The sequence below is a fragment of the Triticum aestivum genome, chromosome 7B (genome assembly GCF_018294505.1).
Source record: "Triticum aestivum cultivar Chinese Spring chromosome 7B, IWGSC CS RefSeq v2.1, whole genome shotgun sequence".
NCBI classification, from domain to species: Eukaryota; Viridiplantae; Streptophyta; class Magnoliopsida; order Poales; family Poaceae; genus Triticum; species Triticum aestivum.
This window is the reverse complement of record NC_057813.1, coordinates 3,034,191-3,101,823: the sequence shown is the minus strand read 5'-3', so window position 1 is coordinate 3,101,823 and position 67,633 is coordinate 3,034,191. Positions and strand designations below refer to the sequence as shown.

General features: G+C 47.7%; 3 protein-coding genes and 1 long non-coding RNA gene across 4 annotated transcripts; 1 reads left to right on the top strand and 3 right to left on the bottom strand.

Moving 5' to 3' along the window:
* Nucleotides 1-9,368: 9,368 nt before the first annotated feature.
* Nucleotides 9,369-10,116, bottom strand: LOC123155620 (polyubiquitin-like). Its single transcript, XM_044573767.1, has one exon. It carries the CDS (start codon nucleotides 10,049-10,051, stop codon nucleotides 9,488-9,490), a length of 564 nt encoding a protein of 187 aa, XP_044429702.1. The 5' UTR covers nucleotides 10,052-10,116; the 3' UTR covers nucleotides 9,369-9,487.
* Nucleotides 10,117-10,754: 638 nt separating this feature from the next.
* Nucleotides 10,755-11,453, bottom strand: LOC123162141 (uncharacterized). The gene is made up of 2 exons (XR_006481071.1): nucleotides 11,167-11,453; nucleotides 10,755-11,085 (listed from the first exon to the last, which is right to left on the bottom strand). It is a non-coding gene; the product is annotated as an uncharacterized lncRNA (long non-coding RNA).
* Nucleotides 11,454-14,094: 2,641 nt separating this feature from the next.
* LOC123156149 (protein FAR1-RELATED SEQUENCE 5-like) lies at nucleotides 14,095-17,572 on the top strand. The gene is made up of 8 exons (XM_044574323.1): nucleotides 14,095-14,154; nucleotides 14,279-14,426; nucleotides 14,563-16,329; nucleotides 16,396-16,559; nucleotides 16,655-16,798; nucleotides 16,870-16,957; nucleotides 17,213-17,316; nucleotides 17,411-17,572. The coding sequence occupies exons 1-8, from the start codon at nucleotides 14,095-14,097 to the stop codon at nucleotides 17,570-17,572; spliced, it is 2,637 nt and encodes an 878-aa protein (XP_044430258.1).
* Nucleotides 17,573-19,078: 1,506 nt separating this feature from the next.
* Nucleotides 19,079-20,888, bottom strand: LOC123162260 (coniferyl alcohol acyltransferase-like). The gene has a single exon (XM_044580035.1). The coding sequence runs from the start codon at nucleotides 20,676-20,678 to the stop codon at nucleotides 19,239-19,241; it is 1,440 nt and encodes a 479-aa protein (XP_044435970.1). The 5' UTR covers nucleotides 20,679-20,888; the 3' UTR covers nucleotides 19,079-19,238.
* Between the last annotated feature and the right edge of the window lie 46,745 nt (nucleotides 20,889-67,633).

Here is a 67,633-nt window from a genome sequence, read left to right as displayed (position 1 = left end):
ATTTACTTTTCTATATGTTTTTCATTTATTTTCCTTTCATTAGCAGTATCACTTTCTGCGTAAAACACGCTGCTACAACAATCTTAGCAGCAGCGCGCTTTGCTTAAGCACGCTACTACTATTGGTAGCCTGGTGAGAACAGTAGGGGAATTTTAGTTGTAGCGCTTCTTCCATGAGCCGCGCTATTGCTACAAACTTAGCTGCATGACGTTTGGTTGACACGCGCTAGTGGTAAATGTAGTAGTGCTTCTTTTTGACCCACGCTACTGGTAAGTTTCTGTGTATAAGGTTTTCCCTAGTAGTGACCCCATTTTCTCCCCGACCACGAGCTACATTTTCTCTGTTTCCTTCTTTCTTCCTTCCTAAGCTATATCACTTCCTCACTTCCCCACTCTCGCCGTCTCACATCCGATCGCTGCGGATGCCATGGTCTTCTTCAATGACCTCTCTAGAGGTTCCTCCTCCTCTGACGACTTTTTCACCAGCCGACTATGCCTCTCTCCTCTCTCTCGCCTCGTAGGCTTAGGGTTATGATTTGGAATAAAGGATTTTAACCCAGCGGCCGATTTAAGTCATTTCTTCCTCTTGTATCTCCCTAGGACCATCACTTGCAAGGAATGGAGCGGGCTAGCTGAAGATCTGCATGCTCGTTGTCACCATCAATCTCCATGTGCGAAGTTAGTGGCTTGCTGGGAGGAAGTTTCTGGCATGTGTAAAGAAGATTAGCCTCAGCTTCGTTGTTACACATCATTTGTTAGATGTGATTCAGACAGTGTCACTGTGCTTTGTTATTCTGTATGTGATTAAGACACTGTCACAGTTTCTACCTAGTATCTAAAAATATTGCCATCTGGAAAAGTGTCTACTCCTTCGCAAAAACTAGCAGAGGTGGAGAAGACGAATTTGGCTGATCATGCATGCATCCACCAACATACATCAGTCGATTAGGGAAATGAATATACTGTTCTAAATTTATGGTGAAGATACTTTGTGCTTATGAAGGTGAACTAGCTATATGTTGTAATAAGATGTTGTCACGTAGCTATCGTATTGTGGTGTTAAAATATATTTGTGTGCCTAATATGAAAGTGTTGAACAACTATTCGATATGAAATGTGAATTTACTTAATACTGGGAGAAATAATAGTAAGCTAATAAACCTACTAAATGGGCCATGACTCTTCACAAATGTTTCTAGCAGTAAAAAGCATGTGTGATGGATAGTCCAATGTCATACAGTTTTCTTCATCGGATCATGTGTGGTATACTTGAATAACACAAACGGCTAGCTGAGGCAGAGCTTCTGTGATCGCTACATCTACCACAGACGATGCTATACAGAAAACTATGTGTGATGTTGTATGCCACCCAAACGTTTGTTCCATAATCTATGTGGGATGTAAAGACGATCTCCCACGGCTTGGCCTTCAAAAGCGTTTATATTATCTCCCCCGATCGCACACAAGCATATGCACTAAGCGTGTGTGACCGGAGGAGCTATAGTCGACGATTTCTGGGTCGTGTGGGATGGATGCCCCTATCATGCACACAGACAAGGCGGTGGTTTAAAACTCAGTCGCGGAAAGGGGTTAAAAATCGTTTGTATAGGACGTCGCTGCATCAGTGTTATCTTATCCTTGTTGAATGATGTAAAGATACTAACGATGTAGATCCCAAAAATGTGCTAGCGCATGTAGGATATGAAAGCACATGTTGAGCGTAATGCCGCGGATGTCCATCTATTATGAATTCGGCTAAAAAGCTAATACAGAATAGTTCTACATCAAGGGGCTTAGTGTTGAGACTGCGTGCACAACCGTCTGAGAGATAAGGCCGCCGAAATCGCGTCCCTTGAATACCCGCACTGGGTGTGGAGCGATAAAGTTTTGCAAACCATATCAGCGCGATTGATCGCTCAAATTCAACTACATCCTCAACAACCTTCTGCCTGCTTCCACTATGGTATACAACCATCTCGTCTCACTACCACGCTGAATACGCTGTTGCACTGGAGTTTCCTACGACATACAACCATCTCGTCTTTACCACCATGGCTGAATACGTTGTTGCACCGGAGTTCCCAGAGAACTAGTAGGTTCTGAACCCCTATCTGCTACATGTTCCTAGTCTATCGTATGTGATTTTCCTTGTCAGCAATTTGTGATCATGCTAATCTGGATTAGTCTAAACAAAAACTGTCTAATGTCCTACTTAGATTTGTAACTAAAAGTGCTCTCATTCGATGTATTTTGTGAGCTAAGAGCTACTTCCTCCATTCCATAATACTTGTGGTAGTTTTAGTTCAAATTATGGAGCGGAGAGAGTACATCGATGTTAAGATACGTCAAAACTCTCTTTCATGATTCCTCCCTCCGTTCGCTATGATAAGATGTTCTAACTTTTTCTGAATTGGATGTACACGTGTTTTAATGTATTTGTTCATTTATTTCAATCCATATGTAGGCCATATTTGAAATATCCGAAATGTCTTATAATAGTGAACGGAAGGAGTAAATGTGATGTCACGTTAGATTTTTGCTTAAATGGCATGCTTAATTTTAGATCCAAATACAAAGAGATGCCCACAAAAGTCAAGATCCAATGGCCCAGGCCCTGCAATAAGCTCTTTTTAGCACTTGATTCCAGGGGCGGATCCAGCGTAGGGTCGTGTAGGGGCGGCCGCCCCGGGTAAATTTTGGTAACCTAGGGTACCCCTGCTGCTTTTGGCCGATAGATACCATGGGAGGCGAGCAGATTCATTCGAAGGTTTCAGATGAGCGCGAGCTTGACGAAGGGGAAAGAAACGATTCATCGGGGAAGATTTAGATATGGGCCAGTCAAGTAAGCCCAATAAAAATTAGATGAGCCCATTAGCTTCTGTACGCAGCCTCCTATCCGATCGTACGCAAGGAGACGGGTTCACCATGGCCAGCAGCCAACAGAAGCAACAAGAAGTAGGTTCTTGGCTATCCCCTAGTCTTCTCTGTTGTTCTATCATTCTTTATTTTGTTGTTTCGTTGGCCTAACTCTAGGAAGTTAGATTTTTTATAAACTTTTGCATTACATATTTTTCACTTAGTAATTCTTAAGAGTGAAACAACTTTGAAAAATTCATTGGGTTGATCGTCTTGTATGAATGTGTATTCTTGGCCTATTAATATACTTGATTTTATTATTTGATTCTATTGCGTCTTCAATTTTTATTTCTATTAGAAATTCGCCCGGGTAACTTCAAATCCTGGATCCGCCACTGCTTGATTCGTATTAATAATGGCAAGCAACCAGAGACTGACAAAGCATGTATAGACAGCATAGTGCTTGTAGCAAGTTGTACTTAACTCGGGCATGTTCACACGCACTCTTGCGCTAGGTTATTCCCGGCCATGCATGCACCGTAAGTACGACTGAACAAATATATAGCCAACATAACAGATTGCGACCACACCGTGAAGAGAACTGGGCCATCAGCCCATCACCCAAGCATCAAGTAGTCTCACCGCGGAAGCGTCGTGGCAGTAGGAGGTGAATGGTGTCCTGATTCTTAATGCCATAGTCCGCCAGGGTGCGACCGCCCTCCGGTTTCGCCCCGACGCCGACGAAGCCAGAGCTCTGGTCGGCCACGGGTACGCCCTCCTCGCCCTGGCGCAGGTCCAAGTGGAGAGTTGATTTATCTCGGACGTCGTAGTGAGCCAGAGTACGCCCGTCCTCCAGCTCCTCCCCGGCAAAGATGAGGCGCTGCTGACCCTGGATCTTCGCTTTGACGACGTAGATGGTGTCCGAAGGATCGGCCTTGATGGTGATGGTCTGGCCGGTGAGGGTCTTCACGGAGATCTCCATCTGTTGAATCAGAACCTCGGAGCACAAAACATTAACAATCCTTCCCAACAGATGATGCAACGTGAGACAACAATAATTGTTGCAGGAATAACAAATGTTGTTCAGATGACAAGAACTAGTTAGGAATGGATGAAGTGTGTACCTTGACGATAGAGAAAGGAGGGATGGATCTTCGGGTTGTAATGGGAGGAGGCCAAGGAGACTCCCTGTCAATTTTATAGGGGATGTTCTCTCCCTTGTGAAGTTGTAGTGCCGGAATTGATTGTGTGCAACTCTTCACTTTTGGCAGTTCAGAAGACTCTTCGGGTTACTGCTCACCAGTTCATGTTTGTGAAAAATTGAAGCAATTTCTGTACAGTGTTATATTTTTGTGTAGTTGACTTGGAAAGTTTCAACTTCAACTATTGTTTGGTTTGATAGAAACACGGAGAAATCATATGTATCTAAATAGTTCATCCCCACTACTTGTATTATACTAGCATGCACACATGCCACCTCATCAAAGGCCTGCACAACATGGATGCGTTTTTTTTTGTTATTAGTTGATCTTCACTAAATCTATTTATTTCTCCAGGAATTTTTTTGTTATTAGTTAATCTTCACTAAATCTATTTATCTTATTGACCACTTACTCCCTCCGTCCTTTAAAGAGTGTACTTTCAACTTTGTTGGAGGGTCAAATTATTTCAAAGTTTGACCGAGTTTATGCAAAAATATATCAATGTTTGTGAAATCAAATAGGTATATGATGAAAGTATATTTTATCACGAATCTAATGCTACTAATTTGATGGCATAAATATTGATGTATTATTATATAAACACGGTCAAATATAAAAAAGTTTGACTTTCCAAGAAAGTTGGAAGTACACTCTTTAAAGGACGGAGGGAGTAGTTCACAAACTGCAACACACCTGACCACCTCATTTACTAGGATTAATGCACTACACTGCCTTCTTGTCTTACTACATACTGCCGCACTACATATTTACTAGTGCACCATCCTCTACAGCTACAACGGAATCATTAACGTGTATTGTACAATAACACAGCTGAAAATGCTGTTCTAGCTTGTACTGTTACCTGTATCACACTGTTCTAGCAGCGTCTAACTTCCATATTCGCTACTTTAGATGAGACAAACGAGAGATGATTACAGTTGGCGTGTACACTGTAGGCAGAGAAAACAACGTACTCCCTCCGTCCTATAATGTAGGACGCTTTTTAACACTAGTGAAGTGTTAAAAAACCCAGGCACGAGCCTGGCCCGGCCCGACTGTCGGGCCTGTTTTCTGGGCCCGAGCCCGGCCCGAACACGTAAAAGCCCATCGGGCTTTGGGCCGGCCCGGCCCGTCCTTCAGAAAAACGCGAAAAAGATGGGCCCGGGCCCGGCCCGGGAGTGGCGTCAGGCCGGGCCGGGTCGGGCTTTTTCGGATCGGGTCGGGCCGGCCCGTGCGGGCCGGGCTGCCCATGACCAGGACTACGTATACCACAACGTATTCACGAAAGCTGGTAATTAATGTTTCACGTATTGCGACTGCACTATAATAAGTAGCAATCGCGCCGCTCGGACTGCCGCTCGTGAATTCGGCAGCGCGTGGCTGAATGTCCTAAAAATTTACGTCCTCATCTAAGTGCCATTATCCCCATGATGTGGTCTCATTTTCTTCCACACGAGCTTCTCTTTTTCTTTTTCTTTAGAAAGACATGTAACTTTATTCATACATGCAACCATCACAAGTGCATTGCTTTGTATTAATATCCAACAAATTACAAAGTAAAATCTTACAACTAAGAATTACAATGAAATCTCTTCGAGGCATTCTCCACGATTCTTTGTAAAATGAAAGACCACCATGACTTCAGTAAATAAACTGCAATTGAACAAACCAAGTGATACTACACTCGCTTCAGTCTATTAAAAAAATCTCTAAGAAATATTTGACAAAAGACCCTGAGCAATACATCATCTATCTAGTTACTAAGCTCCCATGATTCCCTGGCCTCTGGTGGCTCGGGGGTTGTGGAGGCTATTTCTAGGCCCATTCATCAGTGTGTACCTTCTATTTTTTCCGCTTGAAACTACACCACATGCTACATACTCCCTCCTTTTCGGTTTATAGGGCTCAATTTAAAAATCTCATCAACCAAGGTAGATGGTGAGTTGTGGAATATTTTTTGTAGTTTGCAAAAACACACAATTAATGCTCTTGTTTTCCTAAAAATTATGTTTACCAATGTATTAATTGCAATGTATGCATGCATAAAGTACATGCATTGATCAATTTTCTCTTAATACTTGCATGCAATGATTTAATGCAACTTGAAATCTGAACATGTGATGGGGACCAAATTGAGCCTTATAAAATGAAAAAACTAAAATTTTGAGATAAGCCCTATAAACCGGAAATGAGGGAGTAGTCAATAATATAGCTCAACTTACTGCATGCACTGTTTAATTCTGCAGCTAATGCTTAATTAAATAAAAATCTCACCAACCAAGGTAGATGGTGAGTTGTGGAATATTTTTTGTAGTTTGCAAAAACACCCAATTAATGCTCTTGTTTTCCTAAAAAATTATGTTTACCAATGTATTAATTGCAATGTATGCATGCATAAAGTACATGCATTGATCAATTTTCTCTTAATACTTGCATGCAATGATTTAATGCAACTTGAAATCAGAACATGTGATGGGGAACAACCAAATTGAGCCTTATAAAATGAAAAAGCTAAAATTTTGAGATAAGCCCTATAAACCGGAAATGAGGGAGTAGTCAATAATATAGCTCAACTTACTGCATGCACTGTTTAATGCTGCAATTAATGCTTAATTAAATAAAAATAGTAGATTATCTTATGCTTATGAGCCAATTTATAGACCGGTCCGGTGGGCCTCATCAGACAAAAGTGCTCTGCCTGCGTACTATACCAGTAAGATCGTGCCTTGTACCTTAAGAGCATCTCCAATAGAAGATGTAGATAAAAAAATAACAAACTTTTGCATCTTCGAGGGCCCAAAAGCCACCTCGAACAGATGATGTAGATGTAAAATAATTCACATCACCTGGCCCAAGTGATGTAAAATACAACACCTGAAGATGCAAATTTGCATCTCCACCTTCAGGTGATGTAAAACGGCTGGTCGTGCGCCAACCACATATCATCCCACCCCACCCCAACCGGATGTCTTCTTCCTCCCACCGCGCGCCCACCAACCGCACAATGCTGCCGCCACTGCCCCGCGCTAGATCCGGCCTCCAACCACCCCCACCGCCGGTTCCGCAACCCCGGCGCCGCCGCCCGCCTCGAATCGGGCCCGATTCGCCACTGCCATCGCCGCCGTATTCTCTACCGCCAAGCCCCTGCCTTGAGCCCCCACCGCACCACCGCCCGCCACGAAGGCCCCACCTCACCGCCGCCCACCACCAAGCCCCCGCACCGAGCCCCCATCCCATCGCCGCCGCCCGATTCGCCATCGCGGAGCCCCTGACCCGAGCCCCCCGCCCCTCCCCCCGGCGCCTGCCACCAAGCCCCCATCCCATCGCCGCGCCCCGTTGTCGCCATGCCGCCGAAGAAGATACCAAAGAGCAAGACGGGGTTCTTCGGCATGCGGGCGAAGCCGTCCGGCAACTTCGGCATGGAGTTCTACGATGAAGGACACCGCTTCTAGCTGGGCACACACTCCACCGCCGACAAGGCCGCACGTGTTTACGTTGGAAGCAACGAGTTGATGGGAAACATGCGAAAAGTTAGTAATTTACTCTCTTGCATCCAACCAGAGTGTAACTATGATTACAGATTTACCATTCTATTCTTCTATTTTTCTAATATTCCGTGTAATAACCATTGAGCAAGAAATTAAGCTCGGGCGTATTGAACGAAGCTCACACAATAATAGTTCATTAATTTCACTAGACAGGTGCTTTTATAGAAAAATGTTTAAACATGATTGTCACTGCTATATAGCACAATTAAATAACAATTACCCACAACGAGCCAACTAATTGAATAGAAATAAACATAGGGGACTTAACCCACGACCGAAGAATAGGCGCGGAAAGACGCGCGTCATGCTCTAGTACTTAGCTACTCAGCAACTTACTCTTCACTGCTACAGATGAGAAGGCCTCAAAAGCGTACCAATAGACAAGAGTTTTAAACTTCAAACAACTTCTTCCCCTGGCTGCCGCGCAATGCTCCTCGCGCAACCAGGGCAATTAGTACCACGCAGACGGAGTAAAACATCGAGGCATGAGTTCTCCACCACGCTACAGTCCGCTAGGGTGAGGCCATCCTTCAACTGCCCTCCCCGGAAGATAATGCGCTGCTCGGACACGGTAATCCCCTTCAATTCCTGGATCTTCTCCCTGAATATGTCGACTGTATCTGAACTTTGGACCATAAGAGGAATTTATGGTGTCCTTGCGGGCAATAGGCAGCCTGACAGAGATCAGTATCCACCCTGACCCAGGAAAGGCATGGTGGAGGGTGGACCCCTCGCAAACACCATAGCCATCTAGTCCATGCCCACCCTCTAGCTGCCTCCCGTCGAAGACGAGGGCCAGCTGGGATGGTGGCAGGATGCCCCACATAACATGGATCCTTTTCTTGATGTCCTCTACGGTGACTGAGTTCTCGACCTCGAGGGTTGAACGGCCATTCGACACCTTGAGGAAGATTTGCATCGGTCCTCATGTCGGCTTCGGGGGAAGGGTGAGTTGGACGATGGACTCCTTGTCAATGCGTAATCTGTAATGGTGCGTCCTTCCTCCAGCTCCATGCCATCGAACATGGGATCACCTGACTCACCGTGGATCCTCGTCTTGACATTGTAGATAGTGTCTGATGGATCGGCGTTTACCAGGATGGTCTCACCGGCGAGTGTCCTCACAAAGAGTTTACCGCAACTCTAACTTGAGTAAGCATTGGGGGCACACACACACCAACGGCATGTGGGTAGGTCCCCTTGTGCACTGTGCATATGGGTAATATAGGGAAGAGGTCCCTATGTGGCTAGGTATGAAAAAAGTGCATATTTTAACTCCGAACTCACATCTAGTTTAATTTACAACCTCAAACTCCGACATTGGTTAGAATAGAATTCTCACCATTTAAGTTCGTTTAAATTACCCATTCACTTGGCCAAAAGGTGGTTTTGGCATACGTGGCAGGTATTTGACCAAATTGACCAAAAATTCAAAGTGTCCAGAAAAATTCAAAAAATTTATGTAAAATCAAAACAACCATGCTGATCAATATGGGAAAGTTTCACACTTTTTGACAAACGTATCTAAAGCTACAGTAGAAATTCAAATTCAGCCTCATTTTGTCAAATTCTGACAAATAATTGAAACTGTCCATAGAAGTATGAAACTTTCTCTAATTTTGCATAAATTTTCAAAATAAACAAATTGTGGACACATTAATGTTTTGGTAAAACTTGACCAAAAAGGGCTTGAAATTGAATTTCTAGTGTATTTTTAAATCTATTTTTCAAAATGTGTGAAACTTTCCTAGATTGGTCGGCATGATTGTTTTTATTTTACATAGTTTTTTTTTTCAATTTTATCTTGACACCTTGAATTTTTGGTCAGTTGGGTCAAATACCTACTCTGTTGACTACTGAGACTGCTGAGCAGAATGCCTGTCTATATAAGTCCATGACAGTTGCTTCTCCCAGCAAAATCAGCGCACTTGTGAGGACCACCGAGACGGAGGATCACGCAGAGCGTTGACTCCTTCATCACGTTGTACTCCGCCAAGGTGCGGCCGTCCTCCAGCTGCTTCCCGGCGTAGACGACGCGCTGCCGGTCGAGCGGGACGCCCTCCTTCTCACGGACCTTCTCCATGACGCTCCCGACGGTGTCCGATCGCTCGACCATGACGCTGAGGGTTTTGCCGCTCGGCACCTTCACGAAGATCTCCATCCATCCGGGACCCCAGCGGCGGACGGCGAGGTGGAGGCGGCAGCAGGAGCACTCCGCCTTCCCGGCGGCGCCGACGCCGTAGGACGCCAGTGTGCACCCGTCCTGCAGCACCTTCCCGTCGAGGACCAGGCGCTGCCGGGGCGGGGGCACGCCCAGCTCGCGGTGGATGTTTTTCTTGACGTGGCCGACGGTGTCCGTGGTCCGGACGTCCAGCTCCAGGACATTGCCGGCCGTCGTCATGACGGACATCTGGACACGACGGCTCATGGCGACAGCATTGCCCATGGATAGATGGACGTGAGTCGAGCTCGCGGGGCGGCTGGTGGCTCGGTCGATCGGAGGGACGCGCGCCGGCCGACGACGAGTCGATAATCTGGACCGATGGAGCTGGCTGTCGTCGGGAGGTGTCCAGATGTGCGTACGTGCTACCTATCAGTCTATCACGATCTACTATCCGTCTCGGAGGCAGATCAAGACCACAGCTAGCGATCGCAGCTGAATCCTGGTACGAACTGGCTGCTGCCTACGATATCTGTCTCTGTCTGTCTGGCCGTGGGCGTGACGAGAGCTGTAGGATTCCTACAGTGACTCGGTAGATCCGCCTGATAGTTGGTTATTCCTGTGGTACCGTAGTACCGTACCGTACCCTACCTACCACATGCAATGCAGCCACGCCTTGATCGGGTAGACGTGTTGTACGTCACGCAAATTGATGTCGACACCACGTGAGTGTGTTTCTTTTCGTCTTCTTCCTTCTTGGCAAACTCGAGTCCTCCCACGCGTTTGTTGTCTTCTCAAGTTTATATGTGGCTATCTGGGCCATCGCCTAGAGTCCTCAACTTCGAGTGAATTGCAAAAAACATCGACATTAAAGGCTAGGAATGCAGAAACCAGATTTCTACAGTTTTGTGTCAAAAACCACTAATTCCGAGGCTAATTTTTTTCAAAAAACACTAGTGGCTGGCTTAGGCCGTTTTGAGCATGATTATGATAGGCGGGTCCCGCCAAACAGGTTGACGTGGCAAAAAAACAGTCAATTACATCCCCGATACAATTTGATTGTGCAAAAGGACCCCTGAAAAGAAAAAGCAGTTGGGTCCTTAAGTCCGGTGGTGGACGCCGGCGGCCACTCCCTCCCTGTGCGCGGCCGGCAAAGCTGCTGCTTACTCTGGCAGCGGGGAACAGGGGTGATCCAGTGTGGTCGGCGACGGGCAAGACGGCATGGATCCGGCGGCGGTCTCGGTTAGGGCGACAGGGCAACGGAGCTCCGGTGGCGGCGGCTTGAGCATCGGGCGGCCATGGTTGAGCTCGATGGCGTGCTGCAGGAGAACAGCGACGGCGGCACGCATCAGATAGAGATGGGAGAGATAGGGGAAGGCACCGGCGGCTGCGGAGCTCACCGTCGAGGGTCGGGGCTGCACGGCAGCGAGGTGCAGGGGAGGCGCGGTGGAGCTGCGGCTTGTGGCCCGGTGGCCTCGGCCCGCACGCCTGCGAGCTCGAGCGCCCCGGCGGCGACAGAGCTCACCGTCGAGGGTCCCCGGGCTGCGTGGTGCAGGGGCAAGGAGTAGAGCTGCTCCTCGTGGCCCGGCGTCGGCCCGCATACATGCGAGCTCGAGCGTGCCGACGGTGGAGCTCGCCGCTGCTCCTGGACCTCGTCTCTTTCCCCGTACGTTGCTGTGGAGCTCCCTGCTCGTATCCTCTATTCTTTTCTTTAAAAAGATGACCTTATCCTCTTATGCTCTTTTGCAAATTAGTCCATGAAATTCTATATATTTGCGTTCTGTTATGTCGTGCCATGTCAACCTGTGTGGTGGGACCCACCTGTCATAATCGTGCTCAAACCGGCCTAAGCCAGCGACTAGTGTTTTCTGCAAAAAATCAGCCTCAGAATTAGTGGTTTTTGGCACAAAACTATAGAAGTGTGGTTTCTGCAACCTTAACCTTCAGTGTCGATGTTTTTTGCAATTCACTCCCTCAACTTCAATGGGCCGACCCATTTTATCCGTCCGCATCTGTTTTTGTTCGCGCGAAAACCACTGTCCAAAACGGCAATGTAGATGAACGGATGTCCACTTTGGCACATGTCAGCCCTATTTTAGGCTGAATTTGTGTCCGTGCGGACACATTGTAGACACCCGCGACGCCTCTCTGTATCCCCCCCTAATCCGTCAGTGAGTGGCACACATGCCATACCTCCCATCCCATCGAGTTCGAACTTCAGCCTCATTGCCCTTGCCGTCACCACCCAGCTTCCAGCCTCTTGGGCACCCCCTGTGCCCCGCCCACCTAGCCGCCACCGCCATCGATGCATCCACTGCCAACTTTGTTTTCAAACTTGCCGCAGACAATGTAGCTGGAGTCCTACACCCTATAGAGGAGGGTTCAAGACTAGGCTATCATGAGGAGCTCTCCGACGAAGAACACCCTGAGCATCAATGCAACGAAACTTCCATTGATGCAATAGAGAGCTCACGCAACCCAAGACACATTTACACATCTATAAGCCTTGCCCGATAGACAAATCATTTCGCATGGTCCATAAGCTCCACAAGGAGATATCAGTTGAAACAACATTGGTCAAAACATTTTCCTTTTACGCGTTTCCAATGTTTCGATCGGTCATCTGAGGAATGTGAAACAATAATACCAAAAAGTCGTCAAATATCTTCCAAAAATTAGAAGAGACAAAACACTCAAAAACACATGTTGGATGCATTCATCCCTAACACAGAAAACACAGATAAGTGCACGGTAGCGCCTGCCGGAAATTGCAGATCCGCAAGGCGCCGCATGAAATCATGCCCAGAAGCGGCATGGAAAATCCTATGTAATGTCTTTGCGACATGCGTAGGCCTTGTGCGGACGAGGGTGGGGCAGGCCCAGCCACCTACTTACTTCGGGCTGCCGAGTGCCGGACCGTGTATTGGCTCCCAGCGAAGAGCCAAGCACCGGGGGTAGAGTGAATTTTCAATAGTGACTTTTCCATGTGACCATAATATGGGTACGCAGTGGGTCGGAAGAATACACTAGCGACTTTTGCATGTGATCATAAAGTGGCGTCAAATTGGGAGTTTCGAACATAAGACCCATAAAACTAGTCGGGAGAAACTGGTTAAGAAATAAATAATAATAAATAGTTAAGATAAATGCAATGAAAATTATTTTAAACCAATTTTACATAAATTTCATGGGTTGCAAACATATAAGCCGAGTGCTATTCTCAGGGCACACAACTTATATACTGTGTAAGCCGAGTGCTATCTCAGGGCACACGGCTTATATACTGTGTAAGGCGAGTGCTATCATCCGGCACACGGCTTATAGGATGCTCCATGACGGTGCCGTCAGCCACCTCCGTTGTGGACACGTGGCAGATGTGTTTGCCGAGTGCCTGCTGGAAGCTGAGTGCTTTTTCCTGTAGATACCGTGTGCTCCCTATAAGCTGAGGCTTTTTTGCTACACTTGGCTTATAAATGGCTATAAGCCGAGTCCTTTGTATTTGCCGGGTGTTTTTTTTTTCTTGCCTAGACACGACGTAGAGGCATATAAGCCGAGTACCCGAAAAAAAGCTCTTGCCTTATAGCCTAACACATGGGAAAACAGGATTTTCCTGTAGTGTTTCCAATGTTTCGATATGTCATCTAAGGAACGTGGAATGGTAATACCAAAAAATCGTCAATTATCTTCCAAAAATTAGAAGAGACAAAACATTCAAAAAACACATGTTGGATGCATTCATTCCCAACACAGAAGATACAAATAGGTGCACGGTAGCCCCGCCGGCTGCGAGTGGTGGAGGCCGGTGGTTGGGTTGGGTAAGTTGGAGGTGTGAGGAAGAAGAGAGGGACGGGGCTTGCCTGCGCCCCCGTCGTGTGCCCATCCGTGCGCTGCTGACACGCGTCACCCATCCATGCCTCCCCCTCCCGTGGTCCTTTTTAGCCGCAGAAAAAAAACCCGGAAATACCCATCGACTAGTACAACGCTGCCCCGTCGTATTCCTCACCTCTTTCCCTTGGACCCGTAATACTTGCAGATCACCAAAGCTGAATACAAAAATGGAGGGAAATAATCCCACCCAATCAGATCTCTTAATCCCGTCAAATCAAATCTCTTAATCCCGCCAATAATCAGGGATACAGAGGACTGCATCCTTGTCTCCAAATCTCACGCTACTGCATTGGAATCAATCAGAAAATACAAAGATTAACAGAGACTGCTGAAACAACTAGCAGACTCTTATCATTCATCAATCAGTGGCGTCAAGCAGATGCAACGTCTCGAGTCTGGAGCGACCTAGAGATTGAAGAAGGATCTTCTTGTCCTCCCTGATGGCTTCTCCAGGGAGTGGACATGGGAACCATGATGATAATGGATCAGAAACACTAAAAGTGAGATTCTCACTTGTATTCTTCATATCCTCCTTTCATCTTTCTAGTCTCCATCTTGCAATGCAAATAAATATGGTTGTTATACATCTGTGTATTAACTAAAAATGTATATTAATTGATACAGGATGTGCAAGAAACCGCAGCTACCAATGCGAAAGATCATATTAATGAAAGAGTACCAAAGATTGGAATGAATTTTTTATCTGATGAGGAGGCTTATTCCTTTTATAACAAGTATGCTGAAGTTATGGGTTTTAGCGTCCGGAGAGGCAGTAAGCATAAAGTAAAGAACTCTGATACAATACAACAGAGGACATTTTTCTGTTCTCGTCAAGGTATTGACCACTTGTAATTTGTTTGGAGTATAATAATTTTTAGATGCACTAAGACAATATTTTCAACTACTAGGAACTCGAGCTGAAGATAAGAGAGAAGATACATTCAGTTATAGTAGGCCTGAATCACAATGTGGATGTAATGCACATATGAAAATAAGTCTTAGGAATGGATTTTATCAGGTTTACGAATTTGAGGAGACACATAACCACATTCTTGCTACTGGAACCATGGCCCAATACTTGAGATCTCACAGAAAAGTGACCGATGCACAAATAGCGGCTGCAGAGGTCGCAAAGTCTGTAGGCATTTCTAATAAAGCAACTATTGATCTTATGGCCAAAGAAGCATGTGGACAAGAAAACCTTGGTTTTATCCCTCAAGACATGAAAAATCGGTTGTACTCAAAAAGAACATTGCAAGCAGCGAAAGGTGATACAGGGGGAGTGTTAGAATACATGGAGAAGAAGGTAGCAGAAGATGTCAAGTTTTTTTATTCAATTCAAGTAGATGAGGACGATTTGATAACTAATATATTTTGGGCTGACTCGAAAATGGTCTCAGACTATGCAACTTTCGGTGATGTTATAAGCTTTGACACCACATATAGGAAACTAAATGATGGGCGTCCATTTGGTTTGATTGTTGGGGTGAATAATCACAAGAAAACTATTGTGTTTGGTGCTGCACTTCTTTATGATGAAACTGCTGAAAGTTTTGGTTGGCTTTTTAGAACTTTTCTAAAAGTTATGTCAGGGAAACATCCACAAACAATTCTTACCGATGAAGATGCAGCAATGGCCAAGGCAATCAGTGAAGTCCTACCTCACTCTCACCATAGACTTTGTGTGTGGCATATGAATCAAAATGCTTGCAAGCACCTTGCTGGAGTTGTTCCAGAATATAAGAAGTTCAATAGTGATTTCCAGCATTGTATCTATGACATAGAGGACGAAGAAGAATTTATAAGTGCATGGAATGATATGCTTGATAAGTATGGACTACGTGAGAATACATGGCTCCAAAGGTTGTTCGAGAAAAGGGAGCAATGGGCACTAGTGTATGGTAGAAATACATTCTCTGCCCACATGAGCACTACCCAAAGAAGTGAAAGCATGAACAATGAACTGAAGCGTTACATCAGTATTAAATATGACATGCTTACTTTTTTCGAGCATTTCGAACGGCTTGTTGCAGATAAAAGATTTGAAGAAGTGAAGTGTGACTTCAAGGCATCACAAACTACTCCCAAGATGAAGGCAGAGTCAAGCTATATATTAAGGCAAGCTGTAACTACATATACTCCAGCAATATTCAAGATATTTCAGGAGGAAGTGCTTCTGACCCTGAACTATGACACATTCCTTTGTGATGACAGTGATACAGAGCAGAAGGTTTATATGGTAAAATTTCATGACACAAAACGTGAGCATGTTGTTAGATTTGCTCCAAATGAACAAAAGGTGAATTGTAGTTGTAAGAAGTTTGAATTCGCTGGAATTTTGTGCCATCATTGCTTAAAGGTACTTGATATCAATAATATCAAGCATATCCCTGAACAATATATATTGAAAAGGTGGACAATAGATGCCAAAGTTCTAGAGATAACAAGCAATCGCAATCTGCATGAGGATCGAAAAGCAAAAATGTCAAACTACTACAAGGAGTTGTGCAGAATGTTTGTGAAAATAGCTGCTCGTGCCTCTGAATCCGACGAAACATATGATATGGTTGCTAAATGCGCAGAGCAGCTAGCACAAGCTGTGGAGAAACACTTGAAAATAAGAACTGATCCTGACCCTCCTGATCCAGACTTGGGCAACTCGTCTGTTTCACAAGGTATATATTGTACTACTAATTGCATACAGTTTTGTATAAGACTTGCATTTAACTTTATAGTTGCAGGTCCACTTATCGACTCTAGTAAAGTTTCAAAACACAATGAGGGGCTTGCCAAGCCGAGAGGTATGAAGGAGAAGGAGAAGACTGCACAAGGATCAGCAAGACCCATTGGTGGATTGGAGAAAGCAATAACAAAGAAGAAAAAGAAGAAAAATGATCCTTTACAAGTGCAACATCAAAGCACATCAATGGTCTGAAACTGTCCCACTTGTTTCACATAGAAAATTTAATTTTACTCACATTTATCTATCACTTATTATAGGGTCGTTTGGAGCTTCTGACAAATCAAATGGGTGCACCACAATTACAGTACAACCCATTCCTAAATGCTTCAATGCATCCAACACTTGCTAATACATGGAAGACCGATGATTCTTCACAACTACAACCTCAAAGCACATCAACGGTATAAACTGATCCATCTTGTTTCACATGGGAAAACTAATTTTACTAACATTTATCTTCCGCTTTTTATAGGGACATTTGGAGTTTATGGAAAAACAAATGGGTGCACCGCAATTGCAGTACAACCCATTCCTAAATGCTTCAATGCAGCAATCACTTGGTAACACAATGTTGATGTCACCACAACCCACTTGTGGCTTGGTCAAAGGAAAAACAAAAAAGAAAAAGAAGACAAATAATTCTCTACAGGCACAACTTACAAGCACATCAACGGTATAAAACTGTCACACTTGTTTCACATAGAAATAAATTTTGCTAACATTCATGAATCACTTTTTATAGGGTCATTTCGAAACTATGGCACATCAAATGGGTGTGCCGCAACTACAGTACAACCCATTCCTAAATGCTTCAGTGCAGCCATCACTTGGTAATACAGTCTCAATGTCACTGCAACCAACTGGTGGCTTTGAGATAGCAAAAACAACGCAGAAAAAGAAGGCCAGTGATTCTTTACGAGTACAACCTGAAAGCATATCGAGACTATAAAATGATCTTGCTTGTTTCACATAGAAAATTTACTTTTACTGACATTTATCTATCATTTTTATAGGGTCATTTGGAGTTTATGACAAATCAAATGGTTGCACCGCACTTGCAGTACAACCCATTGCTAAATCCTTCAATTCAATCGTCACTTGGAAATACAATCTCGATGCCACAGAACCCAAGAATGCTGGCAGGATACCAACAATACAATACACTAATGGTATAAGCATTCGACATTGTCAAGTTTTTTTATCACTTTGAAACTTCTGCACCACTGAACTTTGCTACATTTCTGCACATAGGGCCATCCAGAAAATCACATATGCACTGAATTCCAACTGCACAACTCAGCTCTGCAGCAACAGAGCATTGGAACCTCTACCTCTACTATGATGACAGAGAAGAATCAAGTCTTCTTCCATGAACCGGAGCCAAGTTAATAAATTTGCTATGAACGATTTGTAGCTATGGCGTGACTGCCGTCCTTCTGCCATCTTGGTCCACCTTTCCTACCCCGTCATCACCCTACGTGCTTACGGCAGATCGAATGAAAAAGGACTGCTCACACCAGACAAGATTTCTCACATTCGCTCCATAAGATACTCAATTTGTTGTGTACAAACTTCTGTCTCGTGTACTGAAGTCGATTTAATCAATGTCATAGTTGACACTAATTTTCTTGTTATTGGCCATGGATTGAAACAGAAATCGTTCAATTATCCCTATGCATTGAAGTCAATTTAATCATATGCATAGTTGACACTACTTTTAACTTGTTATTCACCATGGATTGAATGTGATAGTAATCAGATTATCTCTATGCACATAAGCATAGTCGGTGCTTGTCTCCCGTGGGATAGAATCAGATTACCTTTATAAACAAGCAATAAATCAGAGCTCACGAGAGCAACAAAGCAACAAGAGAGTATACCTGTGTGGATGTGTCTTGTCTGCCGTGGAGGTAGAGCTGAATATCCTTCCAAACGGACAAACGAACGGCCGGAGCACTCCATCGCGAGCCGGAGGAGCTTCCAGTATCCAGGTCTGCCGCCTTCGGCTGACCTGCAGCACGCTCAAGGCAGCGGCTGCGCCACCCGGGATCCACTGCCTCCATGTACGGGTACGGGTTGCCGCGCTCGAGCTAATCGAGACAGCTGCGCCACCCAGGATCCACCTCCTCCCGGTCCCGGGCTGGAGCGCTCGAGCTGGTCAGGCGCGTCGCAGAGCTCAGCTCCCAGGATCCAGCTCCTCCATGTCCGGGACGGAGCGCTGAGCTGGTGATCCGCTGCGCGTCCGGCGAGACAAGGATGAGGTCACCGGCGGGGGGAATTTCCATCCGGTGAGAGGGAAAAGGCGCGGCTGCAGGGGGAGGACATCCGACGGCTTCATCCTCTCCGTCCTCCATGCTTGCTCCATGTCTGAGTTCTCGAGGGGAAAGAAGGCAGTAGCATTTTTCTACGGGAAGTGAAAGAGGTGAGGAATACGACGGGGCAGCGTTGTACTAGTCGATGGGTATTTCCGGGTTTTTTTCTGCGGCTAAAAAGGACCACGGGAGGGGGAGGCATGGATGGGTGACGCGTGTCAGCGGCGCACGGATGGGCGCACGCCGGGGGCGCAGGCAAGCCCCGTCCAGAAGAGAGGTGTAGGTTGAAGATAAACAGTGCGATCTGTTTTGGGCCGTTTCATCAAGTCCAGACGGTTCATGAGAAAAATGAAAACGTTTTCACGCATCTGACAAATGGAGAGTTCCAATATTTTATTTAAAAAATAAAAAGGTTAAAAATAGATACTCTAGTAGTGAGAGAGAGGCTATGACGATATTTGTACTGCAGCCGTCCACGCGGCGGCAGTACATCTATTTTAACAGCAGCCGTCCACGCAGGCAACGCAGCTCACATGCGGCTCACGGCGTGCTGCGCCGTGCCGGTGGCCCTCAGCTCGCCGCGGCGGCGCGTGGCGAACCCGAGCCGCTCGGCGGTGGCCGGCTTGAACACGGCCTCTGGGTCGGCGTCCACGGCGTCGGCGAGCCGAGGCCACATCCTGGCGGTGACCAGCCACGACCCGTCTCCCGCGGGGCTCCGGATCACTGTCATGGCTGCCGACCCGAGCCGGCCCGGACGCACCCACGGCATCACCAGCCGCGGCGGGCCGAATCCAAAGTCGCCCTCCACGCGGAACGGCACGAACGCCGACACCACCAGCGCCGGGCTGCCTGTGCCCAGCCCCACCGTCTCCGTCCACTTGCCGCCCTCCGCGAACACCCCCTTGTGCGCCTCCATCCAATCCACCAGCTCCTCGTGCCGCTCCTGCCGGAACACCTCCGCGATTGCCGCCGCGGCCATCGTCGCCACGTCGGCGAGCGGGGCGGAGCGCACCGTCTCCACGGCCGCCTCCCGCGACGCGTAGGTGACGACGTTGCCGAGGTAGTTGTTGACGTGGGTCTTGTTGTACTTGGCGGGGTCGAGGCGCCGGCGGCCGTCGACGAGCCACGCCATGCGGCAGTGCGTGTCGGAGCCGCCCACGGCCGCGGCGAGGAGCTTCCAGACGTGCGCGGAGAGGGCCTCGAGCCGCGTGGCGCGGCGGGAGGGGCCGCTGGCCGCCGCGCGGAGGCGGTCGACGTCGGCGGCGTCCACGACGTAGTTGCGGCGCACGAGGGCGGCGGCAAGGAGGGCGTTGGGGAGGCTGGCCGGGTCGTAGCGCACGAACTCGGCGTCCAGCGACGGGGTGTATCGCGGTGGCGAACGGGGCCGGAAGAGGGAGGAGCGGTCGTGGTGGGGCTCCCACGAGAGGCCGCCCCCGACGAGCATCTCCGCCCAGGCGTTGGGAAGCGTGGTGAGGCCGTGGCCGTCGACGAGCAGGTGGTCGGTGCCCCAGGTGAGCGAGAACCCGCCGCACGCGAACCGTACGAGCTGCAGCGACAGCGCGAGGCCGCGCTGGAACGGCACCTGGATGCGCCCCAGCGAGGCGTCGGCGTCGGCGAAGTCCACGTCCGCGAGCGCCGCGTCGGCGTACGCGACGACGAGCTCGGCCCCTTCGTTGCCGCACACGACCTCCGGCACGCCGGTGGAGGCGCTGGGCACGACGCGGCCGGCGAAGGGGTAGAAGCGGGAGAGGAAGGCCGGGAGCGCGGCGCGCGCGGCCGCGGCCACGGCCGGGAAGCGCGCGGCGGGCGCCGGGTAGATGGCGATGAAGAAGACGTGGAAGGAGCCGAGGATGAGGTCCAGGTTGGAGACCGGGAGCACCGCCGGGAATCCCCGCGGCGGGTCGGAGGCCTGGACGAGCGTCCGGGAGACGACCTCGACGGCGACGGCGCAGCGCTCGGCCGGCGGCATCACGGCTGCGCACGGACGGACGCGGCGCAGGGATGGACACGTAGGTAGGAGCGAGCGGTGGAGAGAGCACGAGGCGGTTTGTTTTAACTTTCAACCAACCCTTTCCAGAAGAAGAGAAAATGGGCACGCATTTCGCCATTGTTCAACGCAAAAGTAGACCGACCGATATGACAAGCCGTCCAATGCATTTGGTCATCTTCCCAAATGCAGAATTAGACGCGGGCCAAGTGCGCAGCACCTAGTTCTGGCACGTCGATGAAGAATACTACTACGAGCTAAACTCCACATGCTAGCTACGGCCGACTACAGATGCAGGGAGAGCTCGTTGTTTAGCTCGGAGACACGCTGGCTGAGGTCACTCCAGTCCAAGAACGGCGGCTATTACGAGCTAGCTTCTCCTCGTTTTTTTCAAGAGTAAGTCAATGGCATACCATAGCTTTATAGAAGAGAGAAGTTATAATTACAATACGTCCTTGATGCGAACACGAAGGATGAGAAACACCCCACTCGACGCCAACACCTCGCTATCCTAGGCTAAGTTCTCACGAAATGTTGTAGTCCCCCGACGCCCACACCCGCCATCTTCCACTCGGCTATTTCGTCCAGGATCATGAATGTGAGATCGTACGCCGTCTTCTTTCGTTGGTCCGGCGAAAAACTCGAGCGTTTCTCTGCTTTCATAGGGCCCACACAACTGTAGTCATTATCGTGTCAAATCCTCTACTGTCAGCTTCGCTGAATCCCGCGCGCGCTGCAAGCCACCACTCCGTGAACTCATCAGCCACTAGGGGTCCATGCACATTAATTTGAAGAAGACTGAACACTCTGTTCTACACCTCCTGAGCATAAGTGCAGTTTGCCAGGATGTGCTCCACATTATCTTCCGCTTGTAAGCACGTGTAGCAGGCCGACGAATGATCTTGTAGCCCGTGTCTGGCTCTCCTATCCGACGTCCACAACCTATTCTGTAAGGCAAGCCAGACGAAAAGCTTGCACTTGAGCGGTGCCCATCTTCTTCAAATGCACACTACTAGGGAAAAGCCTATACACAGAATCTTACCAGCAGGGCTCCTCAAAATACCACGCTACTGCTATTTAGCAGCAGCGCGTTTAACCAAAACACGTTGCTGACAGGAAAATAGCAGTAGCGCGTCCACCACAAACCGCGCTACTGCTATAATTGCCATGACCTCGCCCCCCCCCCGCTAGTTATAGCAGTAGCGCGCTGCACTGAACAGCGCTGCTGCTATAGAAGTTAGCAGCAGCGCGCTTCTAGGAAAAGCGCTACTGCTAAGATCAGCCCACAAGTTTAGTTCCACCTCGCTCCATGAACAGGGTGTTTACCACCTTAAATATGTTATTTCTGAAACTACCATAACCAGTTGGTCTTCACTGAACTCTATGTGTAAAATTTGTGGCCGCAATATGAGTCCTCTCCGGTTCCTACCGGAGGGGACTCATATTGACAATTCAGATTGTACATAAAAAGATCATTGATGGCCAATGTATTTTTGCATTCACGTATTTTTTATATAGTTACGCTTAGCAGTAGCGGTTTACATGCAAAGCGCTACTGCTATTCAGATTAGCTGTAGCGCGTTTTGGCAAACGCGCTACAACTATCCCTACCTTATCCCCACGCGCACGACCGGCCCTCACTCACACTCTCACTCTCGCCCGCGTGTCGATAACCGTCGTCGTGCGTCGCCGCCGCCGTCGCTGCCTTCGTCCGTCCGCCGCCGAGGTACTCCCCTCCTTCTGTCCCTCCTCCCTCCTCCTCCCTCCTCCCTCCGCCTGCGGCCGCCCCTCCCTCCTCCTCCGCCGCCCTCCTCCCTCCGCCTGCGGCCGCCCCTCCTCCCTCCTCCACCGACAACCCTCCTCCCACCACCCTCGACCTCGCCGCCCCTAGCTACCTCTCCGTCGCCCCCACCTCCTGCCACTAGTTAGTACTAGATTTAGTAGTAGTAGTAGATGTTAATTTAGGGTTCATAGCTACTACTAGATGTTGCTTAGTTAGTACTAGATTTTTAGTAGTACTAGTTGTAGTTGAACTACTTTAGTTGTAGTTGAACTAGTTTAGTAAGTAAATTAATAAACTAGTTGAACTAGTTGAATTAATAGAACTAATTTATTTTTAGTAAGATAATTAATATAACTAGTTGAACTACTTTATTTTTAGAAAGAACTAGTTTTTTTCTATTTATAGTAAGTCTATATTTAGTAAGAACTAGTTGAATTAATAAAACTAGTTGAACATGTCATATTTGTTGTTATTTTTTAGTTTAAGCAATTATTCGGGATGTATTAGTGATAACTTATATGGTTTCAGGTGACTACCGTCATCCCCGTCATCGACCCCCTCCGACATCCCCGCCGTCGTCCCAGTCACCGACCCCCTCCGACATCGAGGTGAGACCAGCCAAATATCCTTGTATATCTTGTGTTGTTGCTCAAATAGGATATGTGGTTGCCCAAGTGGCCGTTCATGTTCAGTTTACATCTTCGAGTGGCCTATGTTTTGCCGAAGTGTTGATTAATTTCCGTTTCGGCAAATTTCAGGCGCTCGATATGTCCTTTTTTAGCAAAGGTCATGCCGGATTTTTCCGTGAATTCTGACATGACTTGTGCTAGAATATGTACAAGTTTAATCTTTGAATTATGAATGTAGGAAATGTCGTACTCGGACGACGACAGTCTCCCGGGGGAGTGTAGCTGGTGCCACGACGATCGAGGTATGTGCGACAGGTTCGTTCGGCTGGACGAAGATCGGCGCTTCACCATTAAGTTCGAGGAGACCTTCGATTGTGAAACGGTACGCAACAACGACAAGTGTTTTTTTGGTAATTAAGCATGACTTCAACTATTTCAACGTCTAATTTTTATATTTTACAATTCGACTAGCTTATCCCATGCCATGCAAGACGCTATGTCTTGGAGAGGATGAGTTTTGAATACCATGAAAATTTTGAAACAAAGAAAATACACATAAGGACCCATCATGATATGGATTTTGAAGTAAATTTGTGCAATGCTCATAGCGTAACCCATTTGGTTGCCAAAATTGGGAAGCACTTTGCAAAATGTATGGTTTTTATGAGGGTATGATTGTCACCATGGATCTTGGTGATCCTGACATCGAGCAAGACAATATGGACATTTGAGTCCTTGTTGATACGCTTCCGATTGTACCGCTATGTGAGTTTCTCAAACATAGTTATTAACTAATTTATATTGTTTATTTTAAAATAGTTGATAGCTTATTTCCATTGACAGCTTATTTTGATTCTTCAAAGACTGTGCGGAAGATGGTAGATAAAATCCACTACACCGATGGTACCGAATTAACGTATAAGGAGAAAAATCATCTGATCGCATTTTGTACTCTTCTTAAGAATTACAATAACTATTATCAAACTCCTCCAAATTATGGTGAATACGTGCCACTAGTGCATGTGTTGAACCACGGTAACTTCTCTGGAGATACCCTGGTAAGATTTTTTACTATTACGATATCCGTGCATCTTTTGCATACTTCTAAAACTAGTACATCATTGCTAACTACGAAGTTATTATTACGTTTTCAACAGAAACTCCCGATGGATTGTGTGCCTCATCTGATGTCTCTTCATGGTCGCCTCTCAGTTCTGAACATACTGCCAGGTAAATCTACGGAGCTCACCTGTGCATATCGGATTTCTAAAACCCGTGAACACATGTTCATCAAAGAATGGAAGAAATGTATGGACATTCGCAAGGAGGTTCTTGGAAGTAACATTCAGCAAAAGGCAAGAATTGGAGACAGGCTAATCTCCATTCTCCATAATGGAGAGTCAGGGGCTATCTTGTTTTTTGCTATTTTACCTTAGAAAATGTAGTAGGTCTTAATCGAATGTAATAGGTCCTATGAGGTACAATATGTTTATTATGTGGTAATGTGTTAGAGTTGATAATGAGGAGTACTTGTTATTACGACTAGTGACCAATTTGCTATGTGATGTTATTGATGAAAACGATGATCTTGAGGAGGTGTTATATGACAATGATGTATTATGATGATAAGTTGTTAATGATATGATGATGATGATATTATTATATCATTGGGTGAAAGAACCACAGATTAGTTTCAAGTGGATGGACATCCACTTGAAACTAGTCCACGGTTCTTTCATCCCATGATGTAATAACTCATTATGATGTAAAGACAATCTTTAAATTTCTGTTGTATGAAAACTTGTGTAAAGGTGTATGAATACAACATGAAATAAAAAAGAAATAAAATACTAAATAATAGTAGTAGCACGGGAAAGGAGAAGCGCTACTACTAATTAACAGTAGCGCTGTTCTGAAGAAGCGCTACTACTAAGTCAATTTAGCAGTAGCGTGGGTCTAGGCGCGCTATTGCTAATCATTAGCTGTAGCGCCTTATCAGTAGCGCTCCTTCCCGCGCTACTGATAGGCCTAAAGCCCGCGCTGCTGCTAGGCTTTTCCCTAGTAGTGGCAATTCGCGGTGGGCGATCTGGTCAGCTCGGAGTAGAGGTGGTGATATTCCGATTTGGCCGTGTAGGAGCCCGTTGTGCTGAGCGGCCAAGTGAACCTGTCTGGCTGATCCGGGTCCCTCTCCACCGTGTTAATCGCGTGGCCAAGATGCATGAGTTGTATGAGGGCAGTGAAGGAGGGGTTTGTCTCAAAGTCTTGTGTCCAGCTCGCGTCTTCGAGTGCCTGACACACCGTGCGTCTATTGGCCGTCCTGGCCAGTACTGAGGCGACCACTAATGGTGCAATGTCCGCGGCTGCCTCGCCGTGAATCCATCTATCCCTCCAGAACAGCACCCGCTCGCCCGACCCAACTCTGATGTTGACCAACGTGTCAAACATCGCTTTAGCATCCTCATCTTTCATCAAAGGCAACCCTTGCCATGGGCGTTGGTCATTGGTCCTCTTGAGCCATTCCCATCTCACTCTAAGCGCGATTGCCTGCCACTTTAGGTTCTTGATTCCTAGTCCACCAAAAACTTTGGGCTGACAGATTTTCTCCCATGCTACCAGGCATTGCCCACCATTCCACTTATCCTTGCCTGCCCAGAAGAAGGATCTCATCCACTTGTTCATGTCTTCGAGAACCACTCCGGTGCCTCTGTGTTCATGAGGTGGTGCACCAGCCAAGCCGCAACCACAGATTGAACCAGAATTAAACGTCCGGGCCTTTGGATCAGCCCCCTTTGCCACCCTGGCAAGCAAAGCCTCACCTTGTCCAGCATGGGTTGCCAGTCCGCGCGCGTTAGACTCTTTATTGTAAGCTGTAGCCCCAGGTACTTGCAGGGGAAGTCCAAGGTGTTGCACTGGAGCATGCTCGCGACTCTATTCTTTTCCTCCTCCGTACCTCTGATGATGACTACCGTGGACTTACGATAGTTGACCTTAAGCCCCGAGGCCTCCCCAAACGCTAACAGTATGGTCCAGACCGTAGCCAAATCCGGTGAAGAGGGCCTGGAGAACATGGCCACATCATCTGCGTAAAGTGAAGCGCACTGCATCAGAGTGATCCCAGTGAAAGCTGATAGTGCACCCACATCGATGGCCTTGTGCATAAGAGCCGAGAGGACATCCATGGCAATGACGAAAAGCATCGGCGATATCAGGTCTCCTTGCCTCAAACCGCAGGCATGCACTATCTTCCTTCCTTGCACTCCATTGACAACCACCTTTGTGCTTGCGGACATCAACAACACCGCTATCCAATCCATCCATCTTTGGATTCAAGAAAATCATTGCTACGTCATTTGTCGAAAGTAACAGGCACATAATGGTACGAAGCTCTCCAAAATTGTTTTGGAACGGAGTCCCGGATAGGAGAATTAGCTTTTTGGTACGAAGTTCAGCAAGAGCCTTCCGAATATCGCTATTTGGAAGGACTTTGCTGAAATTCATACCAAAAAGCGAACGTTCACACATCTTTTTTTTTTTCTGGTGAGTTTACTGGTTCATATGGCATGATCATACGTGATAGTCGAGGGGTTTCATCTCCGCGGGTATGACAAAGCTTGAACATGTTGCGAATGTGGTAACCGCGGAGGCAGCAACACCATTGGCGGAGCTATGTGCATCTCTGCAGGCCCCCCCTACCCCCTAGTCTAGGGTAATTTAGTGAAGAATTTTTTGTATGGATTTTTAGATTGGAAAAAATAGAGCGTTGCCCCCCTCTAGAAATTGAAGTTTCTCATTCGCACCCCCCATCAAACTTTCCTAGCTCTATCACTGAGCAACACTATTCGAAGGATTAAAAATAAGCCTTGCTGTTGGTTGTTCCAATATCATGTTGAGAATGGATAATATCATTGTGATAAAAGCTCTGAATCTTAATGAAGGACAAGCTGTGGTGGCAACTGTTCTTAAAAATGGCAGAAATACATTGAAAGAGTTGGGGAAGGTGCTTATTGAGCATTGTATTAGGAAGTCGAATGTAGTTGCTCACGAGCTAGCTAGATGGGTCGTGTTAACCCCCCTTCGGTTTGCTTTCAAGAGAAGCACCGGAAAACCAAAAAAGTAGAAAAAAGTACTTTTGGTTTACTTTTTTCGTGAAGCAAAAGTTTGTCGAAACCTATCAACATGGGATCGACGTGAGGAATCCAACGGTGAAAACGGTTCGAGACTTAGACACACGGTTTAAGAGGTAAAATGTTCTGAATAAACGAATCCACGAAAAGAAAAACTCCTAGGTTGCGACAGATAGTCGTAACCTGGAGAGATGAGAGTGACCTTTGCAAAAAATAATCCTTAATTAGCGATTTCAGCATTGTTATTAACAAACCGACATCATTATCAATGTCATTAGCGAATAGATTTGACACGTGTGAGTTTTTCATATGTGATGAGTCGCAACAGCGGACATACATGAACGCCATTGAATTTCCAGAAATAATTGCAGCGGCTTGCTGGTACTTGTGGTGGTAGAGAAGACAGATAGTTCGGCGGGAAGATGTTCAAATATCAGGCAGAATAGGCCCGCCTATAGTGGCTCTAACCTTGAACTACGCCCGAGCAGCAGTGAAATCTTCTACTGTTCCAAGATTGAATAAATGGCCAGTTGCCTTGTCAGGACAGCAGGTAGTGAACGTTCACGCATCTTTTTTTCACTGATGAGTTTACTAGTTCATATGGCATGATCATACGTGATAGTCGAGGGGTTTTCATCTCCGTGGGTACGACAAAGCTTGAACATGTTGCGGATGTGGTAACCGCGGAAGCAGCAACACCACTGACGGAGCTATGTGCACCTCTGCAGGGGACGTCTTCATCTCCGCGAGTACGACAAAGCTTGAACATGTTGCGGATGTGGTAACCGCGGAAGCAGCAACACCACTGGCGGAGCTATGTGCACCTCTGCAGGGGACGTCCCGCCCACCCCAGTGTAGGGTAATTTAGTGAAGAAATTTTTTGTATGGATTTTTAGATTGGAAAAAATAGAGCTTTGCCCCTCTTTAAAAATTGAAGTTTCTCATTCCCCTCCGTAATCAAACTTGCCTAGCTCCGCCATTGAGCAACACTATTTGAAGGATTAAAAAAATGCCTTGCCGCTGGTTGTTCTAATGTCATGTTGAGAATGGATAATATCATTGTGATAAAAGCTCTGAATCTTAATGAAGGACAAGCTATAATGGCAGCTCCTGTGCTTGAAGATTGCAGAAATACATTGAAAGAGTTGGTGATGTAGGATGGAACCCTAGAGGCCGATCTTTCACGATTGGAGCGGATCCTACGAAGAACACGAAGAACACACGAGGGGAGACATGAGAGAAACGAGAGGAAACACTCAAATCAACAAGACATGGTTACACATGTGCTAGATCCGAGTACACAACAAGGCACACGATCCAAACACAACAAGGACGATACAAACGGTAGGTAGTCCTTCCCGATCCGTGAGGAGATGGGGTCTTAAATCTACTAGGGGATCTTCCCTTGCGGGGTCTTGAATACACTTGGGGGATCTTCTCCTAGGAGGCCTCGGTCTCCGATGGAGTGGGTATCAAGTGGATGAGCAATGCTCTAATCTCCAAAATGAGCTAAGACAATGCTGACCCTAAAATGTGGGCGGAGTTGGGAGCATATATAGTCTAAGGGGGCGAAGGGGTACATGGGCCTCAGCCCTAGTCACTGTGCGTAGACAGGCATCAGACGTCCGGAGGCTCGCGAGGGTCCGGATGTCCGGAGGGCGTCGGATGTCCGGAGTCTCGGTTGTCTGGGGGGCTCGAATTTCCACTATTTTCGTACTGTGATGTGGCACCGGATGTCCGGAGAGGCTCGGTCGTTCGGGCGCGGGAGGTGTCGGACGTCCGGTCCGTGTCGATCGTACGACCACTCGCTGGCCGGGTTCTTGGGCTGGTTGGAGTTCCATGCGTCGGACGTCCGGCGTGGTCCGGTCGTCCGGTGGTTGTTGTTTTCCTGGCAGCTCTTTCTCTTGGTCCTTGTATTTGGTGTCCTCGACATCTTGTCCATTGGATGTAGTTTCTCCGTGGCTATCCTCTAGTTAGCTGATCATATATAGGGTCTCCGCTTGAGGTAGTAGCCATGTCTCACATGAAGAATGCATAAGTTCGGGGAGCGGCGAGTTCACCTTAGCTTCGATAGTCTCTGCTCGAGCTCTAGTCATGGATCCATGTGGTGTCGTGGGAGACGAAGATAGGTCCACGAGGATGACCATAGGATGCTCCGCATCAGTTGGGGAAGGTGATTATTGAGCATTGTAATAGGGAGTTGAATGTAGTTGCTCAAGAGCTAGCTAGATGGGTCGTGTTAATCCCCCTTGGATTTCGGTGGATGATCCCCCTGATTTTCTAGTAAAAAAACAGATAGATTTGACACGTGTGGTGATTAACGAGTCGTCATTAGCAACGCTCATTAGCAAATAGACGAGATCAATAGACCCAAACAATTCTTTGGGACTGGGCCTAACGCTCGCCGTCCAAGGGCCCGATTCATTTACTCCAGTGAGGAACAACAACAAAAGCTTGAAATTGGCCATAGTTTTCAGCCAACACCTGTTCGACACCTTAAGCGAATAAGCGCTGCTTAAATGTGTTAATATTGCGGGGGCACCCGTGGGAGCTCCTAAGGACAAATACAACTCACGCGCTAAGGCAGGGGCGCTAGGAATTAAATCCTGGTAGGTGTGGCTGTTTCCAAGCTATTCCATGTGCCTTTTTTGGCATCGATGCCGACCTAGGAGTCCAACGCTTGGAAATCACGTAATAAATCCATCTCCTAGTGCCTGCTCCTAGCGAAAAAAATCAGGATCTTAAGCGCCTCTGTAAGCACCGCTGCATTGAAGATGCCCTAACCGGGGCTCTCAACACCGGTTTAGGTTACTGGCACTCGGAGGTAGCATTATTAGGCCGGCCCAACGAAACTCTGATAGATCGGGCGGGACTCGAACGAGACGCCAAGTTTGCTCGCTAACTTATAGCTTGTTGGCTGGTTGACTAGTTGACCGTTGACTTCTCGACAAAGTACAAAAATGTAAAGAAAGGTCTTAAATTTGTAAAGAGTCGCATTCTTTTGAAAATAGTAGCAAAATTGGAAAATAGAATTTCAAAAATGTTCGTAAAGATTGAAATAAGTTCATGAATTTGGGAAAAATTTTAGAGCTACAAGTTCAAGAAATTTGAAAAAAGGAAATCACGAACTTTTAAAAAGTTTATGAAAGTTGAAAAAGTTCACGAAGTTTGGAAAAAAGTTCATGAATTTTAAAAAAAACTTAAGACACTAAAAAGGTGAAAATTTGGAAAACAAATACGCGGATTTGAAATGTTTCTTAATAATTAAAAACTAGTTCATTAAAATAAAAAAGTAGGAAAAAGAAAAGAAAAAATAAACAAAAAAGAAGAAGAAAAATAAGTATATAAAGCAATCAAGAAACCGAGAAAAATCCAGGTTGAAAACATAGAAAACAAAATCAAACCAAAATGAATATGGGTCGGTTTTGTTGCCTTTTTCCGTTTTGGTTGCTTTTTTTCTGTCTCTTTTCCTCTTCCGAACAAAGTTTCCTGTTCCATCTTTTGTTGCTTTTTTCTGTCTCTTTTTATTTTTCGATTTTATTCTTTTAGTTTATTTTTGTTCTCGTTGTTTACAATTTTGTGTGATCAATTTTAAAATTCATAAACTTTATATCAAATCAGCTAACTTTTTCCAAATTAGTGGATTTGTTTGCATGTTGATTGTTTTTTCAAATTCTTAATCTTTTAGCTCCGAAAATTTTATTTTAAGTTTGTGAACACTTTCAAAATTTCAAATTTTATTTTACTGTTTTAAAAAAATTGAAGTCATGAACATTTTTCAAATTTCTTGTAATCTTTTGTCTACCCTTTTTTCCAAATTCGTGAGCGTATTCCAAATCTTAAGATTTTTTTTCAAATTCACGACTTTTTTCTTCATTTTTATGAAGTTTTTTCAATTTGCGACTATTTCCAATTTTTGAAACCTTTAGAATTTTTTTCAAAAGTCAACGGTCAGTTGTCATACGGTCAACCGATCAAGCAGTCAACTGGTCAACTAGCCAATGAGCTAGGAGCGAGTGAGTGAATTACTGTCTCGATTCACGTCTCGTTCAACATCCCATTCGATAGATCGAATATTTGTTGGACTGGCCCGCTAGCGTCGCCTACGAGCACTAGTAAGCTAAACCCTTTAAGAGCTCTTTAATTTTGTTTCATCTCTCGTGGTGGCCTGGAATTGGGCAATGTTCTAACTGATGGTCGTGTATGAGTGGGCATCAATCAAGAACTAAACCCTAGCTTTTATCTCCTTTACTTTCCGGTTCATAGCTAGGGGAAAATCTTAACCTATCGAGGGTGGTCCAGATGGAGAATTTGTTGTTTATCTCTCATGATTACCACTGGGATCTTACAGTTGGTATTTATAGCAATATAGATCCTCGGAGGCGTTCTCACGACGGCGACCAAGGTCGACGGTGGTGAGAAAATCGGGTGGCCTTGGTGCCGGTAGATAGTTCACATGCAACTCGGTAGCTGAGGTCCTAAATTCTCGTGACCCAAGTTGGTTCGTGCACCATCGGCTCTGGCCGTGACTTGGGAGGGTTGCAGACAAGTTCATATGTAAAATTCCGGACCTTGTTCATGCCTCATATGGTAAAATCCAAGAATCGGAACAACAAGGCTACGGAGGCCAGACCTCTCGAAGATTGAGGAAAGGATCGACAAAAGCCGTCACCGACCAAGAGTACTACCGGATGACGTGCGCGCACCATTTCTTATAGATGGAGTGTATTTTTCATGTTTGTATTGTAGATATTTCACGTTGTTTGCTTGTTTGTTGGGATATTTGGCACGTTTCTTCATTTTTCACTCAGCAACATACTGATATCTTGTCGGCAAGGTCGGGGAGTAGGGTTGGAATTCGAGCCGAGTCAAGCCAGCTCGGCTCGACTCGCTAGAACTCGTTTCGTTAATGAGCTAGCTCGACTCGACTCGTTACTATAACGAGCTCAAACCCAAGATTGGCTTGACTCGTATAACTCACGAGTTGGCTCGTTTAGCTTGTTAAGCTCGTTAAAGATATAAACATAAAGCCCTCAAATATGATAGAAATGATTATGTATATATTAAACATATATATCACTAAACAATTGTAATTTCCTTGTAACGCATCATTCTCCCTAGAAGGCTAGGCCTTCAACGGCTGGGCCTTGGGTTGTGCGCCTGGGACATAGGCTGTTTAGTGGCTGATCTTTCTTTGTATTGGGAGTGACTGATCTATTGTATTGAGCCTAATGAGTTACACGAGTACTCGTGAGATTGACTCGTTTAACTTGGTCTATAAACGATCTTAAACTAAAGCTAGGCTTGACTTGTTATTCTTCGAGTTCGAGTCAATTCGAGCCGAGTCACGAGCTACTTATTTAGCTCGCGAGCTTCGAACTTTTTTTTCCCGCCCTATCGGGGAGCCCACCGAGCTTGCTGTCACTGCTGTCGCGTGAATCCATGCATCCTTCACTGCTGCTCTCCAAAAACTTGCTGATGAACATGGCCAGGTCCATCTCGCTCTCATGGTGTCTCCCGAGCCCATCTCCGCCTCCACGTGTCCGCGGCCAAAGCTCGCCCACCAACGACCCCCCGCCCTCGTGTGGTGACACCCTTATTGAAGAAGGGCCCTCCTTCGTTACGGCCCACAGCGCCCGGCCATGGCAGGGAACCAAACTCCTTGGCCACCAGAATCATGCCTTGAGTCCCTCCCGCCGAGGAATCAGGCTGTGCGGCAACTCGAACAAATGATTCCACGTCTAAACTCAAACGCAACCGACGAAATCCAGTTGGATTGAGAAGGAAAGAGATCCTTGAATCCAAACCTCATGATGGTCGAGCATGTGAATTAGCTGCTCGACCAGCATGAACCACCCTTCAGATCAAGGATTAGCAGCAGAGCAACGGAGGATTAGCAGCAGAGCAACAACAATGCAGAGAATATTGGAGCGAGCGACGCCGGCGTAAATAAAGAAAGCAGAGGAGAGACCAACTTTGAATTTTGCTTGTGAGGCGGCGCGTGAGGAAATCAAGGAAGGACGTTGCCGCTTTGCGATTTGCCTCCTACTTCCTCCGGTCCTTTTTAGCTTGCATATAAGTTTTATCTAAAGTCAAAGTATCTCTACTTTGACCAGACTTATAGAAAAATGTATTAACACTCAGAATACCAAATCAATATGGTTAAATCCATTATGAAATGTAGTTTCATAGTATATATATTTGGTACTGTAGACGTTGCTATTTTCTAATATAATTTTGGTCAAACTCTGTAGAATTTGACTTGATACAAACCTAATATGTAAAGTAAAAAGGACCGGAGGAGTACGCACGTATTGGTGAATTTTTCTAAGGAGCGACATGAAGCAAATGTTTGACCAGCTCAGAACCCATTGACCATAGGGGTCCACCTGGTAAAAAAACGCTCGAGCGCTCTTCTCGGGACGAATTGCAAGCTAGTTGAGAATTCTAGACTGGTTCGAGGGCTATAGACGGCGCGCTACATTGGGGGTGGGCGGATGGCCTGTCAGACGACATTCTAGATGTCGGGCTGGTCTCAAGGTCTAGCAGGCCGTGATGATTCTACGGTCTTCCAACTAAATCAGGTGTCTTGGAGGGCAAAATAAGGACTCTTCCACGGAGGAGAACTCTAGGTCAGTTAGAGCAACGTCAACCGGCCGACCCATTTCATTCATCTAAAATGCGTCGGTGCGGACACAAAGCGGCCGTGTCGCGCGTCCCCTTGGTGTCCGTCGCGGGCTCACTAGTCGGCCGCTCAACCAATACCGGCATCTTATTAAATGTCGGCACCTACCCTGGGGCCCGCCTAACAACGAGCGAAAGGTCCGCATGCTCGTCCTTTTTAATGAAAACGTGCGGCGGGGCTGACCTGATCCACTTACAACACCCGTCCACATCTGGCCACGCGGTGCTCCCTCGCCCGCGAGCAAAAACCCTAACAAGCCCAAACCCTAGCCACCATGGGGTTTTTGAACGGGAAGGGGAAGGGAAGCTCAGCACCGGCGCGAGCTCTTCCCGCGGGCTTCCACCTCTTTCGCGATCGCCTGCTAGACGCAGCTCGCCACCGGAGCGGGAACGTCTGTACATACCAGTCTACCAGGCAAGGTGGCGCTGGCAGTACCATCGGCCACTGCAGTATCCGGATGTCAACCGCCGCATGGTTGGCATCTGGATCCGCATCGGATCCCCATTTCGACAGTGGCACGCTCGGCGCGGGCGCACGCCGAGGAGGTTCGCCGGTGTCATGCGACCCTCACTTTGGAGCAGCAGGCCATGTCTGCCTACGCGCCAGACTCCCCCAACTGGGAGCGCTGGTTCACGCAAGAGCACGAAGAGTAGTGTCGCCAGGGCATCCACGCCGACCACGCTGTTCCTCCTCCGCCGCCCGAGGTTCTGCTGGAGGAGGAGAAGGAGTAGGCAGTGTACCAAGCCGCCCTCGAGCTAGCCCTCCAACACGCGTTGAAGGCGAGCAGGAGCGAGGAGGACGCCCATTGGGATGGGCTCGAGCAAGCCCTAGCCTCGTCGGTTGCGGGGGACTCCGTCCACGCCCCGCTCTTCGTCCCACATCCGCCACCGCTGCCCACCATCGAGCCCAAGGCGTAGCCGGAGCCGACGCCGATGCGGAAGCGGTCGCTAGCTCCGCCCAGTTGGCCAGAGGAGTCCTACACGTGGACCGGTGTGACGCTCCCGATTCAATCATACACTAATCATGGACGCAAACGTGTACGATCAAGATCAGGGACTCACGGGAAGATATCACAACACAACTCTAAAACAGAAATAAGTCATACAAGCATCATAATACAAGCCAGGGGCCTCGAGGGCTCGAATACAAGTGCTCGATCATAGACGAGTCAGCAGAAGCAACAATATCTGAGTACAGACATAAGTTAAACAAGTTTGCCTTAAGAAGGCTAGCACAAACTGGATACAGATCGAAAGAGGCGCATGCCTCCTGCCTGGGATCCTCCTAAACTACTCCTGGTCGTCGGCGGGCTAAACTTAGTAGTAGGCACCTCCAGAGTAGTAGTCGTCGTCGACGGTGGCGTCTGGGTCCTGGGCTCCGACATCTGGTTGCGACAACCAGGTAGTAGAGGGAAAAGGGGGAAAAGAGGAAGCAAAGCAACCGTGAGTACTCATCCAAAGTACTCGCAAGCAAGGAGCTACACTACATATGCATGGGTATATGTGTAAGGAGGCAATATCAGTGGACTGAACTGCAGAATGCCAGAATAAGAGGGGGATAGCTAGTCTGGCAGCCTCCATCTTGCAGCATGTAGAAGAGAGTAGATTGAAGTCCTCCAAGTAGCAACGCATAACATAATCCTACCCGGCGATCCTCCCCTCGTCGCCCTGTGGAAAAGCGATCACCGTGTTGTCTGTGGAACTTGTCTGGGTGTGTTCTATTAAGTATCTGGTTCTAGTTGTCATAAGGTCAAGGTACAACTCCGGCTCGTCCTTTTACCGAGGGACACGGCTATTCGAATAGATAAACTTTCCTGCTGGGGTGCACCACATAACCCAACACGCTCGATCCCATTTGGCCGGACACACTTTCCTAGGTCATGCCCAGCCTCGAAAGATCAACACGTCGCAGCCCCACCTAGGCACAACAGAGAGGTCAGCACGCCGGTCTAAATCCTATGCGCGCAGGGGTCTGGGCCCATCGCCCATTGCACACCTGCACGTTGCGAGGGCGACCGATAGCAGACCTAGCAACCTCCATTACAAAGGAAGTCACGTTACGCGGTCCAATCTGGCGTGCGCCGCTCAGTCGCCGACGTCACGAAGGCTTCGGCTGATACCACGACGTCGAGTGCCCATATCTTTCCCGCGTAGTTTGTTAGTGCGTATAGGCTAGTGGCCAGACTCAGATCAAATACAAAGATCTCGTTAAGCATGTTATTATGAAGCAACCGCGAACACCGACCAGGGCCAGGCCCACCTCTCGCATAGGTGGTCTCAACCTGCCCTGTCGCTCCGCCACAAAGATCCACACAGAGGGCCGTCGGGACAAAGGTCCTTTCAGCCCCCAATCTGTGAATCACTCGCGGGTACTCAACGAGCCGACCCGACTTTAGTCACCATCTGTATAGTATGTATATATATAGTATATACCCGTGATCACCTCCCGAGTGATCACGACCCGTTAGTATAGCAAGGCAGACTAACAAGAATGTAGGGCCAATGATGATAAACTAGGATCCTATACTAAGCATTTAGGATTGCGGGTAAGGTATCAATGACTGTAGCAACAATGACATGCTATGCAACAGAATAGGAGTAACCGAACAGTAACATGCTACACTACTCTAATGTAAGCAGTATAGAGAAGAATAGGCGATATCTGGTGATCAAGGGAGGGGGGCTTGCCTGGTTGCTCTGGCAAGAAGGAGGGGTCGTCAACACCGTAGTCGAACTGGGCAGCAGCAGCGTCGGTCTCGTAGTCTACCAGAGAGAAGAGGGGGAAGAACAGTAAATACAACACAAACATAAGCATGACGATGCATGACATGACAATGAGCGATGTTAGGTGTGCCCTAACGCGGTAGTAGGTGATACCGGTGAAAGAGGGAAACATCCGGGAAAGTATACCCGGTGTTCGCGTTTTCGGACATATGAACCGGAGGGGAAAGTTGCATGTTCGATATGTTAGGGATGTGTGTCGGACGAATGGGCTGCGTATCCGGATTCGTCTCGTTGTTCTGAGCAACTTTCATGTAGAAAGTATTTTCATCCGAGCTACGGTTTATTATCTATGGTTTTCTAAAGTTTTAATCATTTTCTGGAATTTTATTTAATTAATTTAAATCAACATTATCCATAATAGTATGGGATGACGTCAGCATGACGTATCTGTGATGTCAGCAGTCAACAGTGCGGTTGACTAGAGTCAAAACTGACTTGTGGGTCCAGTGGGACCCACTTGTCATTGAGACAAGGTTGAAATATGATTTGTTTTAAACTAATTTAGAATTAACTAAGTCTGGGCCCCATTAGTCAGTGACTAATTAGCCTAGATTAATTACCTTAACTAATTTAATTAGCTTATAGGGTGGGGGCCACTGGTCAGCTGCTGGGACCAGCCAGTCAGCAAGTTGACCTTGGTCAACTGGGCCAGCCGGGCCCCTGGGGCCACCAGGCAGTGACCCTGATGGACCCCAGCGGCATGCCAAGTCAGCGGGCGGCGGAGGTTCACCGCCGGCGACCGAAAACGCGGCGGAGGGGCGCGGACCTCGCCGGAATCACGCCACGATGGCCTGTTTGGGGCGTGCTTAGGCTCGCTCGGTCAAGCGTGAAGAGGCGCATCTAGTGGTGGCGGTGGCTCTGCCGGAGGAGGGCCGCAGCGTCACCGGCGATGGGCGGGGCAAACGGCGAGGCTTGGCAAGTGCGAAGGCGAGGCTGCGGGGCTGGGTTCGTCGCGGGGCTGGGTTTGTTCGAATGCAGAGATGAAGCCGCGTCGAACGGTAGGGAAACCGCCGCCGGAGTTGCCGTGTAGCGACGGCGGCAAGCGGCGCGGCGGACGCCGGCGTTCGGCCGTGAGAGGAAACGGCGCTGCAACGCGTTATTTGGCAAACTGAAGGGCGGGGCGAGGCCTACGTGCTTGCGCGAGCACAACTGCACGAGCCCGGGACCAAATGGTCACCGGAGATTCGTCGGCGATGAGCTCCACGACGCGGCGTTCGGGTGTTCGGCGACAACTAGGTAGGGCACGAAAGAGAGAGAGGAGGGCTCACCGAGCGGCACACAAGGTGGCCCTTGGTGGGTTTAGTAGCTGCAGGGGCGTCGCCGGGGTTGGTGAAGAGCGGCGGCGTAGCTTGTCGGAGCAGAGGAGGAAGACGGCGGCGTCGTGGGTGCCGCGGTGGCTCCGAGCTCCAACTGCGGCCACTGGTCGATGAGGAGGACAAAGGCGGAGACGAACGACACGCAAGCGAGGCGAGGTGAGGGCTGTGGCCGCGCGTTTCACGGCTTCGGGTCCATGGCAGCGTCGGATGTGGTGGGGGAACAAGGAGGGAGCGAGGGGGATCTGAGGGGAGAGGGAGAGGTGCAGGGACCGAGGGCGAGAGTGGGAGCGAGTGGGAGGCGGGATCGAGGAGGCGGGGGCGCGGCGACCTTATCCTCTCCTCGTCGCCGACGAGAGGGTGCGGCGGGGACGCGCCCCTGTTCTGACCCGGGTCGGGGAAGAGGGAAGGGAGGTGGCAGGGGGAGGCGGGCCGGGCCGGCTGGGTCGGTTGGCTGGTTTAGCTGGGCCGTCTGGTCCAAGAGAGGGGGGGTCCGTTTCCTTTTGTTTTATTTTCACTTTTTCTTTTTATTTATTTTCTTTTCTGTTTTATTTCATTTTAAAGTATTTAGGCATTTTCTAAAAATGTGTTTACTTCACCATAATTACCTATGCAATATTTGGCACCCACCGAACATTTTTGTTTTGAGATTTGAAAACTTTTGTTGTTTGACATATTTTGAATTTTGATTTTTGGACCGTTTTTGAACTAATGAAAGATTAGCAACAGTAACGGAGGTGACGTGGCATCATTAGCCATGTTTCACTGTAGCATAATCATCCGGGCGTTACAAATCTCCTCCACTACAAGAAATCTTGTCCCGAGATTTAGGAGGTAGAAGGAAACAGTGCGGGGTATTCTTCACGTAGACGATCCTCGCGTTCCCAAGTGGCTTCATCTTCAGAATGGTGCGACCACTGGACTTTGAGGAACTTGATCGCCTTCTGACATGTGCGGCGTTCAGCTTGGTCGAGAATGCGGACCGGATGCTCTTTATAGGAGAGGTCCTGTTGCAATTCGAGCACTTCATGATCCACTCCTCGGATTGGGTCCTTGAAGCAACGGCGGAGCTGTGACACGTGGAACACATCGTGAACCTGAGAAAGGTTCGGCGGAAGCTCCAGTTGGTATGCCACTTTTCCACGCCTTTCCAGAATAGTGAATGGGCCAATATAGCGAGGAGCTAGCTTGCCCTTGACCCCGAAGCGATGAGCACCCTTCATTGGTGTGACTCGAAGATAAGCCTTTTCGCCAGGTTGATAGACCATGTCTTTATGATGACGGTCATACTGACTCTTCTGACGCGACTAAGCAGTCTTGAGATTCTCGCGAATAATGCGGACTTGTTCTTCGGTGTGTTGGATAATATCTGGACTGAAGAGTGGACGTTCCCAATTTCTGACTAGTTCAGAGGGGTTCGGCACTTTCGTCCATATAACACTTCGAAGGGGGCCATCTTCATACTAGCTTGATAGCTATTATTATAAGAGAACTCAGCATACGGGAGATACTCCTCCCATCTCTTACCGAAGGAAATAACACAAGCTCGAAGCATGTCTCCGAGAACTTGGTTGACACGTTCAACCTGCCCTTGCGACTGAGGATGAAAGGCAGTGCTGAAAGACAGATGAGTCCCCATAGCTTCTTGGAAACTTGCCCAAAATCTTGAAGTGAATAAACTACCATGGTCTGAACTGATTACCAATGGAATACCGTGAAGCGAGACAATTCTGGACATGTAGAGGTTTGCCAGCTGACTAGCAGTGATCATTTCTTTGACAGCCAGAAAATGGCAACTTTGGAAAGTCGGTCAATGACGACAAGAATAGCATCATTACCTTTCTGCGATTTGGGAAATCCAGTGACGAAGTCCATTTCAACATGGTCCCATTTCCATTCAGGAATAGAGATAGGTTGTAGAGTTCCAGCAGGCCTTTGATGCTCTGCTTTGATACGACGACAAACATCACACTCAGCAACATAACAAGCAATGTCTTGCTTCATATTAGACCACCAGAATCTCTGACGAATGTCTTGGTACATCTTGGTGCTACCAGGATGAATAGATAAAGGGGTATCATGAGCTTCTTTCATAACCTTTGGAGTCAGATTCAGGTTTTCCCTCTTACTCGGTACCACTAGGCAACCTTTGAAGAATAAGGTGCCTGCGTCATCAACAGTGAAGAATGAGGGCTTTCCTTCTGCGAGATAACGTTTAATCCTCTCGACTTCATTGTCACATTTCTGTATCCATTTGATGGTGTCCACAAGATCTGGTCTAGCAACTATGGTATTGAGATAACCCCGGGAAACAACGTGGAGGTTCATCTTGCAAAACTCCGGAGGAGGGGGAGCGAGTGCACCAGGAGGAACAATATGGAGGTTCAGCTTTCTGAATTCTTCAACAAGTGAGGGCTGAACTTTGTGAACCTGGAGGTGGTTGCAGTAAGACTTGCGGCTCAAGGCATCAGCCATTACATTAGCCTTGCCTGGGGTATACGAAATACTTAGGTTAAAATCTGCAACAATCTCCATCCATCTCTGCTGACGGAGATTCAGATTTGGTTGAGTAAACAGATACTTCAAACTTTGGTGGTTGGTGAAGATCTCGCAATGATTACCAAGAAGGTAATGTCGCCACTGTTTCAGTGCATGGATAACAACAGCAAGCTGGAGGCCGTGAACTGGGTAGTTCTCTTTGTGAGGGCGCAATTGCCGAGAGGCATAAGCAATCACTTTACGCTCCTGCATTAGGACAACGCCTAGGCCTTGACGTGAAGCATCACAATAAATGATGAAGTCCTTCTTAGTATCTGGAGGAGCAAGCACTGGGGTAGAGGTCAACTTGTCTTTGAGCGCCTGGAAACTTTCCTGACAGTTTTCTGTCCACTCAAACTTGACGCCCTTATGAAGCAGGTTAGTCAGAGGTCTAGCGATCTTGGGGAAGTTCTCGACGAATCGATGGCAATAGCTGGCGAGTCCGAGAAAACTTTTGACTTGCTTGACATTCTTCGGAGGAGTCCAATCAAGAATAGCCTGAACTCGTTCAGGGTTGATGACAATACCATCCTTAGAGATGACATGCCCAAGATAGGTTACTTCGGGAAGCGAGGATTCACACTTGGAGAACTTGGCATAGAGTTGATGCTCTCTAAGCTTTTCCAGAACAAGACGAAGATGTTCAGCATGTTCTTCTTCATTCTTGGAATATACAAGGATATCATCCAGATAAACCATGACAAACTTGTCGAGGTATTCCATAAAGATATAGTTCATCAGACGAGAGAAAGTGGCTGGAGCATTCCAAAAGACATGACGGTGTACTCGTATGAACCATAGCAAGTCACAAATGCGGTCTTCGGGATATTTTCTTCACGAACACGGATCTGTTGGTAACCCAACCTCAAGTCGAGTTTAGAGAACACTGACGAACCAGCAAGTTGATCATATAGATCATTGATCCGAGGAAGAGGATATTTGTTCTGAATGGTAGCCTGGTTAATAGGGTGGTAGTCTTGGACCAACCGGTTTGTCCCGTCCTTCTTCTTGACAAAGAGAGAAGGTGCTCCCCAAGGAGAGCAACTTGGGAGAATGAAACCGCTCCGAAGAGATTTGTCGATTTCCTCCTTAAGCTCAATGAGTTCATGCAGCGGCATCTGATACGTCTCCAACGTATCTATAATTTTTGATTGCTCCATGCTACTTTATCTACTATTTTAGGCAATATTGGGCTTTATTATCCACTTTTATATTATTTTTGGGACAAACCTATTAACCGGAGGCCCAGCCCAGATTTGTTGTTTTATGCCTATTTCAGTATTTTGAGGAAAAGGAATACCAGACAGAGTCAAAACGGAACGAAATCAACTGGAGAAGTTATTTTTGGAAGGAAACCAACCAGATGGGCTTGGAGTGCATGTCACGGGATCCCCGGGCTGCCCACGAGGGTGGTGGGCGCGCCCCTCCCCCCTGGGCGCGCCCCCTACCTCGTGAGCCCCCTAGAGGTCCACCGACGTACCCCTTTCTCCTATATATACCTACGTACCCTAAAACTTCCAGAACAGAAGATAGATCAGGAGTTCCGCTGCCGCAAGCCTGTGCAGCCACCAAAAACCAATCAGGACCCTTTTCCGGCACCCTGCCGGAGGGGGATCCCATCACCGGAGGCCATCTTCATCATCCCGGCGCTATCCATGACGAGGAGGGAGTAGTTCACCCTCGGGGCTGAGGGTATGTACCAGTAGCTATGTGTTTGATCTCTCTCTCTCTCGTGTTCTCTCTCGTGTCCCATCTATGGCAAGATCTTGATGTATCCCGAGCTTTGCTATTGTAGTTGGATCTTATGATGTTTCTCCCCCTCTACTCTCTTGTGATGAATTGAGTTTCCCCTTTGAAGTTATCTTATCGGATTGAGTCTTTTTATGAACACTTAATGTATGTCTTGCGTGGGATAACCGTGGTGACAATGGGTTATTCTATTGATCCACTTGATGTATGTTTTTGTGATCAACTTGCGGGTTTCGTGACACTTGGGAACCTATGCATAGGGGTTGGCACACGTTCTTGACTCTCCGGTAGTAGCTTTGGGGCACTCTTGAAGTACTTTTATGTTGGTTGGATGAATCTGAGATTGTGTGATGCATATCGTATAATCATGCCCACGGATACTTGAGGTGACAATGGAGTATCTAGGTGACATTAGGGTTTTGGTTGATTTGTATCTTAAGGTGTTATTCTAGTACAAACTCTTTTATAGATCGATCCGAAAGAATAGCTTTGTGGTGGTTTCGTACCCGACCATAATCTCTATATTTGTTCTCTGCTATTAGTGTCTTTGGAGTGACTCTTTGTTGCATGTTGAGGGCTTGTCATATTATCTATCTATGTTATTATAGTTGAGAGAACTTGCACTAGTTAAAGTATGAACCCTAGGCCTTGTTTCCTATCATTGCAATACCGTTTGTGCCCACTTTTTCCACTTGCTACCTTGCTGTTTTCATATTTCCAGATTACAAAAACCTATATCTACAATCCATATTGCACTTGTATCACCATCTCTTCGCCGAACTAGTGCACCTATACAATTTACCATTGTATTGGGTGTGTTGGGGACACAAGAGACTTTTTGTTATTTGGTTGTAGGGTTGTTTGATAGAGACCATCTTCCTCCTACGCCTCTCGCGGATTGATAAACCTTAGGTCATCCACTTGAGGGAAATTTGCTACTGTCCTACAAACCTGTGCACTTGCAGGCCCAACAACGTCTACAAGAAGAAGGTTGTGTAGTAGACATCAAGCTCTTTTCTGGCGCCGTTGCCGGCGAGGCTAGGTAAGTGAAGGTATATCTTTAGATCTTGCAATCGAATCTTTTTGTTTCTTGTTTTAGCACTAGTTAGTTTATAAAAGAAAATTACACAAAAATGGAGTTAAGTTTGTCTCAAACGCTTCACCTTTTTAATATCTTTCGTGAGTATGATGGAAAGGAAAATTGTGCTCAAGTGCTTGAAGAAGAAATCTATAGAATGTTTTTATTTGATGAGCATGATTGCAATGTTGTTAGTATGAATTCCTTGAATATCCATGATGCTAATGATATGCAAAGCCACAAGCTTGGGGAAGCTATGTTTGATGGAGATGATATTTTTTGTCCCCCAAGCTTTGATGAGCAAATTTACTATGATGAAAGCATGCCTCCTATTTATGATGATTATTGTGATGATATGTATGCTATAAAGAAGAAGTTTGCTTATGTGGAGAGTAGAAAATTTTCTATGCTTGTAGATCATGAAAAGAATGCTTTAGGTGCTGGTTATATTGTTGAATTCATTCATGATGCTACTGAAAATTATTATGAGGGAGGAACATATGCTTGTAGGAATTGCAATAATGTCAAATTTCCTCTCTATGTGCTTAAATTCTTGAAGCTATGCTTGTTTTACCTTCCTATGCTAGTTGATTATTGTTCCCATAAGTTGTTTGCTCACAAAATCCCTATGCATAGGAAGTGGGTTAGGCTTAAATGTGCTAGTCATATGCTTCATGATGCTCCCGTTATGTTTCAATTCTTACTTTTTATGTGAGCATCATTGTCATCATCATGCCTAGCTAAAAGGCATTAAAGAAAAGCGCTTGTTGGGAGACAACCCAATATTTATCCTTACTGTTTTTGTGTGTCCACATGATTATACTACTGTATTAATCATGTTTTATAGCTTTTGTCTCAATAATGTGCCAAGTAGAACCTTTGGGAAGACTTGGGTGAAGTTTATGTGATCTTGCTGTGAAAAACAGAAACTTTAGTGCTCACGAGTTTAGCTGCCATTGTTTACTGGAGAGTGATTTTAGGTTGATTCTTTTTGCAGATGATTAACAGACAAATTTCTCAGGTCCAGCAATTTATTTCATAATTTTTGGGGTTCCAGAAGTATACGTTTTATACAGATTGCTACAGACTGTTCTGTTTTTAACAGATTCTGTTTTCTATGTGTTGTTTGCTTGTTTTGATGAATCTATGAGTAGTATCGAAGGGTATGAACCATAGAGAAGTTATAATACAGTAGATATTACACCAATATGAATTTAGAATGAGTTCATTACAGTACCTAAGTGGTGGTTTTATTTTCTTATACTAACGGAGCTTACGAGTTTTGTTTTGAGTTTCGTGTGGTTGAAGTTTTCAAGTTTTGGATAAAGATTTGATGGATTATGGAATAAGGAGTGGCATGAGCCTAAGCTTGGGGATGCCCAAGGCACCCCAAGGTAATATTCAAGGACAACCAAGCAACTAAATTTGGGGATGCCCCGGAAGGCATCCCCTCTTTCGTCTTCGTTCATCGGTAACTTTACTTGGAGCTATATTTTTATTCGCCACATGATATGTGTTTTGCTTGGAGCATCAATTTATTTTGTTAGTTTTTGCTTGATGTTAGTTAGAATAGTGTTTTTCTTCTTTAGTTTCAATAAAAAAGTCAAGGATAGCCCTTGCCATGCTTATTTTGCTAGTTTGCATGTTGCTGTTTGAAAACAGAAAGTTTACTGCTGTTGCAAAAATTCCCTAGAAAAGTCAGAGCATGTTCTAACATTGAATCTTTTTGAATATTAATCTCTGATAAATTTATTACAGTGGGAATTTTAGTTCATAGTTTTTGGAGTCAGGGAAGTATTGATACTCTTTCATTCTTTACAGACTGTACTGTTTTGGCAGATTGCTGTTATGTTTGCCTTGTTTGCATATGTTTACTTGTTTAATGATTCCATTTGAGGATAGGAGTATTAAATATACAGAGGCATTTAGTATTCAATGTTGAATAATAATTTTAGCGATTTGTTACAGTAGAATATGATAAGGTTTTGCATTGGTTTATACTAACCTATCTCATGAGTTCTTGTTGAGTTTGTTGTGAATGAAGCTTTTTATAAAAAGAAGAGAAACCATGATATGGGAGGAATTAAGGAGACACAAAAGTTCAAGCTTGGGGATTACCAAGGCACCCCAAGATAATATTTAAAGAAGTCTCAAGCATCTAAGCTTGGGGATGCCCCGGTAGGCATCCCACCTTTCTTCTTCAACAACTATCGGTTAGTATCGGTTGAGCCTAAGTTTTTTGCTTCTTCACATGAGTTGTGCTATCCTTGCATTGTAGTTTTCTTTAGCTTTTCTTGCTGTTTGAATGAAGTATCAAGATCTGAATTCTTTATTGAGAGAGAGCCTTACATGAATTGGAATTTGCTAGAATACTCTATGTGCTTCACTTATATCTTTTGAGCTTGATAGTTTTGCTCTAGTGCTTCACTTATATCCTTTAGAGCACGGTGGTGGATTTGTTTTAAAGAAACTTGATCTCTCATGCTTCACTTAGATTATTTTGAGAGTCATTAATAGCATGGTAATTTTCTTAATGTTAATATACTTAGTGTTCAAGATATGTGAAACTTTCTTTTGAGTGAATTGAATACTAAGATAAATTTAATGCTTAATAATGGTTTTGAGATATGGAGGTAATAATATCAAAGTCGTGCTAGTTGATAATTGTGAATTTGAGAAATACTTGTGCTGAAGTTTGTAAGTCTCGTAACATGCACGTATGGGTAAAGTTGTGTAACAAATTTGAAGCATGAAGTGTACCTGGCTTGTGCATCCTTATGAGTGGCGGTCGGGGACGAGCGATGGTCTTTTCCTACCAATCTATCCCCCTAGGGGCATGCGTAGTAGTACTTTGCTTCGAGGGCTAATAAACTTTTGCAATAAGTATATGAGTTCTTTATGACTAATGTGAGTCCATGGATTATACGCACTTTTACCTTTCCGCATTTGCTAGCCTCTTCGGTACCGTGCATTGCCCTTTCTCACCTTGAGAGTTGGTGCAAACTTCGCCGGTGCATCCAAACCCCGTGATACGATACGCTCTATCACACATAACCTCCTTATATCTTCCTCAAAACAGGCACCATACCTACCTATCATGGCATTTCCATAGCCATTCCGAGATATATTGCCATGCAACTTCCATCATCATTATTATGACATACATTACTTTTGTCATATTGCCATTGCATGATCATGTAGTTGACATTGTATTTGTGGCAAAGCCACCATGTATTATTTTTCATACATGTCACTCTTGATTCATTGGACCATCCCGGTACACCGCCGGAGGCATTCATATAGAGTCATATCTTTGTTCTAGATATCGAGTTGTAAGTAAATAAAAGTGTGATGATCATCATTATTAGAGCATTGCCCCAGTGAGGAAAGGATGATGGAGACTATGATTCCCCCACAAGTCGGGATGAGACTCCGGACTTTACAAAAATAAAAGAGGCCAAAGAAGCCCAAATAAAAAAAAGAGGCCAAAGAAGCCCACCAAAAAAATTAAAAAAAAATGATGAGAGAAAAAGAGAGAAGGGGCAATGTTACTATCCTTTTACCACACTTGTGCTTCAAAGTAGCACCTTGTTCTTCATGTAGTGAGTCTCATATACTTGTGCTTCAAAGTAGCACCAAGATCTTCATGATAGAGAGTCTCTCATTTTGTCACTTTCATATACTAGTGGGAATTTTTCATTATAGAACTTGGCTTGTATATTCCAATGATGGGATTCCTCAAAATGCCCTAGGTCTTCGTGAGCAAGCAAGTTGGATGCACACCCACTTAGTTTCTTTTGTAGAGCTTTCATATACTTATAGCTCTAGTGCATCCGTTGCATGGCAATCCCTACTCCTCATGTTGACATCAATTGGTGGGCATCTCCATAGCCCGTTGATTAGCCTCGTCAATGTTAGACTTTCTCCTTTTTTGTCTTCTCCACACAATCCCATCATCATATTCTATTCCACCCATAGTGCTATATCCATGGCTCGCGCTCATGTATTGCGTGAGGGTTGAAAAAGCTGAAGCGCGTTAAAAAGTATGAAACAATTGCTTGGCTTGTCATCGGGGGTATAGAAGTTGGGAACATCTTTGTGTGATGAAAATGAAGCATAGCCTAACTATATTATTTTGTAGGGATGAACTTTCTTTGGCTATGTTATTTTGAGATGACATAATTGCTTTGATTAGTATGCTTGAAGTATTATTATTTTTGTGTCAATATGAACTTTTGTCTTAAATCTTTCGGATCTGAATATTCATATCACAAGTAAGAAGATTTATATTGAAATTATGCCAAAGTATCACTCCGCATCAAAAATTCTTTTTTATCATTTACCTACTCGAGGACGAGCAGGAATTAAGCTTGGGGATGCTTGATACGTCTCCAACGTATCTATAATTTTTGATTGCTCCAGGCTAGTTTATCTACTGTTTTAGGCAATATTGGGCTTTATTATCCACTTTTATATTATTTTTGGGACTAACCTATTAACCGGAGGCCCAGCCCAGATTTGCTGTTTTATGCCTATTTCAGTATTTCGAGGAAAAGGAATACCAGACGGAGTCACAACGGAATGAAATCAACTGGAGAAGTTATTTTGGAAGGAAACCAACCAGATGGGCTTGGAGTGCATGTCAGGGGATCCCCGGGATGCCCACGAGGGTGAGGGGCGCGCCCCTCCCCCCTGGGTGTGCCCCCCTACCTCGTGAGCCCCCTGGAGGTCCACCGACGTACCCCTTTCTCCTATATATACCTACATACCCTAAAACTTCCAGAACAGAAGATAGATCGGGAGCTCCGCCTCCGCAAGCCTCTGTAGCCACCAAAAACCAATCGGGACCCTATTCTGGCACCCTGCCGGAGGGGGATCCCATCACCAGAGGCCATCTTCATCATCCCGGCGCTATCCATGATGAGGAGGGAGTAGTTCACCCTCGGGGCTGAGGGTATGTACAAGTAGCTATGTGTTTGATCTCTCTCTCGTGTTCTTTCTCGTGTTCCATCTATGGCACGATCTTGATGTATCCCGAGCTTTGCTATTGTAGTTGGATCTTATGATGTTTCTCCCCCTCTACTCTCTTGTGATGAATTGAGTTTCCACTTTGAAGTTATCTTATCGGATTGAGTCTTTTTATGAACACTTGATGTATGTCTTGCGTGGGATAACCGTGGTGACAATGGGTTATTCTATTGATCCACTTGATGTATGTTTTGGTGATCAACTTGCGAGTTTCGTGACACTTGGGAACCTATGCATAGGGATTGGCACGCGTTCTTGACTCTCCGGTAGTAGCTTTGGGGCACTCTTTGATGTACTTTTATGTTGGTTGGATGAATCTGAGATTGTGTGATGCATATCGTATAATCATGCCCACGGATACTTGAGGTGACAATGCAGTATCTAGGTGACATTAGGGTTTTGGTTGATTTGTATCTTAAGGTGTTATTCTAGTACAAACTCTTTTATAGATCGATCCGAAAGAATAGCTTTGTGGTGGTTTCGTATCCGACCATAATCTCTACGTTTGTTCTCCGCTATTAGTGTCTTTGGAGTGACTCTTTGTTGCATGTTGAGGGCTTGTCATATTATCTATCTATGTTATTATTGTTGAGAGAACTTGCACTAGTGAAAGTATGAACCCTAGGACTTGTTTCCTATCATTGCAATACCGTTTGTGCCCACTTTTTTCCACTTGCTACCTTGCTGTTTTTATATTTTCAGATTACAAAAACCTATATCTACCATCCATATTGCACTTGTATCACCATCTCTTCGCCGCACTAGTGCACCTATACAATTTACCATTGTATTGGGTGTGTTGGGGACACAAGAGACTTTTTGTTATTTGGTTGCAGGGTTGTTTGAGAGAGACCATCTTCCTGCTACGCATCTCGCGGATTGATAAACCTTAGGTCATCCACTTGAGGGAAATTTGCTACTGTCCTACAAACCTGTGCACTTGCAGGCCCAACAACGTCTACAAGAAGAAGGTTGTGTAGTAGACATCAGCATCTTGTAGGGTCGTTTGGCTATAAGAGTGGTGCCTGGTTTCAAGTCGATGATGAATTTGACAGCTCTAGCAGGGGGAATCCCTGGAAGTTCTTCAGGAAAGACGTCAATTCGTGAATGACATGAATGTTTTCAATGCCCTCGAGTGATGTAGTGTTCAATGCATTCAACGCATAAAGCCTTGCCTCGGCATTCTGAACTAGACGAGCATTGTAGCTAATTATTTCATCAGAAGGGTGCAGTAGATGGACGGTCTTAGTGGTGCAAACTATAGAATTAGTATGCGCCTTTAACCAATTCATTCCCAGAATGAGATCAATGCTACATGACTTCATTACGATGGGAGAGACAAGGAATTCTAGTCCTTCGATTTCAACGGGGACGTTGTTGCAAATCATGGAGGTCCGACATTGGCCCGCAGGGGTGTGTACTAATAGCTCAGCGTTCATGTCTTCGCTTTTAATGCCATGCATGAATGCAAAATCTTCTGACATGAATGAATGCGATGCTCCTGTATCAAATAAAATGGATGCTGGTACTGAATTTACGAGGAGTGTACCCATCACAGTAGCAGGCTGGTCTTGAGCTTCGTCCAGATCAACGTGGTTGGCATGAACACGACCATAGGACTTGGTATTGTTTTTGCGGGCCTGGTTGTTTCCACGGCCAGCTGCTGGAAGGGCCAGTTGATTCTGGTTCGGATTCTGATAGCAGTTCCTGGCAAGGTGACCTGGTTGACCACACTTGTAGCACAGACCATTATTGGGAGTGGGAATAGGTGCTCCGGGTGGTGGAGCTGGAAGTCTTGGCTGCTTAGGTGGTGGAGGCGGCAGACGAGGTATAGCATAGGACTGCCTTGGAGCAGGTGTAGTTGGATGGTACTAGCTGTTCGGGATTCATATCTTACGCTTCTGCGAGGGCGGGCCCGAAGATGAGCCCATGTCACGGTTGCACCTGTGAGAGCTCTGGTGTTCCTGCAGACCGGTCTTGACATTGATGGCCTTGTTCACCAAGGTGGCGAAATCGGCAAAGTCATGCACTAGCAATGCGAGCTTGATGTCAGCTTGTAGTCCATCACGGAACTTCTCCTGTTTGCGAGCATCAGTTGCAATGTCTTCTTCAACATAGCGGGATAAGTCCAAAAACTCCCGCTTATAAGCTTCCATAGTTTTGTTACCCTGTGTGAGGTTGCGGAACTCACACTTCTTCCTGTCCATGATTCCCTAAGGAATGAAGCGGGCACGAAAGGCAGCTTGAAAGTCTGGCCAGGTGATGATTGTCCCAACTAGCAGAGTACGCCTGTGGCTGTCCCACCGTTGAGCTGCGGGTCCCTTCAGAAAGAAGGAAGCAAATGTGACATAGCGGGCAGGGGCTACATCAGCAGACTCCATCTCATAGGTGATGTCACGGAGCCAGTCATCAGCATCCAGCGGCTGAATTGAGCTGCGGTACACAGTTGGGTTGAGGCGCATGAAATCCTGCAGAGTCACTTGGGTTGGCTGCTGGTTCATATTGGGGCGAGGGAACTGAGCCATCATATTCTCCATGAACTGGCAATTCATCTCAAGTTGTTGGACCATACCAGCCATGTACTCAGGCGGTGGTGGGGCGTTGTCGCCACGACCACGACCAGCTGGTCTAACCATCCTGCTAATATATAACAGGGGTAGTTCAGCATTGAGAAATTTGCATAGACAAGAATCATTCATGATGAAACATGCATAATGAAAGGAGCACGACAGATACTACATAGTAGTCGGCATAACTTACAAAAGGGGTCGGACATAGAGTTCAATACACAGAGTTCAGTACATAGACTAAGTCATCATAGGCGGCACACAGGCTCGCGGCGAATGCATCTAATACTAATGAGCAAGACTACATCAGTCCCAGGAGGTACTGTGAAGGTAGTCGTAGCCTGACAACTGGTAGTGAGGCAATGGATAGTCCACGTCAGCGGCCTGGGGGCCGCGGATACTCTGGTGTAGAACCCGACGCTCAGGCGGCAGAAGAGGACCAAGTGCGGGAGAGTAACTCCCACCTCTAGCCAACCGACACCGTGGGGCATCACGGTCCTGGCGGGGTAGATCGCAGAACGCGGTAGCTGTCTAGATAGAACAAAGGGGTGCAACAACGTCAGAGCCCTGTAAAGGTGCTGACGAGTGGTGTACAACTCGTGGCGAAGAGCTCGGTTAGCTCGGTCCAACCCATCAGCATGCAGAACCAGGCTCTGATGGTGGAAGGGCTCTCGGGTGATGGTGGAGTAGCCAGCAGTGTAGTATCCCTCCGCACCAACATTAGATGCGATAGGAATGTGCCTGAAAGGGGAAGTGTCCAACGCCCGATACTCTCCACGAAGACGTGTCAGAGCAGCATGAGCAGCATCGTGGACTGCCATCTTGATGGTCACTCCAACACCATGAGTGGTGTGCAGCGCGGTAGTGGACTCATACTCCCAAGAGTAGAGGTGGACGATGGCACGGTACTGCTCCTGGTTAAAGTCCTGGTACTCCTCGTAGACGGTGTACTCAGGGTGCCAGTGATAACCCAAATAGGTCATCATCTCAGCTAGCATAGCAGGTGATCCTGAGGCACCAATGGCCGCCATATGGCGCACGACCTGCCTCGTGGGTTCCATCTGAAAACAAAGATGTTTCAATGGAGTCAAATGACAATGTGGGTACTATTCAAAATACTATCCTACAGAATAACTATGGCTTATCCAACTTTGGGGTGAATGTGGTAACGGGATCCTAATGTCAGAGTTAGTAAATTCGTTTAACCCGAGTAGGAGAGAGTTCAGAGCCCCAGAGTAAAGGTCGAGAAGTAAAAGATCCTAATACCACCCAAAGGCGACGTGGGCCCGTAAGGCACACAGCCATGTTAGTAAATGTTTTGTACTGACTAGACTCGACTTCGGCCAAGGAGTGTGGAAGGGGGATTCCTATAGGCATGCTACTCTGATACCAACTTGTGACGCTCCCGATTCAATCGTACACTAATCATGCACGCAAACATGTACGATCAAGATCAGGGACTCATAGGAAGATATCACAACACAACTCTAAAACATAAATAAGTCATACAAGCATCATAATACAAGCCATGGGCCTCGAGGGCTCGAATACAAGTGCTCTATCATAGACGAGTCAGTGGAAGCAACAATATCTGTGTACAGACATAAGTTAAACAAGTTTTCCTTAAGAAGGCTACCACAAACTGGATACAGATCGAAAGAGGCGCATGCCTCCTACCTGGGATCCTCCTAAACTACTCCTGGTCGTTGGCGGGCTGAATGTAGTAGTAGACACCTCCAGAGTAGTAGTCGTCGTCGACGGTGGCGTCTGGGTCCTGTGCTCCGACATATGGTTGTGACAACCAGGTAGAAGAGGGAAAGGGGGGAAAAGAGGAAGCAAAGCAACCGTGAGTACTCATCCAAAGTACTCGCAAGCAAGGAGCTACACTACATATGCATGGATATATGTGTAAGGAGGCAATATCAGTGGACTGAACTGCAGAATGCCAGAATAAGAGGGGGATAGCTAGTCCTATCGAAGACGGCAGCCTCCGTCTTGCAGCATGTAGAAGAGAGTAGATTGAAGTCCTCCAAGTAGCAACGCAGAGCATAATCCTACCCGGCGATCCTCCCCTCGTCGCCCTGTGGAAAAGTGATCACCGGGTTGTCTGTGGAACTTGTCTGGGTGTGTTTTATTAAGTATCCGGTTCTAGTTGTCATAAGGTCAAGGTACAACTCCGGGTCGTCCTTTTACCGAGGGACATGGCTATTCGAATAGATAAACTTCCCTGCAGGGGTGCACCACATAACCCAACACGCTCGATCCCATTTGGCCGGACACACTTTCCTGGGTCATGCCTGGCCTCGGAAGATCAACATCGCAGCCCCACCTAGGTACAACAGAGAGGTCAGCAGGCCAGTGTAAATCCTATGCGCGCAGGGGTCTGGGCCCATCGCCCATTGCACACCTGCATGTTGCGAGGGCGGTCGGAAGCAGACCTAGCAACCTCCATTACAAAGGAAGTCACGTTACGCGGTCCAATCTGGCGGGCGCCGCTCAGTCGCTGACATCACGAAGGCTTCGGCTGATACCACAATGTCGAGTGCCCATATCTGTCCCGCGTAGTTGGTTAGTGCGTATAGGCCAGTGGCCAGACTCAGATCAAATACAAAGATCTCGTTAAGCATGTTATTATGAAGCAACCGCGATCGCCGACCAGGGCCAGGCCCACCTCTCGCCTAGGTGGTCTCAACCTGCCCTGTCGCTCCACCACAAAGATCCACATAGAGGGCCGTCGGGACAAAGGTCCTTTAAGCCCCCAATTCGTGAATCACTCTCGGGTACTCAACGAGCCGACCCGACTTTAGTCACCATCTGTATAGTATGTATATATGTATAGTATATACCCGTGATCACCTCCCGAGTGATCACGGCCCGATAGTATAGCAAGGCAGACTGACAAGAATGTAGGGCCAATGATGATAAACTAGCATCCTATACTAAGCATTTAGGATTGCGGGTAAGGTATCAATGACTGTAGCAACAATGACAGGCTATGCAACAGAATAGGAGTAACCAAACAGTAACATGCTACACTACTCTAATGCAAGCAGTATAGAGAAGAATAGGCGATATCTGGTGATCAAGGGGGGGGCGTGCCTGGTTGCTCTGGCAAGAAGGAGCGGTCGTCAACACCATAGTCGAACTGGGCAGCAGCACCGTCGGTCTCGTAGTCTACCGGATAGAAGAGGGGGAAGAACAGTAAATACAACACAAACATAAGCATGACGATGCATGACATGACAATGAGCGGTGTTAGGTGTGCCCTAACGCGGTAGTAGGTGATACCGGCGAAAGGGGGAAACATCCGAGAAAGTATACCCGGTGTTTTGCGTTTTCGGACAGATGAACCAGAGGGGGAAAGTTGCGTGTTCGATATGTTAGGTATGTGTGGCGGACAAACGAGTTGCGTATCCGGATTTGTCTTGTCGTTCTGAGCAACTTTCATGTAGAAAGTATTTTCATCCGAGCTATGGTTTATTATCTATGGTTTTCTAAAGTTTTAATCATTTTCTGGAATTTTATTTAATTAATTTAAATCAACATTATCCAGAATAGTATGGGATGACGTCAGCATGATGTATCTGTGATGTCAGCAGTCAACAGTGCGGTTGACTAGAGTCAAAACTGACTTGTGGGTCCATTGGGACCCACCTGTCATTGAGACAGGGTTGCAATAGGATTTGTTTTAAACTAATTTAGAATTAACTAAGTGTGGGCCCCATTAGTCAGTGACTAATTAGCCTAGATTAATTAACTTAACTAATTTAATTAGCTTATAGGGTGGGGGCCACTGGTCAGCTGCTGGGAGCAGCCTAGTCAGCAAGTTGACCTTGGTCAACTGGGCCACTCGGGCCCCTGGGGCCACCAGGCAGTGACCCTGATGGACCCCAGCGGCATGCCACGTCGGCGGGCGGCGGAGGTTAACCGCCGGCGACCGAAAATGCGGCGGAGGGGCGCGGACCTCGCCGGAATCACGCCACAGTGGCCCGTTTGGGGCGTGCTTAGGCTCGCTCGGTCGAGCGCGAAGAGGCGCATCTAGTGGTGGCGGTGGCTCGGCCGGAGGAGGGCCGCAGTGTCACTGGCGATGGGCGGGGCGGATGCCGAGGCTCGGCGAGTGCGAAGGCGAGGCTGCGGGGCTGGGTTCGTCGCGGGGCTGGGTTCGTTCGAACGCAGAGACGAAGCTGCGTCGAACGGTAGGGATACCGCGGCCGGAGTTGCCGTGTAACGACAGCGGCGAGCGGCGCGGCAGACGCCAGCGTTTGGCCATGAGAGGAAACGGTGCTGCGGCGCGGTATTTGGCAAACTGAAGGGTGGGGCGAGGCCTACGTGCGTGCGCGAGTACAACTGCACGAGCCCGGGACCAAATGGTCACCGGAGACTCGTTGGCGACGAGCTCCGTGGCGCGGCGTTCGGGTGTTCGGCGACAACTAGGTAGGGCGCGAAAGAGAGAGAGGAGGGCTCACCGAGCAGCACACACAGTGACCCTTAGTGGGTTTAGTAGCTGCAGGGGCGTCGCCTGAGTTGGTGAAGAGCGGCGGCGTAGCTTGTCGGAGCAGAGGAGGAAGACGGCGGTGTCGTGGGTGCTGCTGTGGCTCCGAGCTCCAACTGCGGCCACTGGTCGACAAGGAGGACGAAGGCGGAGACGAACGACACGCAAGCGAGGCGAGGCGAGGGCTGTGGCCGCGCGTTTCACGATGGCGGGTCCATGGCGGCGTCGGATGTGGTGGGGGAACGAGGAGGGAGTGAGGGGGATCTAAGGGGAGAGGGAGAGGCGCAGGGACCGAGGGTGAGAGTGGGGGCGAGTGGGAGGCGGGATCAAGGAGGCGGGGGCGTGGCGACCTTATCCTCTCCTCGTCGCCGACGAGAGGGTGCGGCGGGGACGCGCCCCTGTTCCGACCCGGGTCGGGGGAACATGGAAGGGAGGTGGCAGGGGGAGGCGGGCCGGGCCGGCTAGGCCGGTCAGCTGGTTTAGCTGGGCCGTCTGGTCCAAGAGAGGGGGGGGGGTCCGTTTCCTTTTGTTTTATTTTCACTTTTTCTTTTTATTTATTTTCTTTTCTGTTTTATTTCATTTTAAAGTATTTAGGCATTTTCTAAAAATGTGTTTACTTCACCATAATTACCTATGCAATATTTGGCACCCACCGAACATTTTTGTTTTGAGGTTTGAGAACTTTCGTTTTTGACATATTTTGAATTTTGATTTTTGGACCGGTTTTGAACTAACGAAATATTAGCAACAGTAAGGGAGGTGACGTGGCATCATTAGCCGAGTTTCACTGTAGCATAATTATCCGGGCGTTACAACCGGCGAGCTTCGCGAGTGGGTGAGCGTGCCTTCGGTCCACTATGCAACGATATCGGAGGAGGAGGTGGCCTACCTTGAGTGCCGGAAGGTGCATTTTCTCGCCGAGGAGGCGGCCAACGGCAAGCGGTAGATATGCTGGGAGCAGAAGCTGCGCCATGACGAGGAGGGACTGTGCCTTGAGGATGACTAGGAACGCGCCCGGCAGGCCGTAACGCCGCAACAGACGTCGGAGGAGGCAGCCTACCAAGCGGCATTTGGGTGGGATGGGCCACCTCCCGTCTCCATCGACCTCACCAGCAGCGATGCTGACGACATGCTTGAGGGCTTGGAGTTTTTTAAATTAATGTTTAATTATGTTTTAAGCGGATTTTGACTCGTGGTTGACCGGCCACTTATGTCCAGTTAAGTTTTTATTATGTTTATCTCTGCCATGTGTTTATCATTTTTCTTTTTTTTGTCACATGCAAATTTGGGTCTACCTCCCATTGAGCGCACCAGCTGACCTATATGAAAAAGCAGACGCGCCCGTTTGTTTGGCCGATCCAAATAGACAAAAAGCAAACAAGCCACGCGTCTGTTTGGGTCGCCCGATTGGAGTTGCTCTTACCCATGGATAGATGGACGTGAGTCGACCTCGCGGAGCGGCTGGTGGCTCGCTCGACCAGAGGGACACCGGCCTGTCGATGACGAGTCGACTCATAGTCTGGACCGGTGGAACTGGCCGTCGTCGGGAGGTGTCCGTGCGGGTGCGGCCGATCGAGGAGGAGAAACCGCCGTGTGTATGTACGTAATCCGTCTCAGAGGCAGATGAAGGCGAACCGCTGGCGGGTCGCAGCTGAACACTAATACGAACTGGCGGCAGCCTGCTATATCTATCTTTCTCGCCGTACCGTCCATCACCATGAGGCATGCGACAACATATGGCCAAATTTCATGTTTTGACCCTTTTGGCGTATAAAATCGAGATCTGGCCCCGGTATGGAAAAAATTCAAAATTCGACCCTTTTGCTACCGCCGCAAGCCCTGGCGTTAGGTTCCCTGACGGTCGTCGTCTCACCGTAATCAGGTGTCTTGGAGGGCAAACTAAGTACTCTATCACAGAGGAGAACTCTAGGTCAATTAGAGCAACGTCAACAGGCCGACCCATTTCATCCGTCTGAAATGCGTCGGCACAGACACAAGTTTGTGTGTGAAATGCGTCGGTGCGGACACGAAGCGGACGTGTCACGCGTACCCTTGGTGTCCGCCGCGGGCTCACTAGTCGGCTGCTCAACCACTACCCGCATCTAATTAAATGTCAGCACCTACCCTGGGGCCCGCCTAACAATGAGTGAAAGGTCCGCATGCCCGTCCTTTTTAATGAAAACGTGCGGCGGGGCTGGCCTCATCCACTTACGACACCCGTCCACATCGGGCCACGCGGTGCTCCCTCGCCCGTGACCAGAAACCCTAACAAGCCCAAACCCTAGCCATCATGGGTTTTTTGAACGGGAAGGGGAAGGGAAGCTCAGCACTGGTGCGAGCTCTTCCTGCGGGCTTCCTCCTCTTTCGCGATCGCCTACTAGACGCAGCTCGCCATCGGAGCGGGAACGTCTGTACATAACAGTCTACCAGGCATGGTGGCACTAGAAGTACCATCGGACACTGCATTATCCGGATGTCAACCGCCGCACGGTTGGCATCTGGATCCACATCGGATCCCCATTTCGGCAGTGGCACGCTCGGCGCGGGCGCACGCCAAGGAGGTTCGCCGGCGTCGCATGGCCCTCACTTCGGAGCAGCATGCCATGTGTGCATACGCGCCAGACTCCCCCACCTGGGAGCGCTGGTTCATGCTAGAGCATGAAGAGCAGTGTCGCCAGGTGGTCCATGCTGACCACGTTGTTCATCCTTCGCCGCCCGAGGTTCTGCTGGAGGAGGAGAAGGAAGAGGCGGTGTACCAAGCCGCCCTCGAGCTAGCCTCCAACATGCACTGAAGGCGAGTAAGAGCTAGGAGGACGCCCATTGGGATGGGCTCGAGCAAGCCCTGGCCTCGTCGGTTGCCGGGGACTCCATCCACACTCCGCTCTTCATCCGACATCCGCCACCGCTGCCCACCATCGAGCCCAAGGCGGAGCCGGAGCCGACGCCGAAGCGGAAGCGGTCGCTAGCTCTGCCTAGTTGGTAGAGAAGTCCTAAACGTGGACTGGCGAGCTTCGCGAGTGGGTGAGCGCGCCTTCGGTCCACTATGCAGTGATGCCGGAGGAGGAGGTGGCCCACCTTGAGTGCCGGAAGGTGCATTGGCTTGCCGAGGAGGCGGCCGATGGCAAGCGGTAGATATGCCGGGAGCAGAAGCTGCACCGCAACGAGGAGGGACTGCGCCTTGAGAAGTACTAGGAGCGCGCCCGGCAGGCCGTAACGGCGTAACAGACACCGAAGGAGGCAGCCTACCAAGCGGCGTTTGGGTGGGATGGGCCACCTCCCATCTTCATCAACCTCACCAGCAGCGATGCTGACGGCAAGTTTGCGGGCTTGGAATTTTTTAAATTAATGTTTAATTATGTTTTAAGCGGATTATGACCGATGGTTGACCGGCTACTTATGTTCAGTTAAGTTCTTATTATGTTTATCTGTGCCATGTGTTTATCATTTTTGTTTTTTCTCACGTGCAAATTTGGGTCTACTTCCCATTCAGCGCACCAGCCGACCTATATGAAAAAGGGGACGCGCCCGTCTGTTTGGCCGATCCAAATAGACAAAAAGCAAACAAGCCACGAGTCCGTTTGGGTCGCTCGATTGGAGTTTCTCTTACCCATGTATAGATGGACGTGAGTCGACCTCGCGGAGCGGCTGGTGGCTCGCTCGACCAGAGGGACACCGACCGGCCGACGACGAGTCTACTCATAATCTGGACCGATGGAACTGGCCGTCGTCAGAAGGTGTTTGTGCGGGTGCGGCCGATCGAGGAGGATAAACCGCCGTGTGTACGTACGTACTCCATCTCAGAGGCAGATGAAGGCGAACCGCTGGCAGGTCGCAGCTGAACACTGATTCGAACTGGCGACTGCCCGCGATATCTATCTTTCTCACCTTACCATCTGTCATCGTGAGGCGTGCGATGACATACGGCCCAATTTGCTACTTTGACCCTTTTGGTGTATAAAATCAGGATCTGACCCCGATATTGAAAAATTTCGAGATTTGACCCTTTTGCTACCACCGGTGGCCCTGGCGGTAGGTTCCCTGACGGCCGTCGTCTTGCCGTAATCAGGTGTCTTGGAGGGCAAACTAAGGACTCTTTCATAGAGGAGAACTCTAGGTCAGTTAGAGCAACGTCAACCGGCCGACCCATTTCATCCATCTGAAATGCGTCGGCACAGACACAATTTTGTGTCTCAAATGCGTCGGCGCGGACACGAAGCGGACGTGTCACGCGTATCATTGGTGTCCGCCGCGGGCTCACTAGTCAGCCGCTCAACCACTACCCGCATCTAATTAAATGTTAGCACCTACCCTGGGGCCCGCCTGACAATGAGTGAAAGGTCCACGTGCCCGTCCTTTTTAATGAAAATGTGCGGCGGGGCCGGCCTCTTCCACTTACAACACGCGTCCACATCGGGCCACGTAGTGCTCCCTCACCCGTGACCAGAAACCCTAACAAGCCCAAACCCTGGCCACCATGGGGTTTTTGAACGGGAAGGGGAAGGGAAGCTCAGCACCGGTGCGAGCTCTTCCTGCGGGCTTCCTCTTCTTTCGCAATCGCCTGCTAGACGCAGCTTGCCACCGGAGCGGGAACATCTGTACATACTAGTCTACCAGGCATGGTTGCACTAGCAGTACCGTCGGCCACTGCAGTATCCGGATGTCAACCGCCGCACGGTTGGCATCTAGATCCACATCGGATCCCCATTTCGGCAGTGGCACACTCGGCGCGGGTGCACGCCGAGGAGGTTCGCCGGCGTCGCGCGGACCTCACTTCAGAGCAGCATGCCATGCGTGCCTACACGCCAGACTCCCCCACCTGGGAGCGCTGGTTCATGGTAGAGCACGAGGAGCAGTGTCGCCAGGGCGTCCACGTTGACCACGCCGTTCCTCCTCCGCCGCCCGAGGTTCTGCTAGAGAAGGAGAAGGAAGAGGCGGTGTACCAAGCCACCCTCAAGCTAGCCCTCCAACATGCGCTGAAGGCGAGCAGGAGCGAGGAGGACGCCTATTGGGATGGGCTCGAGCAAGCCTTGGCCTCGTTGACATCGGCCACCGCTGCCCACCATCGAGCCCAAGGCGGAGCCGGGGCCGACTCTGATTCGGAAGCGGTCGCTAGCTCCGCCCAGTTGGCTAGAGGAGTCCTACACGTGGACCGGCAAGCTTCGCGAGTGGGTGAGCGCGCCTTCGGTCCGCTATGCAGCGATGCCGGAGGAGGAGGTGGCCCACCTTGAGTGCCGGAAGGTGCATTGGCTTGCCAAGGAGGCGGCCGATGGCAAGCGGTAGATATGCCGGGAGCAGAAGCTGCACCGCGACGAGGAGGGACTGCGCCTTGAGAAGTACTAGGAGCGCGCCCGGCAGGCCGTAACGGCGTAACAGACGCCGAAGGAGGCAGCCTACCAAGCGGCGTTTGGGTGGGATGGGCCACCTCCCGTCTTCATCAACCTCACGAGCAGCGATGCTGACGGCAAGCTTGCGGGCTTTTTAAATTAATGTTTAATTATGTTTTAAGCGGATTTTGACCGATGGTTGACCGACCACTTATGTTCAGTTAAGTTCTTGTTATGTTTATCTGTGCCATGTGTTTATCATTTTTGTTTTTTTTGTCACGTGCAAATTTGGGTCTACCTTCCATTGAGCGCAGCAGCTGACCTATATGAAAAAGGGGACGCGCCTGTCTGTTTGGCCGATCCAAATAGACAAAAAGCGAACAAGCCAGGCGTCCGTTTGGGTTGCCCAATTGGAGTTGCTCTTACCCATGGATAGATGGACGTGAGTCGACCTCGCGGAGCGGCTGGTGGCTCGCTCGACCAGAGGGACACCGACCGGCCGACGACGAGTCGACTCATAATCTGGACCGATGGAACTGGCCGTCGTCGAAAGGTGTTCGTGCGGGTGCGGCTGATCGAGGAGGATAAACCGTCGTGTGTATGTACGTACTCCATCTCAGAGGTAGATGAAGGCGAACCGCTGGCAGGTCCCGGCTGAACACTGATACGAACTGGCGACTGCCCGGGATATCTATCTTTCTCGCGGTACCGTCCGTCACCATGAGGCGTGCAACGACATATGGCCAAATTTCCTATTTTGACCCTTTTGGCGTATAAAATCGGGATCAAATCCCCGTTGGAATTTTTTTGAGATTTAACCCTTTTGCTACCATCGGTGGCCCTGGCGGTAGGTACATACATGCTACGGCCGCCAGTCCTGGCGGTAGGTTCCCTGATGGCCGTCGTCTGGCCGTTAACGGCCGTTTACACGTGGCAAAGGGACCTACCGCCGCCGTCTATGGAGGTAGGCTCTTTCAACCTACCACCGGGCTCTCTAGCGGTAGGTTCCTGGATAAGGTTGTGAGGGCAGGGGGATGTGCTGCTCCCCACCCACTCATTTACCCCACTCTTCATTTCGAGCTCAAGCTCTCTCCCCCTCTTCTCCCCCACCAAATCAACCACTAGATCCCCCGCCATAGGCTCCGGCGATAGGATGGCCAAACCTACCGACAAATGATTGGCCGATTTGGTCACAGTAGAAATGGCCGTAGGATGGCCAACTCTACCGCCATGATCCCTGGCGGTAGGTACCTACCGCCGAGGGGGCTGGCGGTAGGGTGGCCAACCCTACCGTCAGAAATGTGGCCGATTTGGTCACAATAGAAATGGTCGTAGGGTGGCCAACCCTACCGCCATGATCCCTGGCGGTAGGGTGGCCAACCCTGCCGTTAGAAATGTGGCCGATTTGGTCACAGAACAAGGAGTAGAGCAGGTAGTTGGGTGGCCACCCTACCGTAGTCTGCCTTGGCGGTAGGATGGCTAACCCTACCGCAAAACAGGGGAGAGTTTGCATTCCAGGAGTTGACTATGGGGTTTAATTGCTTACCGCCAAGGCCCATGGTGGTGGGGTTTCATAGCCTACCGCCGAGGCTTCTGGCGATAGGGTGCAAAGCAGAGCAGAGTAGAGTTTACTCTATTTTTCTTCTTAATCATTTGAAGAGAAGTGAAGTCACAACAACAGCACAACAAACATAGTTCATGAGATAGTTTCATCACAAGTTTCACAAATCAAAGACATAGTTCATGACAGGTTTCACAATAAAGTACATAGTTCATGATAGGTTTCACAAATCAAAGACATAGTTCATGACATGTTTGTCAAATCAAAGACATAGTTCATGACTAGTTTTTTGAAACGAAGGCCTTATTGGGTGACATGAGGCCATTTTCCTTTCTTGTCGCGTGCCTTGTCCTCCTCTAGGGCTTCACGAGCCCTTGCAAGCTTTCTTGCTCTCTCCTCTTGACGAGCAATCTTCTCCTTGTCTGCCCTCTCCTCCTCACGCTTCTTTCGCTCCATCCTCTCCTTTTCACGACGCTCTTCATCCAAGCCTCTCTGAAATGATTCTTCAAATAACCGCTGCCTCCTTAGACAAACTCGATATTGATCTTTCTTAACATCTTCTGGCACATCTTGATCTATCCATGTGAAGTACTTACAAAGCGGAGGTGGCGACTACGTACGAATAAAGAAATGTTTTTGTCATTAGTAAGATAGGTTCAAGTTGTGGCAACGGTTGAATACTCTTTGAACTTGAACAACTTACTGGCGGTACATCATAAGCGTGAGCTGGACGAGGACGATCGTAGGCATAGTTGGGACAAACAAAATATCTTCTTCCTTCCGTCCATGATTTATTGTGGTCGGTGGATACCTTGACTTTGCAAACATCTCCACACCAACATGATGGAGTTCTCGTATCTTTGTCCTTCACCTTATCCAACTAGGCATCCGTCCACTTGTCTGGCATGTCCTCGCGGTTAGCACACGGTGGCCTCGTCACGGAACCGGAAGAAGCCGTGGCTATAAAGACAAATTTGGTAGTTAGTAAAGTAAAATAACATGTATGTATGCAAGAAAAACAAATAAAGAAGACCAAATAACAAGTACCATTCACATTATTTCAACCATCTGGGTTAAGCAAGATGTCAATAGGCCTTCCTCTGTCAACCCTTCTTGTCCTACGACCATAGCCACCGGTATCCAACCTCCCCCCACGCCCTCTAAGACTGTCCCTTCATCCACTACCGCCAAGATTTGTCCGTCCTCCACGCGCAGCACTCCTGCCTCCTCGTCCACTACCACTCCTACCTCCTCGTGTGCCACCGGTACCTCCTCTTCGGGCACCACTTTGACTAGTGGGATCCGGAGTGTTGGCATCAGTCCGTGGCTTTTTAGTGCATTTCCTAACATTGTGTCTCGGCTCGTCACATTTACCACAACTATTCATGTCCGGTGCCTCCATGAAATGACAGCTGCCAAATTGTTTCATTCTGGTGTATCCAGCTAGGTCATCCATGTCACCCCTAAACCTCTTCTTTCTTCTTCTTCCCTTTGTAGGCACCATGAGTTCGGGGTCGGGGACGATGTGTGGCCCATCATACTCAGGCCACTGTGACTTATCTAGGAAGGGATGAAACCTAGGAGCCCATGTCAACCTCGTTTGTTCCAATGTGAACTCATGCAACCGCAAGGTGGTACCATCGGATACTTTCAAGTTTCTGAACCTTGCGGCGGTCATCACATGCAAGCAAGGCCTATGATACTTGTGAGGTCTCTCGCACTGACACCACCGGGTCTTGAGGCGCACCTCATATGCTACTCCACCGTACGTCATGCCATCCCTTATCGTGCCACCCGGCTCATTGACTTGGTAGATTTGTTCTTTTTCATTGAAACTAATGATTTGTTGATGCCAAGACTTGCGCGCTTGATGCTTCAACCAATCCTCAACTTTGAAGGGAAATTCCATTTTCTCACCTATCCATTTGGCTGTCTCTTTGGAATGCCTCAAAAAATACTCGTTGAGGTTGAAGAAGGTATATTTTGCTATTGCAGTGACCGGCAAGGAATGGACACCCTTGAGCACTTTGTTGAAGCATTCCACCATGTTGCTTGTCATGTCTCCGTATCGGAAACCTCCTTCGTCGTAAGCATGTGACCACTTATGCTTCTCCGGAAAATGCCTTGTCAAGAATTCTCTCCCTCCTTTGTTCTTCTCCAACGCCTTGAATAGCTTATCATAGCGGCTTTGGAATGTGTCGGTGTTGAATGCCACACAAACATGGGTAAGATCTTTGAAAAACTCCTTACTCTTGCATGCACGGTAAAAGTTTGCCATGAAATGCCTCATGCACCAACGGTGTTGGAGCTTTGGATAGCCTGGAATGTTGACTTCTATTGCTTTGAGAATCCCATGATGGCGATCCGATATGATGCACACCTCTCTTTTGGGGCCAATCACCATCGTCCTCCCATGATCCATAAACCACTCCCAATTATCATCGTGCTTGGAAGGCACCAACACAAATGCCACCGACAACACATTGTCATTGGACGAGTGGGCCATTGCTACCATCAACGTGCCCTTGTACTTTCTGGTCAAGAACGTCCCATCAATTGACAACACGAGGCGGCAATGACTAAATGCATCGATGCATTGCCCAAAGCTCCAAAAAGCTCGATGAGACACTCCCTCGATTGACTCAACATTCTTGGAAGAATGTTGTACGCGGCAACATAATCACCATGCAACATCCTTATAGCGTTTGCCTTGGCCATTCACGCCTTTTTATACTTGACCGGGTACCTGAATCGTTCGAAGACCAAACTCATGAGGAACTTCACCTTCACGGTTGGATCATGGGATATCTCATTCAACAATTTATAGCCTAGATACTCGGGCATGAGTTGGCGGTGTCCCTTGCTTCGGTCCACTTTGCAGTATGCACTTGTGGGTGGCCACACAACTCTTCAACTCTCATTGCCCGGTTTCCTTGATCTTTCTTCCACGGACCTTCCATGGGCAACCTTCTTTGTCACATTTGATGGTGTAGTGCAATTTTTTGTTGGAATGACCAACAACAAATAACCTATGGTTCCGAATCGCATAGTCACTCAACCATATCTTGAACTCTTGCAAACAACCAAACTTGATCCCTTTCTTAAAATGAGCATTCTCATCCTCACCCGATGGCCTGGGATCACCCATCACCGGGAAAGGTGACGGTTCGACCAAGCCCAACCTCATGCCACCATCAACAACGGCCTTGTCGGCAAGACTAAGATCACGAAACGAAGAGGGTCCTCTTTCCTTGCCATTGACCTTCTTGTAAATTTGATTTTCTTATGGCGTGAAACCATCCTCATCCAATTCTTCCGGTGGACCCACACCATCCAACTCATACCTATACATACGGCCATAAGGGAGGTTCCGGTCCATGTCGTGTTGATGCACAATGACATCCAAGTCACCGATGGGATTGTAATGAATCTCTTCTTCTTCCGCATACACATCATCTTGAGCAATAGCATGTCCATCAACATGAGCAATGGCATCTTCATCAACATGAACATTTGCATGTTCATCAACATGAGCAACGGCCTCATCTCCAACATGATCATCACCTAGAAGAACTATGGCTCTAGCATTGATGTCCTCTTCATTTGGTTGGCTACTTGGTGGTTGGTTAGCTGCATTATGATCATACACCATGACAGCATCATGTATTGGGGAGGACACATTCCGGTTCAAGTCGAGTAGTGTCCGAGGAACTTCAACCTTTGTGGCAAATAACTCAAGTGACTTGTCTTGTGATCCCTCAACTTTCTCCTTATACACATCCCAATGCAATTGAGAGGTGATGGGCAAACTCTTTAATTGGGATTTTACTCCCACTCATGATAATCCCCAAGTGTAGGGAATCATCATAGCAATTTCCAAAGGTGGAAGTGATAAGTATGAAGTGTCGAACCCACAAGGAGCTAAAGGTAAGATCAATGTTCTCTTAAGTCCTATGTGCCACTGATACGACTCTACGTACACCGAACGTTTGCTTCCAACTAGATAGAAGAAATAAACTACATTGTGGGTATGAAGATGATAACTTTGCATCATATCGGAGAGCAAAAATATAAAAGTAGGTGCTGTTATCATAAAGTTAGAATAAATTACTAAATATTATAAATAGCGAGTGTGGAATAATGATGGGTCGGTGTGCGGAATTATCCTAGGCAATTGTTAACAAGACCGGTAATCACTATTGCAATTTCATATGAGGGAGAGGCATAAGCTAACATACTTTCTCTTCTTGGATCATATGCACTTATGATTGGAACTCTAGCAAGCATCCGCAACTACTAAAGATCATTAAGGTAAAACCCAACCATAGCATTAAAGTATCAAGTCCTCTTTATTCCCATACGCCATGACCCACTTATCCGTGTTTGTGTTTCAGTCACTCACGCAATGCAGACAATAAGTAAACCATGGACATATTGCAACACCCTACAGCGGGAATCCCTCACGCTTGCGTGACAAGGAACGCACCATAGGACAACACCAGAATAAAACATACAACTCATACCAATATAGATCATCAATCAACCCAAAGACAAAAGATATCTACTTAAAACATCATATAGGATGGCAACACATCATTGGATCATAATATGTGGCACAAAGCACCATGTTCAAGTAGGGATTACAGCGGGTTGCGGGAGAGTGGACCGCGTGAAAGAGATGAGGATGGTGATGATGATGGTGATGTTGATGAAGACAATCACCACGGCAATGATTCCCCTCCCGATGGCACTCCGGCGCCACCTAGGGAGAGTAGGATAGGTTCTCCCCCTTGTTCTTCATCCTCCATGGCCTCCCCCCTGGATGGGGAGAGGTTCTACCTCTGGTCCTTGGCCTTCATGGGGATGATGGCCCCTCCGGGATCCTCCTCCATGCCCTCTGGTGATGATGGCCCCCTTTGGTAGGGTGCTAGAGAGGGCCTAGATTGATTTCTCGTGGCTATAGAGGCTTGCAGTGGCGGAACTCCAGATCTAGGTTATTTCCTGAAGGTTTCTGTATTTATAGGAGGAGTTGGCATTGATTTCACGTCAGGGGGGCCCTCGGGGAGTCCACGAGGCAGGGGGGCGCGCCCCAGGGGGGTGGGCGCGCCCCCACCCTCATGGGGCCCACGGGACTCCCCTCCGGTATATTTTTGTTCCAGTATTTTTCACATTTTCTAGAAAAAATCTTCGTCGATTTTCAGCGCGTCCCGAGAACTTTTATTTCTGCGCAAAAACAACACCACGGTAGTTCTGCTAAAAACCACATCAGTCCGGGTTAGTTCT

What these genes read in the sequence shown, in the direction of transcription:
- LOC123156149 (XM_044574323.1), top strand. Translation starts at nt 14,095, where the DNA reads ATGGCTTCTCCAGGGAGTGGACATGGGAACCATGATGATAATGGATCA. An exon ending in CAACTCGTCTGTTTCACAAG is followed by an intron (nt 16,330 to 16,395) that starts GTATATATTGTA and finishes TTATAGTTGCAG; the next exon opens with GTCCACTTATCGACTCTAGT. An exon ending in TTCAATGCAGCAATCACTTG is followed by an intron (nt 16,958 to 17,212) that starts GTAACACAATGT and finishes TAAATGCTTCAG; the next exon opens with TGCAGCCATCACTTGGTAAT.
- LOC123155620 (XM_044573767.1), bottom strand. Translation starts at nt 10,051, where the DNA reads ATGGGCAATGCTGTCGCCATGAGCCGTCGTGTCCAGATGTCCGTCATG.
- LOC123162260 (XM_044580035.1), bottom strand. Translation starts at nt 20,678, where the DNA reads ATGCCGCCGGCCGAGCGCTGCGCCGTCGCCGTCGAGGTCGTCTCCCGG.